At 40.3% G+C, this 69887-nt stretch overlaps 7 protein-coding genes across 12 annotated transcripts in view; 5 read left to right on the top strand and 2 right to left on the bottom strand.

The window, feature by feature from the left end:
• Positions 1 to 17582: 17582 nt before the first annotated feature.
• LOC104445825 (polygalacturonase QRT3) lies at positions 17583 to 19823 on the top strand. 2 transcript variants are annotated; one of them, XM_010059753.3, is made up of 4 exons: positions 17583 to 17747; positions 17843 to 18097; positions 18188 to 18424; positions 18611 to 19823. In XM_010059753.3, the coding sequence occupies exons 2-4, from the start codon at positions 17882 to 17884 to the stop codon at positions 19616 to 19618; spliced, it is 1461 nt and encodes a 486-aa protein (XP_010058055.2). In that variant the 5' UTR covers positions 17583 to 17747; positions 17843 to 17881; the 3' UTR covers positions 19619 to 19823. The 2 variants fall into 2 exon arrangements, with proteins under 2 accessions (XP_010058055.2, XP_010058056.2); XM_010059754.3 differs by having other exon boundaries at positions 17583 to 17752.
• A 4922-nt stretch (positions 19824 to 24745) lies between these two features.
• On the bottom strand, positions 24746 to 28802 carry LOC120293405. 2 transcript variants are annotated; one of them, XM_039312596.1, is made up of 3 exons: positions 28583 to 28802; positions 27569 to 27655; positions 24746 to 25141 (listed from the first exon to the last, which is right to left on the bottom strand). In XM_039312596.1, exon 3 carries the CDS (start codon positions 25107 to 25109, stop codon positions 24978 to 24980), a length of 132 nt encoding a protein of 43 aa, XP_039168530.1. In that variant the 5' UTR covers positions 25110 to 25141; positions 27569 to 27655; positions 28583 to 28802; the 3' UTR covers positions 24746 to 24977. The 2 variants fall into 2 exon arrangements, with proteins under 2 accessions (XP_039168530.1, XP_039168531.1); XM_039312597.1 differs by lacking the exon at positions 27569 to 27655.
• Positions 28803 to 34637: 5835 nt separating this feature from the next.
• On the bottom strand, positions 34638 to 38086 carry LOC104445824 (the record flags this gene model as incomplete). The annotated part of the gene is made up of 4 exons (XM_010059751.3): positions 34638 to 35245; positions 35413 to 35553; positions 35982 to 36056; positions 37724 to 38086. Coding segments are annotated over 4 exons (897 nt in total), but the record flags the coding sequence as incomplete, so codon positions are not given.
• Positions 38087 to 45847: 7761 nt separating this feature from the next.
• On the top strand, positions 45848 to 53325 carry LOC104445823 (UDP-N-acetylglucosamine diphosphorylase 2). Of its 2 annotated transcripts, XM_010059750.3 has the most exons (15): positions 45855 to 46222; positions 46417 to 46471; positions 46567 to 46718; positions 47927 to 47966; positions 48346 to 48438; positions 48510 to 48622; positions 48743 to 48817; positions 49429 to 49468; positions 49583 to 49665; positions 49768 to 49845; positions 50710 to 50853; positions 51210 to 51277; positions 51933 to 52047; positions 52132 to 52288; positions 52837 to 53325. In XM_010059750.3, the coding sequence occupies exons 1-15, from the start codon at positions 46055 to 46057 to the stop codon at positions 52932 to 52934; spliced, it is 1479 nt and encodes a 492-aa protein (XP_010058052.1). In that variant the 5' UTR covers positions 45855 to 46054; the 3' UTR covers positions 52935 to 53325. The 2 variants fall into 2 exon arrangements, 1 of the variants encoding a protein (XP_010058052.1); XR_005551173.1 differs by lacking the exons at positions 51933 to 52047; positions 52132 to 52288; positions 52837 to 53325 and adding an exon at positions 51382 to 51503 and having other exon boundaries at positions 45848 to 46222; positions 51210 to 51334.
• A 1937-nt stretch (positions 53326 to 55262) lies between these two features.
• On the top strand, positions 55263 to 60343 carry LOC104445822 (ribonuclease H2 subunit B). Of its 2 annotated transcripts, XM_039312157.1 has the most exons (11): positions 55263 to 55381; positions 55461 to 55538; positions 55886 to 55945; positions 56126 to 56227; positions 56338 to 56414; positions 56789 to 56912; positions 57753 to 57817; positions 57896 to 57965; positions 58719 to 58794; positions 59242 to 59335; positions 59686 to 60343. In XM_039312157.1, exons 2-11 carry the CDS (start codon positions 55487 to 55489, stop codon positions 59806 to 59808), a joined length of 843 nt encoding a protein of 280 aa, XP_039168091.1. In that variant the 5' UTR covers positions 55263 to 55381; positions 55461 to 55486; the 3' UTR covers positions 59809 to 60343. The 2 variants fall into 2 exon arrangements, with proteins under 2 accessions (XP_039168091.1, XP_010058051.2); XM_010059749.3 differs by lacking the exon at positions 55263 to 55381 and having other exon boundaries at positions 55388 to 55538.
• A 625-nt stretch (positions 60344 to 60968) lies between these two features.
• LOC104445821 (50S ribosomal protein L7/L12) lies at positions 60969 to 62724 on the top strand. Of its 2 annotated transcripts, none has more exons than XM_010059748.3 (2): positions 60969 to 61973; positions 62289 to 62724. In XM_010059748.3, the coding sequence occupies exon 1, from the start codon at positions 61289 to 61291 to the stop codon at positions 61946 to 61948; it is 660 nt and encodes a 219-aa protein (XP_010058050.2). In that variant the 5' UTR covers positions 60969 to 61288; the 3' UTR covers positions 61949 to 61973; positions 62289 to 62724. The 2 variants fall into 2 exon arrangements, with proteins under 2 accessions (XP_010058050.2, XP_010058049.2); XM_010059747.3 differs by having other exon boundaries at positions 62279 to 62724.
• A 6915-nt stretch (positions 62725 to 69639) lies between these two features.
• The window catches only part of LOC104445820 (trans-resveratrol di-O-methyltransferase-like), a 1691-nt gene continuing 1443 nt past the window's right edge, over positions 69640 to 69887 (top strand). Inside the window, exon 1 of the mRNA XM_010059745.3 lies at positions 69640 to 69887. This exon is cut by the window's right edge and continues 553 nt beyond it. Within this exon, the coding sequence (XP_010058047.1) occupies positions 69670 to 69887 (218 nt within the window). The 5' untranslated portion in view covers positions 69640 to 69669.

Genomic DNA, 69887 nt, shown 5'->3' with positions numbered 1-69887 from the left:
GCAGCCTACCAAGACATTGGGCCATCCAGTTTTGCAATTTTACATCATTTGCGAAGTTATCTATCTCATAGCACTAATCTAAGTGACTGGGCCTAGGAGCCCGAATCTAATATACAAGTACTTGTATATCATTTTCGGGACCCTTGGTGCTGAATTGCTTCTTTGGATGAGCTTATCTCTAGCCATTTGGCTCGTCGTCAATGTATGCTTGCTAGTATTTGCTTTGGCATCGTATGGTGTGTTCGCGCCAATTCTCAATTGGCTTCAAGAGATTGTTCAATTGTTCGATGATGAGCCATTTGTCGAAATTCAGGTTGATTTTTAAAGCTCCAACAATCATATTATGCTCATTTTTTTTATCATTTTCCCATGTCATTTGTAATAGATTTAGGGAAGACATAATGTTATTGTTCTGTATTTGGTGAACCTTATCTTATTGTCATGATAGCACATGATTGTTGTCAGTTCGTAACAGCAATAATAATATAGTCTGAGCTTTTATCTATTGATAATAATTAAAGTTTATCCCAATATTTTTACCCTAGCTAGTATAATGTCTGTAAAATCTCGTGTAGAAATTTCACTACTTTTCGAGCCCAAATGATAAGTTGAACTGGTTTCTTCAGAAGCAATCATGTCCATTGTCTACATAGGTACTGTACTACATTCTCAACAATAAGAGTGATCCTATTCAAGGTGTTATTTGATGATAAAGTCAATATTTACCTTAATATTTTTCCAGAAGATAGTAAATTGTTTGTAGATTTTATGTCTTTTGAAGCTCATCGGTGGGGAAGACCATGTTTATTTTCGGGGACATGTCCACCATCATGTTGCGTGGACCATTTAATGGCAATATAATATGATTCATTCAGTGGAATTAATTTTTTTGGCTTTTGATCCTTTCTTTTCTTTTTATTATAGTTTCATTGGGGTCTTGTGCTTTATTTTTATGAATTTTTGGTTTAATAGCTTTTTTTATTATATATATTTATTTTAAGCACAGACAATAATATCTTACAAAAGAAACAATCAAGGTACTATTTTTGAAGGTTGCCCTCACTAGCCTCTAATGAGGCTCGCGCTTTCTGGCCCTCATCGGTCCTTGATGAGGATCACCCTCGTCCACGTCAATGATTTCCAATTAGAAATTGACCAAATTGATTCAATTGTCAAAATGTGAAAATATTTAAAACTCAATTGATAAATTAAAATGTTGAGAACTGAAAAATGTAATAAATTTAAGAAATTTTTGGATAATTTACCCTTAAAAAAATGTCAATATGTATCCAGCGCAAAATTTTGATTGAGCAAAAGGTAGAAATTTATCTAGACACGCCTTAAATCCCTAAAAGGAAAGGCTCAAGGAAGCAAGCTTATGCGCGCATCATGATTATTGTTTTTTTTTTTTTTTTTGGTAAAATGATTATTGTTTATATGCTCTAGAATCAAAAAGAAAAATAGCCTCTCTAATAAGAAATGATCGAGACCATGGTAATCCTGCCCTTGGCCCTTTGTGACAAAAAGAAAAAAGAAAAAGGAAAAAGAAAGAAACACACGCAAGCGTAGTCTCCGTTATCCTGGCACAACAGACATCTTTTTACCCGCTCCTAGTCATTTTTTTATAAGCAAGTATTGAGTGAGTACAATATACCTATGCCAAATCGAATTCAGACCATTAGATCTTGATGGTTTTGAGTACCTTAGTCAATGAACCAACGAGCACTTGGACGAAGAGTATATGCGTATAAAGGAGCTCTTGGCCAGAGAGCAGAACAGAGGCTTGCTTGGCGGGCTAGAGAGAGCTTCGCAGAGGGTGGATAAGGCCTGGAGAGAGCTCGCGGAGATCGAAAGGCGAGAAGTCGAAGCTCCGGCAGATGAGGAATTACATCGAACAGCTCAAGATCAGAGCTTCTAAGGTGCTTTTATCGTCCGTTGGCTGTTGAATTTTTCATTTTAAAGAAATTCTGCATGAACGTAGGGAGATTTGGGAAAAACTCCGTATAAGCGATTCATCGGCTTGAGAGTGGCAATGAATAGTTACGGCGGTATTTCTTGAGAGAGGGAGAGAGAGAGAGATGATCTTTTAAGAGGTAGATGAATTGAGCTGCTTCCAAGCTCCTTCTGGTCAATTTGAGCTCACTCAATGAGAATTCGACTTGAGTTTTATCGAGTTCGGGTTGTCAAGGATTGTATTTTGACAAATCCGATCGTTGCACGATATGCCTTAGTATTTGAGGAGTCATTCCCAAGGCGCAACACGATGCAAATCCTTCGCCTGATTATGCCTTATCAGTTATCACGAACCAAATTGTATTCGTATTTGAGGATATTAGGCTATCAAGGATTTTAAAGGATTTCATCGAAAATATGATATTAAAAAGTCTTATGAGGGCAGCAACCTTTCCCCACACTTAACCGAACCCTTTCCAATAAATCAGTCACCTTCGCATGTGCATCTCAATAATTTAATTTCCTAAAAACTATTTAGGATCTTAGGGTCTAATCGGCCTCGGTTGATACAACTAATTAGTGGCAACTTCATGGTTTTCAAAATCCAAGAAGCACCTTTCACCCCTTATAGATCATGGGTGCGTTTGGGAACCACTTTTGGGAAAGTTTTTATAGGAAAATGCAAAGACCTTTAAGTTAAATGTGTTTTCCAAAATGCAAACCGTGTTTGGTAAATTATACTTTGAAAGCTCTTTGTGAAGTACTTTGAGCAAAATGATGTTTGGGAATTATATTTACAAAAGAGTTTTGTGGTAAAAAAAATTATCAAAAGAAAAATTAAAAAAAAAAATTGACCGGCAAGGGCAATGGTTGTCGGCGACCTTCGGCGACCGCCGGCGACCTCCGGCAACCCCGGTTCTTGGGTAGTGAGGTCGCGTGACGCTGTCGCGACCTCCGGCGACCCTGGATCTGGGGCGGCGAGGTCGCGCGACTCCATGCGACGCCGCCTCGACCTCTAGTGACCTAGATCCGGGGCATTGAGGTCGCGGGAGGACCTTGCCGCCCCGAGATCTAGGTCATTGCTTGAGCGTCCGGCACCAGATCTGGTTGCGACCACTAGACTGGCGACCAGATGGGTCACACGGCCTTGGCGAGCTCCGTGCGGAGGTCACGGTGCAGTAGGCGACGGTTGCCAACAACGCCTCGACTTGCGAAGGTCACCCGACTCTCCGACGAAGATCGCCTATGCCGCGGCGTCCCTATAGCTGTTGTTGGCCTGGAGAAGATGAACAGTGTTTCATCCAAGGGCACGCACCGGAAAAACAAAAAATTCTTGAGGACAATTTTGGAAAAAAAAAGTGAACAATGTGCCGTGGGCATGCCGAGAAAGCTGAAAGCCCTAGGCGTGTCCTCACCTGCCTTGAGATTTCAGCCTTAAAAATACTTGTTTTGCCATTAAGTCCCTTCCAAAGTGTTTTACCAAACACTCTTTTTTTTGCCTAAGGGGCTTTGGACTCCCAAGGGGCTTTGGGAAGTGGTTCCCAAACGCACCCCATATCGAGCCCTTGTAGACCATATCGGACCTTTGGACCACAATGAAGGGTTCTAACTCCTAATGAGCCGACCTTTAAATTAGGCCAAATTACCAGGCTTCTAAGTTTGGCAGCAAAGTAGGACATTTCGCTCATCCCGTTTGAACTATGTGTACTAATGCTCCAACAATGTATCTCTAAACTTATCAAGTTAATTCAACATTGATGAATGAAATTCATTACGCTTCATTGAGTGAAATTTACTAATTTCCTTGGTCATTTACTAGAATAATTCATTGCTGATAGCATATGAGCCATTCTCACTTTAGAGCACTAATAAAAGAGGGCACACATAGAGCATACTCCGAACAATTGTACATGAATTATATTTGTATGGTGTTGTAACTGCGTTGCAACCTTCATGTTTGGTAATTATAGGTACCCATTTTCCACAAGAAGTTAGTTTTCAGAGGTGCTTAATGAAAAATTAACGCATACTTCGATCATGTATAGTTTTCGTTGCTTCAAGGGTGAAAATTGCTCAACTCAATCGCGGAGTCGACCAGAGCATTCTAATCATCGTGATCGAAGCCAAGTGAGGGTGCTAGAGCCAGGTCGAGACTTGCATAAATTTGGCAAAAATGTGGGGAAATTCAATCAAAGCTTGGAGGAATTCGAGCCACACACGCAAGCCCACGAGAGAAGTCATAAGAAAGAGCCCTGCAAGTAAACATAAAAGTTATGGAATATTTCAATAAGAAGTGAGGTTCCAATCTAGAGGATGATTCACACGGCCACATCAGGCAGAGCCCATTATCTTTGCTGGGCTTTCACAGTCTCATCTTCTCTAGCAAAGAAGTCAAGAAGCAACCAAGTTATTATTAGCTCTTGAGGATTATTCCAAACTGAACCCGGTTGAGCGATTCGTTTGAGCTCACGCCTCGCCCGATCCTCTCCTGCTGGCCACAACAAGGGCTGCGTTGCTCTCGCCGGACACATCGAAGGTGCGGGGGCGCTCGCCTAGGAGAGGGATGAGGGAGGAGGACAAGCTCGGGTTTAAGCGTCGCCCTCTTTCGCGCCTCTCTCTCTCTCTCTCTCTCTCTCTCTCTCTCTCTCTCTCTCTCTCTCTCTCTCTCTCAGGTCGAGAATGAGATTGGAAAGAGTGAGATGTACGTCTCGTCGAATGCATCCGTCGGTCGAGGTGAGCCAATAGGCTGCAACCATGTAGGTCGCGGTGGTGTCACTTGGACAATGTGGTGAGCAGTTGGGAGTCCAAGTCTAACTCAAATGACATAAAACCATCTCTCAAGAAACAAATGTTTTTCTGTTTAGAAAAACATCATCAGATTATTAGTACACTTAGTTTTCTATTAACTGACGTGGGTATTAGTCGTCTTACGTGACATGATTGGCCACGTTAACATAGGCCACTACAATAGCGATTTGTGGCTAAAATTTGCCAAAGGACTATATTGACATAATTAAATTGGCAATTCATAGAAAAATTTGAGATTAAAATGCAAATAGGATTGAATTAACTATCACAAAATAGGTTTAGGACTTTTTTTGCAATTATCCCATAATGTCATTATGCGGTGTCTCACGATGCTGGCCCATACAATATATACATGTTACTGTATGTCACACCCAACATGTGGATTGTGGATCCTTGGCCTTTTTTTTTCTGAGCCAATGGATCAAATGGCAGCGATGTTTACAGTACAAAGGGCCCAAGGAATGGATTGGAAATGGTGATGGATGATTCTGAGCATGATTTATCAACTGATTTTCTTTGATAGAATTTTGATCAATCGAACCAGTCGTAGACCGACCCCCTTTTTTAGAAGCAAGCTGCTCTAACCATTACTATTTAAATCCGTTCGTAACTGAAGCACACAAAATGAAATATACAGAACTTTGCATATATTTTAGAAGAAGAAAATCCAAAGATTTTCCAAATTGCAATATATGGATAGAAGACCTATCTTTCAATTGATTTGTGAACCTCAGTGAAGCCATTTGGTGGAGTGATCCACAAGAATCAGGTAGACAGCGTGCATCCCGATCAAAATCCGAGTGACAGCGAAACGGATAACGGAAGCGCTCTTGAGCTGTGGCAGCGCAGCGAAACGGAGAACGGGAGACCCCGAGTCTGCAACAAAAGTCCACATTCTTGAAAGCTCAGTGCCTCCGACCCCATCATCACTTTCCTGCCTCTTTTTCCCGTTGAGGTGGTTGAGCAAGTAGAGAGAGAGAGAGAGAGAGAGAGAGAGAGTGCGAGGGTGAGATGGTGGTTAATTAAGAGGTCGCTGTCACTCGGATTTTGAGGTCGAAGGTCATGGTTGAGAGATGGGGACTCGCACTTGGAGTCTAGCTACTGTCCGTTTCTACATGGGTTCTCAGTCTCATAATTACGTTCGACGAATCGATGTCCGAGTGACATCTCGAAAACGTTCTCCCGGAAATTAATTTCCGTAAAACGAATGGAAACGAGTTTCGATCCTTTTGCACGTTTTTGCTAGTAATAGTAAAAAAAAGGCAAATTCGCAACTCAATAAAATTTTGGACGATTTTACCCTCAAAGGCGATGGCTTAACACCGTCCGAGTCAGATTCGGACCCCCGGCCGCCCGGCACATCGTCCATCAGGGGCCCCACCACGAGCCTACTGGCCACCTCTTATTGGCTCTTCGGACCAACGGGAGCATCCGACGTCAGCCTCCGAATCTACATGTCTTCTCGAAAGATCCAACGATGAAACTTACATCTCTCTCTCTCTACAATCTCATTCCCGACCTGAGAGAGAGAGAAAGCGCGAAAGAGGGGTGACGCATAAACCCTAGCTCCTCTTGCCTCCTCCACCGTCCTCCGCTGTCGAGCCTCGCCGAAGATCGAGATCAAGAGAGAGAGGGATCGAGTGCGGAGAGTTAATTTCTAGAAATACTTGCATACACAAAACCAGAAAACGAGTGACATACAAGGAATGCATCACTTAAACAGATAGCCCCTGCAAATTAACAAAAGAATATTGTTTCCAGTCATGATGCCAGACCTACCACTGAATTAGATCCAAAAGCAAATGTTCATAATTCATTCTATTGAAGCCTAGACCTATGCATTCATCACTCGAAAATCTGAGGGTATGTACCCCACTAAAAGCATCAGCCACCTTTATTCTTTGAAAAAATTTTATAATGAAAGGGAGTTTTTTGCTACAGACCAATTTCTTTGCCTCTGGATGCAACATTTATTGCTGTAATCATTTATACCTTGTGAAACCACCACACATCAATATATCAGCACTCTCCAAGAAAATGAACTTCTAGGCAAACTAGGTTGGTTGATTTGATTAAGATAGTAATAAACTTGCACGACATTGTCACCTGCTATATGTGGTTGACAACTAGAGAGCAGGCAAAAAAACTATTTGTAGTAATGTAATTTAGTATAATAAACCATGCTCTATCTTCTTTGTTCATCTCCTCTTCAGTGTGTTACAATGTTAATACTCTTACGCGTATTAGTATCTCTAAAGATTATGCACATTCATCATTTAACTCTCATTGGGCTTGCTGTATGTCTCCATGAAAGGGCCGTGCTCCAGGCCATAATCCGAAAGTTGAGAAGCAGATTCCTTCATCTCGAAAATTATGGTACGGCCTCCACTAAAGAAAATCCAACCAGAGAAGAAAGTTATAAAAGTGTATAGTGTCAAGTAAATCTTGTGACTAAAAAAAGAGCACAGCATTGAAGAAATAAAAATGGAAACAACTAACCCGCGTGTAACAGATATTATGTCAGGATAAGGCGAGGTCTAGCCGAGCTTGTACAAGGAATAACAATATGCCTAACATTGGTTATGGCCTTCATTTTCTCATTACCTACTTTGGATCTATAGTTCTCTGTTTTGTTTAAGGAACCCGGAAGAAATGCTGAAGTGCAAAGTCGTGCCATCAGAAAAGTTGGGTGAAGATGAGTTTGCACAACAGCAAATAAGTAAAACCAAACATTGACAACCAAGATACAAATTCAAAACAACAAAACAATTTTGCTAGATTAAGTTACATACACCCTTCACCTATTCTTCCCTATGCTACTACCATTAACCTCTCCCTCGAGAGAAATAAAAGCCAATCTCAGCCAATTCTCTGTTTCACTAAGACAGATCATGAATTCGAGCTAGACCAGCGAAGAATTGAGAAACAATGCGAAAACATGCAAAGCTTCGAACCGCTTGTCAATTGTAACTGCAATGAAAATGAGAATGCGTATGTCACTAAGTGAACTGAACCGCAACATCAAATTCGACGGTAGCGGACGAAAAGAAAAGAGGAATTGGTTCCGTTTACTTTTGCCCGCAAAGTAGCAATCTTGGCCTAAACATCCTCTCATATCGACAGGCAAGTCGTCGGTCTATATATAAACGAGTCATGAGGTGACAACTTTGCCGAGAGAAGGACGAAGGTTGCTGTAAAATTGACAACTCCATGCAATTGGGTGGCATAGCGAGTAAGACACACTCAAATACCGGTAGGGACCGATTCTTATTGATCGGCTAGAGCCTAGCGCAACTTAATACTCGGTGCTAAGACGAGTTCAAGGAAAACAACCTTGCCAAACAACATTTCATCTAAATAAGCACAAGAAGTGGGAAAAAAAAATTATATCATTTCTCCTCTCATAGTATATACAAATCGATTTCCAATAAAGTGAATATCGACAAAGCAAACTGAATACGAGAGAAACATAGGCGCTACCTACCCATCAAGCAAATGAAGGTTTCAAGGATTTCCTTGTACCTTGTCTTGGAATGCTCAAGTGATGCTGCAACAACCGAAAACATCATTTTGCTCCTTCAAATGGATGGATTGCCTTTGATCCTCCACACGTTGAAGTTGTGATGATAATTGAAGCAAGTTCATTGTAGTACCACCACCTTCGGGAGAAAGGTTGTCTTTGGAGTTTACAAAACCTGATCCCCTGAATCCCATCGTAGATCTCCAAATCGAAAACCGGGGATGACCCGGGAGGTTTCTTCGTAGAGTCCATCACCGATGAAGACAATTTTTCAACTCCACCCTCACGGAAGCATGCGAACTCATATCGACTAGCTTGTCGGTTGCTCCCGAGAGAGGAATGATAGTCGGTGCCCGCCATGACCAAAGACTCGAGCCATGGGAATTCGGGGGTGGCTTGTAGAATGTTGCTCTACACCACAATTGCTTTATTGTGGTGTTAATTAAAACAAGCTCATACATCAACCATTCACTACTCACAGAGCCAACAAAACCTGCTTCTCTTTTCATATACGTCAGCTTCGTGACCCTTTTCCACATCACACGATGTCATTACGCAACGTCCGGACCATTCACTTCTCTAATTTGCCGCTTAATTAGCAGATTTCAGCCAGCGCGCGCGACCATCGACATGTCAATCTTGCGGAATTCAAATAAAAGTCTTCATACCTGGCCGGTGCGGGCACGGCCGACCAAATCAGTCCCATCGAGGACGATGTCAAACCTCATGGCCTAAATGGGAAAAAAGCGCATCGATCCCATTGTCCTTCAACTTCAACCTCAAGCCGTCCGAGATCCTGAAATTCGACAAAGCGTTGCGGTTCTCCCGAGCCACCTCACCATCCCCGTCGCTCAACCTCGCCTTTTTCTTCTTCTTCTTCTTCCCCTTCAAGTTCTCGGGTCGACCAACTCGGGCCGGTCTCGCTCGTCTTCCTCGTCGTCCTTGCACAACTCTAGCGCCTTCCTCTTCTTCTCCTTCTTCGCATCCCCTTGATGCTCCGGGAGCTTCGGCGCTTGGATTCGGAGCCTTTGCTGCCGCTCCTCTTTTCCTTCCCGTGCTTATTGTCCGACGTCGGAGACTCGAAGCCGCCATCGGCCTCGAAGGCATCGATGAAGGCTGTCGAAAACGGCGAGAGGAGTTTAGGGGACGGGAGGGGAGGGAGTGGTTTCGTCCCTTCTTCTCTTCTCCTTCTGTCACTCTGCTCTCCATCTCCACGTTGGAAACGATCGACGGCGGAGGCGGAGCGAGAGGAGGCTCGGGACCCAGCCCGCGATCGGCGGGCTCTCGGGCGATGTGCCCGGCGAGACCGGCGATGCTTTTGGGGAGGCGGAGAAGGAGAAGAAGCATGAGGCCCTCGAGGTCCCGACCATCGAGCTCGAGGACATAGAGTCCAAAGACCTCACGGTGGCTCGAGTCGGAGTTCGTCGGAGGGAATCGAGGTCCGAAGTTGCCGAGGATCAACGCGAGCGCAAACCTTGTGCTCCATCTCCGTGGGAACAGTCAAGGCGGAGGGGGTCGGGATCCGACGGCGGCGGCGGCGAGGCTCTTGGAGGAGGCGACGTGCCGACGCGGATGACCGGCGAGGCTTTTGAGGAGGCGGAGCCGAAGCGGAGGGGCTGGAATGCGCGGAGAAACGAGTCTCGTCGTTCTCGTTCGTTCGTTCTCTTAAGAGGAGAGAGAAACCCCTTAAAATTCAATTGAGGAGAGAGAAACTCTTCGGGCGGGAGATTACGAATTTCTTGACCCATTGACCTGTCTTTTCCTCTGTCAGCGAGCCGAGCCGAGCCGAGCCAAGCCGAGCGAGTCCTTTCATTTCCCAGCGGGTCCCCAGGACAGGTGTCGATAGCTGAGTGGAACGTGCGCGCCACGTCAGCAGGTGACGTGGCGCGCACGAACCACTGAATATTTTCTCCCATGCTGGACACAATGCACAGGTGTTACGGTAAAGCCAAAATGAAAAGCAACTTTTCCCCGATTGAATGGTTTGGTTTCAATAGGGGGAAAAGTTGCTTTTCATTTTAGCTGACTGTAACACCGGGTTTCAATAGGGGAAAAGCAGCTTTTCCCCCGATTGGGGAAAAGTTGCTTCTCATTTCGGCTATATTATACCGCGACAATTATGAATGGGGAAAGTCTCTCTATAGAAGTGGCCACCTCTCTCTATAAAAGTATAGAGCAAGCCCTCTGAGTCCACTTCACAACCCCCATACACAAAACAAAGCCACCAGATCCGAACACTTTCAAGCGAGGTGGAAAAGCTCCTGCCGGAGAAGCAGACTTCCAATTCTTGGTCTCTACACGAGCTCCGCTCCTGCAGAACATGACTGATCATACTATGACACCTCAAAGGTATGGGATTAGTTCACGTGAATATACTCTTGAAAACTCTGCCAAGAGTGCTTCTCACTTAGCTGATTTTTTTCTTTCTTCTTTCTTGAATCTATTTTTCTTTCATGATTTGTCGTAGGAACGACGAGCAACCATCACATCAACAACAACTAGAAAGTTTTGGCTCAAGGCTTCACATTATATTTACCTCATTCAAACTGCTTGTTATTACACATTTCAATTCACAGCCTACTAAGATGTTGAGCCATCCAATTCTACAATTTTACATTATTTGCGAAGTTATTTATCTAATAGCACTAATCCAAGTGACCGGGCCTATGAGTCCAAATCCAATATACAAGTACTTGTACATCATTTTCGGGACTCTCGGCGCTGAGTTGCTTCTTTGGACGAGATTGTCTCTAGCCATTTGGCTCATCATCAATATATGCTTGCTAGTATTGGCTTTGGCATCGTTTGGTGTGTTCGCCCCAATTCTCAACTGGCTTCAAGAGATTGTTCAATTGTTCAATGATGAGCCGTTTATCGAAGTGTAGGTTGATTTTTAAAGCTCCTACAATCATATTATGTTTGTGTTTCAATCTTTTTACATGTCATTTGTAATAGATTTGGGGAAGAGATAATGTCATCATATTTGTTTACTTTCGGGGACATATTCATCCTCGTGTTGTGTGGACCATATAATGGCGATATAATATGATTCATTCGGTGGAATTAATTTTTTGGCTTTTGATCCTTTCTTTTTTTTTTTATTATAGTTTCATTGGGGTCTTGTGCTTTATTTTTATGAATTTTTGGTTTAATAGCTTTTTTTAATATCTATTTATTTTACACAGATAATAATATCCTACAAAAGAAACAATCAAGGTACCATTTTTTGAAGGTTGCCCTCACCAGCCTCCAAGGAGGCTTGCCCTCTCTTGGCCCTCATCAATCCTTCGTGAGGATCATCCTTGTCCACGTCAGTGATTTCCAATTAAAAATTGACCAAATTGATTCAATTGTTAAAATGTAAAAATATTTAAAACTTAATTGACAAATTCAAATGTTGAGAACTGAAAAATGTAATAAAATAAGACTTTTTGGATAATTTACCCTTAAAAAAATGTCAATGTGTCTAGCACAAAATTTTGATTGAGCAAAAGGTAGAAATTTATCTAGACACGCCTTAAATCCCTAATAAGAAATGCTCAAGGGAGCGAGCTTATGCCGCGCATCATGATTATTGTTTTTTTTTTTTTTTGGTAAAGTACATCATGATTATTGTTTATATGCTCTAGAATCAAAAAGAAAAATAGCCTCCCTAATAAGAAATGATCGAGACCGTGGTAATCCTACCCTCGGCCCTTTGTAACAAAAAGAAAAAAGAAAAAGAAAGAAACACATCTTGAGTTTTATCGAGTTCGGGTTGTCAAGGATTGTATTTTGACAAATCCAATCGTTGCACGATATGCCTTAGTGAAAAACATTAGAATCACTGCAATTTTTGGTTTATTGTGTTTGTTTGGATATAATACGCGGAAACGACATGATCTTTTTCAAATTATATCAACGCGAAATCACTGAGAGAAATAAACGAGAAAATCGGGACATCGAAATTTATGTGGTTCGGTTCGGTCGAGTATCGGTATCTCATCCACGGGAATAGCCGACAACAAATAGTCTACTAAAATAGGAGAATCAGAGTTTACAATCGCTCAATTGCTCAAATATTTCTCGCACCTAGATTTAACCCCAAACCCTAAGTGTATAAATAACATTTCACTTGGGAGATAAACTCACGGCACAAATTACCCTGCAATGAAACTCTCTACCTACGGCTTGACGAGGCTTCAAGATCTTGGGATCTTCTTCGAGCGAAGTGAACATGCGGCTTCTCACGTACGTAGGGTTTCTTTCGCAGCTTCTTCAGCGGCTTCTCACTTCGGCGGCTTCGTTCTTCTTTTTCCTCGTAGGGTTTCTATTTCTTTTATACGTGTGCCCCAAAAGTCAAAGTTTGACTTTTGGGCCCCACGAGAATTCAATCTTCACGAGCAAAGGACTTCACGCCAAGAAAGGAGACCTCTTCGTACAGGGACTTCATCGGCAAAAGGAATTCGGCAGTGCAAGGATCCAAAAGGAAATAGGAAACCTGGGCCCACCGTGGATAACATCTTTTAGCGACAATTCCGAAAGAAGGAATTCATATACCGTGTGCCCATTTATTTATTTTATATTTCCTCTTTTTTGGCGAAAAACTCGAGACATAATTTTAACAGTGTCTTTTATGCTCCAGTTGGAAATTCGAGTTCAAGCTCGGGTTGTGCTCTGTATTATTCTTCTTGACTAGTCGAAACGAGCTCAAGTATATCAAAGTAGGATACCCTACAACCCAAGCTCAACTGATCAAGCTCAACGAACTTGAGCTGATTGAGTCTTCATTTTCAAATCAGATCAGCACAGAGTCGAGTCGTGCCTTGCTCATGTTTTCGGTCGACCGAACACGGCTTGATTGCTCATGACATTACTCCGGTCTTCACTTCTTGTTGATCTCGCTGAAGATTGCAGAATCCCAGAACGAGCTATCGGAGGTAAGGGCCTCCGGTTTTCAGGGATTGACTTCATCAGCTGCGTGCTATTTGGAATCACCTTCCGCTGCGCAGTCGGAAGAGACGTGGACAACGTTCAGCTCAAGACAGGAACATCCATGGACTGAATTTGGATAGTTTCCTGTCGCATGCCTTTTCTTGCGCGGTGTACATAGCCGAGGATCTGCTTACATTTGCTTTTTTTTAACTTATTACGTCTCCTCACGCTTCATTCAGAAATTACCATATGAGACAATATCTCTTAAGAGACGTGTGAAATTTACCAACTACTTTGGTCATTTATCATAACAATTCATTGCTAATGGCATATGTCCAATTCTCACTTTAGAGTACTAATGAAGAGGGCATGCACATAGAGCATAGTCTTTACAATTGTACTTGAATTATAATCATGTTATGACATTTATGTTTGGTAATTGTAGATACTCATTTTTCACAACACTTCAGTTTTCAAATGCACTCAATGAAAAATCAATGCACACTTCGATCATGCATAGTTTTTACTGCGTGAAGGGTGAAAATTGCTCAACTAAATCGAGGAGCTCTCGACCAAATTATTCTAATCATCATGGTCGAAGTCAAGCGAGGGTGCAAAAGCCAGGTCGCGACTTGCATAAATTTGGCAAAAACGAGAGGACAAAGTTCAATCACGAGGGCGATTCGAAACGGAAAGAAGATGGGTTTGGGCGATGCACATGTCAAAGCTTAGAGGAATTCAAGCCACGCACACAAGCCCACGAGAGAAGTCATGAGAACAGCCTTTGCAAGCAAACGTGGAAGTTAAGGAATATTTCATTACAAGTGAGGTTCCAACGTCGAGAATGATTCAGATGACCACATTAGGCACGGCCCATTATCTTTGCTGGGCTTATTATAGTCTCTTCTCCTTTAGCAAGAAGTCAAGAAGCAACCAAGTTACAATTAGCTCTTGAGGATTGTTCCAAACTTAACCCAGTTGAGCGATTGGTTGCGCTCATCGACCAAATCGATGGTAAACAAGTGGCCTCTCGCCTAGGTTTGGGCCAGGCGAGGCCAAGCCATGAGGGCCTGGTTAGGCAAGGGTGTTGTGACCCTTGCCTAGATTCAATGAGGGCCATGACGTCATCGCCTATGGTCAACGACTCTTAGTCCAAAACAAATGTAACAAAAAGAAAAATACCCAATAAAATTATAAATAAAAAAAAAGTTCATTAAAATTTTATTAAAAAATATCTACATCAATCCCGAACGTACCACGTAGAACCGTTGGCGTCTGCATCAACAATTTTTTAACCAATATTGTCCAGATCGACTCAATTAATAAAATATAAAAAATGTTTATGATTGAATTGAAACAAATACAATAAGTTCATGTTTTTTTTTTATATATAATTTCCTTTGAATATTAGTATATGGCAATAATTCTAGATATTCGTATGGACCGGTACCTTTTCTACAACGTGACCTAATTAGTACTATATTCAACAATTGGCGACTTATACGCTAGGGCAATAACTTGCCTTCTCTCATTAGCGAATCCAGGTGAAGTTGTGTAAGCAAAGATTGCACCGTGGGCAAATGGCAATAATGCACGACTTTATGCCTCCTCGCCCCTTTCCTAGCAGGCTTTGTGCCCACTTTAGTGCGTAGGGATACTAAAAAATAGCCAAGGCATCAAGGGGTCGCAAAGGTGATTTGATATAGAATAACATGCAAATGCATTTATGGAAACATTTGAACATCATAAAAGTGGGCGGTCCCACAAATAAAAAATGATTGCATGATCTTCAAGATTACAAGTGGATTAAAATATTTGATTCATGCATTTCCCTTAATTTCCGAGATGTCACAAATTTTAGATGTATTTTGTATTTTGAAATTTTCCTTTTATATTTTTCCTAACTTTCCATTTGCACTTCATTATTCAAAATAAACACGTTAGGGATTCTTATATGGAATACTTCGTGGTGGCTGTCGGCTTACAAGGTTTCCTAGGTTACCGAAAATATAAACACTATCTTTTGGGATCATTTCCAAGCATAACTTTCTCTGTGACATGATTGAAGGGTCTGCGCAGAAGAAAATCTAGGAAAGGCTATCGTGGATCTACGCCATACACTTCACATTGGTACGATGACTTTTTAGAAGTCTTCTTCACATGATGGGGACCAAACCCCATTAGCCATATTTGTAGCATAGGAGAAGCTCTTCGTCCCTCAAATCCATCGTTGAAATTCCCCTTGAAAAGTCTACTTAGGACCATTTACATGAGAACTAGTGATTTCTTGTTTATATGCGACGGCGATGGAATTTTCTAACATTTATAGAAATATGTTTGAGAATTGGAAAATGCTAGAAGAATGGAAATTTTGAATTGCATTGATATCTGTGCAATAAATTTTGTACTGATTTGGTGCTTTTCTTTGTTTTTTGAAGTTTTTTCCCTTTATGGTAGATATGAAATACGTTAGAACAAGTTGACTATATATATGCCATGGCTTTGTAGTGTGGACACCACTTTAGATGCATAATTGAGATTCTTAATCTTCGATTTTTCTTCTGGGGGGCCATTTCTTTATGCTTGATTATCGAACCAAAGGTTCGCACTTCACATGTTCAGGGAAAAAGATAGCGGGAATCTCGATCTCCAAAAGCCGAGGTGAACGCTCCTTCTTCTTCTTTGGTTCCTCTTTTCAAAGCGTGAATCTCTCTCAAACCGCGAGTCCTCAGACGCGACTTTTCCTACGGTCTGAACAACGTAAGTAAGAGGTTGGAATGGAGGAGCCGAACCCTTTTTTACCTTTGCACCATGGCCGACCACCTCGCTCTTTCTCTCTTTAGTCTCGTCTCTTTCTCTTTCCCTTTAGCATTTTCCTGCAAAAGCCTCTCTTTTCCTTTGTTTAATGTCGATAGAAACACTATTTAATACTTTGTCAAAGCTGATGTGAAAGTACAGCAACCATCGAGAAGCAGTACACACCGTTATGGTTGGTTGAGCAACTCTTTATCTTTATCCGTCCTTTACTTTTACTGGGGTTTTACTAATGGCTAGAGGTGTTAAATGGGATGTGCAACCCATTTATGGATAAATAGGTTATTAATGGGTCAAGTTTTATTTCATAAAGCACCCATAATGGATTTTAAAGGGTCAAGACTAAGATATATGAGTTTTAAATGGGTCAGTTCTCTGACCCGTTTATGACCCATTTATCAACCCATTAAAAATGAACCCATTTATTTTAACTCAAAACCTCACTATCTCTCTCTCTTCTCTTTAACTTTACATTTTTTTTTAATAAAAACCGAAATTATAATAATTTTTTTTTAATTTTTTCTTTCTTTCTTCTTCCTCCGGTCACCAGCGACCGGCCAGGCGAGCCTCGAGCTCGCTGGCGTCGGGTGAGGTGGAGGCCTCGCGGATCTGGCGAGACGTGAACTCGCTGGCGTCCGGCGAGGGGCGAGCCTAGAGCTCGCCGACATCCGCTGAGGCTCAAGCCTTGCCGATCGGGCGAGACTCGAACTCACCAGCGTCGGGTGAGGCTCTAGCCTTGCCAGATCTGGCGAGGGGCGAGCTCGAGCTCGCCGGCATCGGTGAGCCGGCGAGCCGGCTTGCTCGTGGCCGGGCCGCGGCCGTCGTCGTGGCCGATGGCCAGCCAAATAAGAGGAAGAAGAAAAATAAAAAAAAATAAAAAATAAAAGAGAAAATTAAAAATTAAAAAATAATTAAAATTTTATTTTTTAAAAATATTATTATTATTATTATTTTAAAATTATAAAAATTATCCAATCATGTTATCAATACCATTTTGAAATATATATAAGCTTTTTTAGGTTTTGTTAAATGAGTCGGGTATGGGTTGAGTATAGATCGAGTCGGGTATGAGTAAAAAAATTTACACTACAATAAATGGGTCATAAACGGGTTAAATTGGTCGATTTGGGTCGGACCATTTATGACCCGACCCAAACCCGATCCGACCTGCCCATTTAACAGGTCTTCTAATGGCCAAGACGAATGTGCAAGACAAGCCATTGGCCCGTGAGATTTAGGAGAAAACGGTCTCAGCATGGATGGATGTTTTGGGTGTCAAAAGAGATAGAAAGCGAGCAAGCAAAGAGATGAAAGTGTTCATTGATATGCACGGGGTCCTGCGCGCGATGAGTAAAAGGATGACCTAACCCAACCAACCTTTCCAACAACCCCTAAACTTTAATCTTTTCTTGGGGTATCAACCAATCTTCATTCACAAGTTATACCTCATCACGAGAAACAGGACTAACTAACCCAGCCAATGGCTTGACAAAGATGATTTGAAAATTCTGGGAGTTAGATTTCCTCTGACGTAACCATCTCGAACGTTTTGTTTCTCTAGAACATGCCTTTCTTCTCACGCTCGATGAAGACTTCTTGATTGGGTTTGGGTAAACTGTTTGCTTTCTCTTCTCTCTCTCTGCAAGGACCAACCTGTCTTTAAATTGAGAAAACAGGCCAATCTTGTAAAGGAGATGACACCTATCCATTTCTCAAATGAGGGAAGGGTCACACCTCGGTTAGGTCCTTTTTAAACGGCCCCCCTCCCCTCCCTCCTCTCCCTCTCTCTAGCATGTATAAACGTGACCTATGTTGTGATGCCTCTTTCAACAGTTGAATCCTCTCTAACGTAGAAGGAACGCGAGTGACGTGATGGTGGCAAACATGGCGAGGACAAGAAGTGCATTCGGTTTCGCTTTCATGAGGCTGGCGTCTTGTTTGATGGTATCTAGCGTGTATGGTGATTATCCCCATTTCAGCGGTCGGTACGGCGATCAAACGCAGAAATTCCAAGAGCTCAAGGCGTCGGTATTTCGGCGTGATATGGTTTCTCTTGCAGCATCCCCGGTCGCCGCGGGGCCACAGCCGGTATTAAATCTATCTTTGAAGTCAAACACTTTATTACACGTTCGTAGTGAAATGTAATTCCATGAATGACGATGACTCAAATGCTTGCAGGGGTCCCCAAGTCCAAGAGTATATCCGGTTACGTCGTACGGCGCAGATCCAACAGGCGATAAAGATAGCACAGATGCATTGATGGCGGCAATGGCAGATGCGGTTCAAGCTTCAGGAGAAGGTGTCTTGATCGAGGGTATAACTAATCTCGGAGGTGCTCGGATTAGCCTCGAAGGAGGAAATTACAAGATCAGCCGTCCCCTGCGCTTCCCATCAGCTGGTGTCGGAAATGTCATGGTATTTCTTCACAGGATATATCGAAAATTCCCGAGTTAATGCCTAGGCGCAGTAATTTTTTCGCTGATAATTTCCAGACGTCAGTACTTGACTCCCCAAATGCAACTAGTATTCTCAATCAGGTTATTGAACGAGTGAGGCTGATATCTGGTTTCTTAGATTAACTCTGCTCAATTTACTTGACAGATTCATGGAGGCGCATTACATGCATCGGATGATTTCCCAACTGACGGGTATCTGATCGACCTATCGAGCAACTCTTCGTCGACATATAACTTCGAGTTCATAACTTTTAGAGACCTCATGCTGGACTCTAACTACAGGGGAGGAGGCATTTTCATTCCGAAATCTCTTAGAACGAGCATCGATAATTGCTATATCGCCCATTTTACCAGCAACGGCATATTAGTACAGGATGGCCACGAGACCATGATCAGAAACTCCTTTTTGGGCCAACACATCACTGCAGGTGGAGACCCTGGAGAGCGTAACTTCTCCGGCACAGCCATCAACTTAATGGGTAACGATAATGCCGTGACCGACGTGGTCATTTTCTCAGCTGCCATCGGCATAATGGTGTCCGGTCAGGCTAATGTGCTAACAGGGGTACATTGCTATAATAAAGCAACGGGCTTTGGTGGAACCGGGATCTATTTGAAATTGCCTGGTAACACACAAACCCGGATACTGAATTGTTACATGGACTACACCGGTATAGTCGCCGAAGATCCGGTACAGCTCGATATTTCCAATTGTTTCTTCCTTGGCGATGCCTATGTAGTGTTGAAATCAATTAACGGTGTCGTGAACGGAGTGAATATCAGGAACAACATGTTCACCGGATCGGGTAAGGGGATCGACATTGTCCAGCTGGATCAATCGAGTGGTCCTTTTAAGGAAATTGACCAAGTTTTGATCGACGCGAACAATGTGAACGGGATGACTGCGAGATCTACGGTCGCTAGGGGTTCTGCAAAAGGGAACGGGACCTCATGGACTGTCGATTTCAGCTCAATTCTTTTGTTTCCAGATCTGATCAATTACGTCCAGTATTCGTTGAGTGCAAGCAGCGGCTCTTTCCCGAAACATTCCCTGAGGAACGTGTCGAACAACAGCGTGGTCGTCGAGTCTGATGTTGCTGTTTCTGCCAGTGTTTTTGTCATGGTAGAACAGGGCAAAAAGCTACCAGGTTAAGCCCATTGAATTCTTTGGTGTTGAATAGCCAGCATAAGCAAAAAAATCTATTTCGCCAATCGTGAATTGTCTGTAGGGGAAAATGTCAATACAAGCAATCCAATTAAATTGGAACACTGTCGAATGTGAGTTCAGATGAGTAATGATGTAGGCTGTGTTCTCTCAAGTCCTGCAACGGAAAACGAATTTTCAAGTCCATACCAAACGTGCGACTTAAGCTTCCGGAGTCCGTGCCATCAAAATTGAAAAAATTGGCTCCATGAGCCTCGAAAACCATCATGAATCTTGACGTTCGGATAGCAAGCGAAGCTCAGCTAAGCTGAATCTAGCTATCTTTGAACCCGCCGCGACGAAAACGTTGCCAAGCACGGCACTAAGGCGACGTTTCAAACAAAGTGTCCTATCAAGCAAAGAATAGCGAAGGCAAAGTTTGACATTCTATCCGCAGTTCGGCCACTTTGAAGTCTGCATTTGTCACTCTCGTTGTTTAACGCATACGGTCATTGCAACGCTATGCGTTCTTAATGTTAAAAACCATGACGAAATGAACAATCTACCCTCACATCCGTCTCGTTCCCGCGAGCTCTTGTCAATGGCTAGAGAATTCCAGGTTATGCTAGTGTCGGCAGGTGCATGCCGCCTGCAATTTGGTCGGTCGGATTCCACATCGAGTGTCCTGTGCTTGTACACGTCGGATCACACGCAGTTCCCTGGGAGCGTACACGGGGCATGGGTTCTCTAAACGAAAGCAAATTCGCAGATGAACTGTCTCCAATTTCTGAGGTAGGGAGCAGGAAACTGGGGGACGGTCAAGACCTCTGCGTGGTAGAGACGTCGGGCTACGCTCCCACGTCTCTAGAAGGTCGTCTTCCGCACGGAACAACGACTGGCGCAGCTGTTACCAGTCGTCTTCCTGGAAGCAGGTTAGCTCTCTTAGATCAGCAAACCTTTCCTGGCGAGGCTCGAGCATGCATTGACACGACTCGAGCCTCGTCAGTCGTGCAGTTAGAGTTGTTGAGCCTAAAGCCATTGACGAAATGATGGCAACGGGAACTCTGCTCGTTCTTGCGGTGGAATTGGAAAGTGGACGCTTCTCTGTCCTGATGACTTTTATTTTCCTTTCCAGACGAAAGCATTTTGTATTTGAACAGGGAGGAACATGAGCTTTGTTGAGGTCAACATCGGTTCACTAGAAATAATTGCGATAAGACAGGCCATCAATTTGAATTTTAGGCTGCATACTTTTCGTATTCGATGAAAGAATTCTATCATTCCATACCCGAAAGTCTGGACTGCTTATTGTGCTAGTATTCTTCGATGACTATTGGCATTCGTTTTCGATGAAAGAATTCTATCATTTCACACCCGAAAGTATGGACTTCTTATTGTGCTAGTAGTCTTCGATGACTATTGGCATTGGCTGCAAGTGCATCCATCCCAATCTAACTAGAGAACTGGATCAAATCAGCCAGTTTTGGATGATTGACGCAAAAATAGGTTTGGTTCCAAATGCCAACCGGTTCGACTCATGATTCTTGGGGAGGAAAAGTACCGACCAAACCTTATCTACAAAATTAGCCCGGAGTACATACAATTATCTTTTTGGATTAATATCACGAAAAATTATACCTTTGACAATTTTATAATAATTTAGTACATTTATAATGAATTTATCTTATGTTAGTTTCGTGTAATTTTTATTATTAAATTGCCAAGTTGAATGATACGTAATAGTTAAACGGTATACCAATTTGAAACTTCCTCTATGTTTGTCATAGTTGTACTTGTTTATGGTTTTTTTATGATATTAATCAAGTTTAACATATGCTATTTTCGTCACAAATATACCGGTTTAGGATTTTTGTTGTAAAAAAATTAGTTTTTGGTAAATATGTCGCAAGTGTATCAATTTGAGGTTTTCATGATTAAAAATTAGTTTTTAGTAAATTTGTCACAGATATATCAATTTGAGATTTTTCATAGTATTAATCATGTATTTTTTAATAGCAAAAACCAAAAAAAAAAAAGTTGAAGACAAAGTAGTTATAACAAAAATCATTAAAAATAATAATAATAACACTGTCGATCGGGGGAATCGGCTTGGAAATTGGTAACATGGACGTCGGCAATCCTATGTAACATTACCGATGCCGACATGGATATTTTTAAATGATTTTTTACTAATTTTTTGATTTGTTTGTTTATTATTTTTTAAAGAAATTTCCCTTTTTCTCATTTTTCCTTTTCTTTTTTTTTTCCTTTCTTTGGATTGTGGCCAGTATTGGCCATTGCCGGCGATTGGCTACAAGCGAGAGTGAGACCCTTGTGGCCTGGCAAGGGTGGCCCTTGATGAATCAAGCAAGGGCTCAACCCTCGCCGCCCAGATCTAGCAAGGGCACTACCCTCAAGGCCTGGTTGAGGATGGCCCTTGCCAAACTTGGCGGGGGTAGCGAGGGTTGAGTTCTCATCAAATTTGGCAAGGGCCATGACACCCTTGCTGACCCATGATGCCCTCATTGGCCCCTGCTCGTGGCTAGAGTCCAAAGAAAGGGGAAAACAAGGAAAATTTAATTTAAAAAATTGAAAAATTAGTAAAAAATTATTTTAAAATATTCACGTCAAAATCAGTGATGCCATGTAGGATCCCTAACATTCACTTCAACTATTTCTAGCCTAAATTGGTCGAATGAACCGAATTGAAACTAATTTGATAAGATTTAGAACCAAATCGGTCCAATTAAAAATTTATAATCGAATTGGTATCATTGCAATAAGTTTAGGTTTTTTTTTTTTTGTACTTTCCCCCAAACCTATTGATGTCTAAGAGTGAGTGAATAGGTTATGGTTAGGAATGAAATGCCACTAGAACTGAGAGCTGGCTTGGGGTGCGCCACAGTTGGCTAGACATCTAGGGGTTAAGCATTGTTTCAACGTGTTCCTCAAGAATGGTCCCGAACCAAGGTAAGCTTTGAAATTCTAAATACGACCTCTAGGTCGGCCATCGAGAGGAAACTTTTGTAGTTTGCAAATTAGCAATTTCTTTTACTAACTTATCAATTTTTATGTACATTTCGAACTTGCCAACTCTTATATATGAAATAATCAAACTAAATTAGATTAACTTATCAACTTTCAGTGCAAAAAGCCATGCTTGGATGGCGACGGATACAAAATGCGGTTTGTGCTCGAGTAGCGGAGACAGAATGACACGTCGCGATCCATCTACGGAGAAACATGCGCAATGTCGTACGAGGTGGGACTGCCCGTCGCAGTGGAATCCAAGTCGATGCAAAACGCGGTCACGCCCGCCCAACGCGTCCTTTCGTTTGCAAATGTCGTTTCCACAATAATTGGGTTAGAAAAATATCTTCTTGCACCGTCGGATTTGAATTGGCTGGGAGAGCCATTCATGTCCATAAATGTCAAGCTTAATCATCTCGTCGTGCGAGAGGAGTATGCCATATATTTGCATTTAGATGCACGGTTGATATGGTATGCTAAAATCCTTTGAAAATCGTTTTTTTTAGGATAAATTTGTTTGGTCATCGAAGGCGATTCGCTTACTTTAACCGCACTTGTTTAGGCGATGTTAACGGATTAAAACGAGCACAGGGAGATTACTTCAATGCGGCCGAAAATCTCATAGGCTGTTTAGAAATATGCCCAGAAAATGAGTTGTGCAATAAGTATTCTTGCATACAATTCAGATCCTCTAGATTTAAGTTGTGAAGTAACCCTTTAAAGAGACCGACACACTGGCATAAAACTGCTTGGACATCACAGCCTGATGCTGGTCCGAAACCTCCATGGTGGCCACGCTAGAGGTCGTGCATTCTCCATTCGCTCTTCGTGACAAAGGGGCCTCAACGTAGAGGCTCGGCTGATGTCGAGGAGGTGCGAGGGCAACAACCGTGCAATGAGGAGGCAACACTGCGGCCGGAGGGGCGATGGCTCGGTTGGATTTGTGGCAAAGGGGTTGGGAAAAGAGAATGAGAAATGCGCGGGACTAATTTGATGTTCAAGGTAAATTTTATCAAAGCACAAGGTACCTTGATCGAACAAGGTATTATGATACTAAATAGAATTCCAGTCCTCACATGTTTTATAACTGTATCGAGATCATAAGCAGCGGAATGATAAAACCAATGCACGTTAACTCAATCTGCAAATGGTGAGCAAGGAGCCGAGATCTCTCTCTCTCTTCTTCAGCCATATTGATTTTGTTTGTGATTTATTATTTTTTTCTTTTCTTTTCTCTCAATTTAAATTTGGAACTTTCTTCCCAGGGTCTAGACGACCATCGCCAATTGGTAACGCTATAGTTATTAAAGAAGGAATATCCCACACGTGTTCATCAATGACAAAGATACGAGATCTAGTGATTAGCCACCGATTACCTTACTTAACAAATATGTTTATGTGGAATGAGTATATGCTTAATCCCAGTGCTCCATTGATCCTCTTTATTTTTTGGATTAAGCTTTGTTTTGCAATATCATGGGCTTTACTCTATTTAGATTTGCTTTGCCATGGAATTTATGTACTTCTTATATTTTTTTTTAATAATGAATATAATTCTCTTTCAAAAAAAATAAAAATCAATCAGCAAACTTGCCTACATCATAAACCATTTTCATGGAGGGGAATGTAGTGATTTCCCACGTGCTCTAGAAGAAAAGGAGCGGGGTTCAACCCCAATGAAACTTTTTTTCTGAAAGCTTAGTGATTAAATGGCCCTTGGAACAACATTCTCTTTGCCAATTATTTAATGTTCCGACAACTTGAGGAAAATGACCTGTTGAACATCCATGCTATTCTTACCTGATCAAAGTCGGCATCAAACGAGAGATGGAGAGAAAAGATGCCCTCTGTCCATCTCCCTCCCAGGCCACGCCCAATGAAAAACAAAAGGGAAGTTAAGTGGATGATCAGATAAGCATATCCCCATGCCAACTCTAGAAGATTACAACAACACTGGAGTGAACCTCATCTCCTCTTTATTTACATGTACTATGTGTCCCCCTCCCCACTCTTTTTCCCCATCTCTTCTCCCACCTCTAGTCTAGTCTTCACATTGAACTTGCCCATATGGATGAAACTTCACCCCCTCTCCCACCCCCGGCCCAACCCCGTCCCGGAACGGACAGTTCAATGAGGAGGCGATCAACCTCAACGTCATGGTGATAATCGCCGCCATGCTGTGCGCCCTGTTATGCGCCCTAGGTCTTAACTCTATGCTACAATGTGTCGTCCAGTGCGCCCAGCGTTTGGTCCACGAGCCCGTCCATTGGGTGGAGGCGTCTCGCCGGTCAGTCCCGGGTCTTAAGAAGAAAGATGCGGAAGCTCTACCGACCTCGACTTATGCAAACTCAGGCCCGTCGCCATCGTGTTCGCCGCCCTTAGCCTGCGCCATTTGCCTCATGGATTTCTCGCCGGGAGAGAACACGAGGGTGCTCCCCAAATGCAGCCACAGATTCCATGTTGGTTGCATTGATAAGTGGCTGCTTTCTCAGTCTACTTGCCCTACATGTCGCCAACCACTCTAGTCATTAGACTCTTGAGTTGTGGGTAGATATTGAATCTACTGAGCTGTCTCTCTTGATTTGGAATTTCAAGTATGATCTCCCATTTCTCTCTGTGCCTAGAGTTAGTAAGGTAACAATCAAATTCATAAGTCCATTTATCTCGTGGCACTATGTAATTCGTCTATGTTATGTGAATTCATCGTTGATGAAGTCCTCGGAAAGGGTTGGCCAAAATATTTCATGCTACTCTTTTTTGTTCACTTGGCCCTATGACATTACCTATTGGATGGAACTTTCTTGGCACAATTACATAATAAGTTTTAAAATTTGTCACGATAATGCACTCAAGTTTTATAACTTATACTTCATGCATTTAAGTCCTAAATTTGCAACTTCAATGCACTCTGTGTACTTCCATTAGCTACAGCAATTTCACATGGATGAAAAATGCCATATGAGTTTTTCATTTATTTTTTCAATCCTATGTGATTTTTAGCAAAACAGGTCACATGAAATTTTTCATCGTCTAAAATCCAAAGGAGATAATAGATGGATCAAAGTTGACAATTATGACAAGTTCTAGGAATTAAATGCACAAAATGAAAGTTTTGGAAAACTCTCTTGTCATTGTCCAAAACTTTCTTTGAAGCAATGTCTAAGAGATACTATACAACTGCCATTCAATGTGCCATATGTGCAACGAATGTGATTAACCTATAGTAACAGCCTAACCAGGGTTATAATGTTTTGAGCAATGCAATTTCAAGATAAAGAGACCGAGATTTATGGTTCTTACAATGTAAGATACACGAGGTGCCCATCATTCTTAGATAGAAAATTCACTTTTGCATAATGAAGAATAAACATTGCTATTTGTGTCATGAATCAGTGATTCGACTCAAATTGATAGATTATTACACGAAATGAACAACTGAAGGACTTCATAAGAACATTTGAGACGAATAAGAACTTTATAAGATTTTTCCTCTTTCTTTTCTTCTTTTACATTTGGTTTTTGGGTCGATATGGGTCTGTACTGCTGAAATTGGGCTTCGATTCGGGCCAGAGGATCGAGCCTCAATAAAGTATCAGAAGCTTCAACCTGTCTTGTTAAGTTCTACCACCTTAACTCCTATTTCCAATGGATTTGCTTTTATCATATTAATCTAATTGTCACTTCATCTCTAATTATTCCTCCAAAACATTTTTAATTTATCAAATTTCATATATAGTTTCCACCATGTCTATGTAAGTCTCCTTTATAAAGGATTTTAGATATTTCCCCGGCAAATAAAAGTCAAACTTTTCCAGTAGCATATTTTCTAAGAAGTATGAAGTTGAAAGCAGAAATCACTCTTATTTCATTTTGATTTTTTTTAAATGATTACTTATATCGCTTGAAATACTTAATCAATAAAAAATATTTTTATTATCAATAACAATTTTTCTAAACATTTTCTTAAACGAGGAAAATATTTTCATTCATTCATTTATGTAAATAATCAATTTTTGGAAAATATTTCTCAAATCATTATTTCTCGTAAAATAAATGGAGTCTAAATAAAGTTAGTTGGCCTACTTCTCTTATACGGGTATGAATAAAAATTTTTATCTAAATTGCATAATTACTGTATGTTAAAAAAAATGCGAGGTAGCTATTATTAGTAAAATTTGTCCATAAATATTCTAATCAAGCAATCTTTATTAGTTTTAATGCATATGTGCGCTCGCTTCCTTCGAATATGAAAGTGAAATGGCATGCGATTTGAATATTTGCCATTCCATAGTAGTATATTTATGTACCTCACAACTTCCTGATCATGCCATCTAAAGCTACTTCATGGACTGATTTGAATTATTATTTTTCCTCTTTACTAAGCCCTTTTCTGGAATATCTTTTACTTATCGGACTATAATAAATTTTCTCATCTTGACAACAGGGACAGATCATCTATGTTCACACAATAAATTAGTATGAAGAAGATATGGTTTCATAATTTCATTTTGCAAGACTATGTGGAATAAGAATTAAGAAAAATAATTATGATTTTTTTGTGTGTGGGTGAGGATCCAAAGGGGGAGGGCTGAACAGGGATATTCTTTTTTCCAGGCGGGCAGTGGTTGAAATTATAGAGTAGATGGGGGCAGAGACAGGCTTAGGCTGAGTAGAGAGGGTGTCGGAGAATTTATAGGGTCAAACGAAAAGGGCCAACAGTCAACCAACAGGTGGGTCTCCCTCTCTCTCTGCTCACCTTCATGTTACTCATTTAATTATTTATATATATATATATATATATATATATATATATATATATATATATATATATATATAGGTGGGTCTCTTTCTCTGCTCCCCTTCATGTTACTCATTCAACTATATATATTGACTGGCAAGTTAATGTTGGGTCCATTTCACCTTTCTCACCTTCTCTGATCTCTGCATATGTTCTGTTATTTGGTGGACCAGCTTCCATGATCCGACTCATGGCCCACTCAGACAAGCTATGGTGATCTAACTCGGGTCACAAATAAACAAAAATTCATGAAAATAATTGAGTTAGTCCTTCTCACCTCAAAAAAAGGATCAACTTTCCCAAAAAAGAAAAAGTAAAAAAAGAAAAAGAAAAAGAAAAAGAAACAAGTACTTTCTAAACTCACAATTTTGATGAATTTGACAAATGATTAATTAAACGATCTATCAAGTAATTTCAATAGGGTAGATATCTGTTCAAATCATAGCATCACTCATGCGAAGCATCTTTGAGGACAAGTTACCATCATGTAAGTGAAAATTTACTTATACACTTTACCTAACTAGTTGAGTTGAAAGATTTGCACATCTCCTATTATTATGAAAATTGCATATTTTCATGAAAAGTCCTACATTTAAAATGATGAGATGAGCGCACTGAAATGTTAAAAATTATTATGAAAGTGTAATTGAGTTTTAAAATTAGTTAAATCAGTGCTATTGAGTCTCTTCATTAACTTTATTGAATTTGGTTAGCCAAAAATGCTAACATTGATTTTTTTTTCTGAATATTTTTTTAAGGTGTGTGATGCTGATGCGGTGTCTATCAGACATCACATACAGAAAACTTGAACCATTCATCACCGTTTTTCTTTCATTGAGGGGCAAATTATGAGAATTTAGAGGTCATTTTCTTCTTTATTTTCTAATAGAAACGCATAAGATTCTCTTAAGATTTTCGGAAACCCTAATTAGAAACCACTGGAGATTACCGACAAGCAGATCCCCTTTCAAACTTAATGCATAACCTTCACTCACATCAAAAATCTTTTTGACATTCTCTGTCTCATGATGAATTTTCTCCCTTTAACGTAAAGCCCAAGTTCAACGGGAGGAGCTGCTCCTCAATCGCAAATATGCGAAAAGAAGTAGATGAACAATTAAGGTGGTTAAGGACAAGGTTAGTACCTTCAAGAATGTCGATCCTGCTCCGAGGAACAAGCGGCTTCAGAGAGGATGGGGCTTTGATCCGGCGGTCTTCTCCTCGGTCTCCTGTTGATCCTTCTTGTTTTCCGTATCTGGTTGTAATTCCGTTCTTTGCCTTTAGGTAGAGTGCAGGAGGTTCGGAGGTTGTCTCCGTTTGTCTTCTTTCTTCCTTAGGAGTTTCGTCGCTTATCGTGTAGCCTTGTGCTCTTTTACATCGGATCCCCCTCACTTTGCCGCCACTGGTCGAGTGTGGGTTATGGTTCCGATCTTTTGTAAGCTTCCCCTCTTTTAATTTAATTACCTTTACCAAAAAAAAAAAAAAACAATTCATCAACGTTTTTCACCATTGTTCTTCTTGACTTTTTTTCCCATCTTTTTCATTTTTTGAACTTTCAAGTTTCATGTGTTTGAAAAAAGTAATAAAAGTCAGGTCGGCATTTTCCGTTATCCAAATTAAATAGAATTAATGAAAAAATTTGATTGTGTTAATTTGATAAATTTCAAGATTTAATTATATCTTTCGAAAAGTTTTAACAGTCAATTATGCCCTCATGCTAAATTTCGGGACCTGCCTAAAATGATTCTGAAGGGTTCGTGTCTCTTTGTTTTGGAAGTACTTCGTATTAAATGAAAATTATTGAAAGCGAATAATAATAGGTCAAGTCATTGTAAAGAGACGTACACAAGAAAGTAAGGAAGAAAATCGTGGCCAACTCATGCATACTTTATTGATGATTTGACGTCATATCTCTTTACATGTACATCGCTTGAATCTAACGTACATTTTTTTTTTTTTTGAGCAAAAATCTAACGTACATTCAAGTGAAAAAGAACAATCACAATGAGAATTTTTGCCAATGACAAGGCTACAACTTTGCGTCGTCGGTGCGGGAAATAAACAAAAGACGTAATAACGTTTTTAAGTCGTGAGATATCGCTTACAGGATCTTAAAATTGGATAATTTTTTTAATTTGGTTTTCAAACCCCCCCCAAAAAAAAATTAAGATCAAATCTAACATGTTCTTTTGATACATAACCTTCAATTGCATCATGCTTGTATCATGTTGTTTTTTCATATTTAAGTGACTAAAGTCAGTCATGAGATTGTTTCATAACCTATGGTTGGTGGTGTAAAATTACTGCTCGTGTGTTAATTAGTCAAACAAAGATGTGAGTATGAGAAGAAGTAATTAGAGTAAAGAGAATCAAGCATTACATTTGACCTCAACTCAAAACCTACTATTAAACAAAGACTTTAACCCATTTGAAGGGTGCATTTATTTCGCAAAAAGCTAATGATTTTGAGAACATTTTTCTCAAAATTGATTGCTTACATCGCTTTAAAAATGAATTAACAAAAAATGTTTTCATTATCTCTACGAGATGTCTAAGCATACATTGTTGTTTATAATTGAAATGTTGGCTACTTTCTAAAGTGAGACAAATAATTATTTTTAGAAAAATATGTTCTGAATTTTTTATTTTCTATGTAATAGACTCACAAAAGTGAGAACAGTTATGGTGTTGGAGCTTGAGAGAGCGGTTAATGTGGGATTGCACAATGAACATTGAACATGATGTTTACCGAGATCATGGAAACATGGAGCAAATAAAGCAGGGACTGCACATGCATTTCAGTATTTGTTGAAGAAGACCCAATAACATATCGGAAGAAAACACGCTTAAATTAATGTCAAAATTTGCCAAATTTTCCACTGAAGCATTTTCCTTTCGAAACAATGTCTTTCCATTTTGATTTTAATTTTGTTGTCAAGTTTTCTATTTTGTAATGCAGGTTCTGAAGGTCACTATATTCGATTTTCGTTTGAGCGTCAATGTGCCTGTAACTTTCACTTGAATTAAATTCAAGAAGAGTTTAATTTCCAATTTCAGGTCTGGCTCTAATCTTCTTTAACTTAGTGTCCTTCGTTTTAATTTCTTTTAAATCTAGCACTGTTATTTAAATTTCCAGACCCTGTACTTTATCATCTATGTCAAATTAGTGATTCCCTTTTCACATTTTGCTCTCGAGAGCTGGCACATCTTTTTGACTTAATCCATCTTTGAAAAAATTATTTTGTGGAGTGTTTGATCCCCTTTTTTTGTCGAACTAGAATAAGAGAACGAGTTTTTGTTTGTTTTCAGAATTGTCTACGGATTCACCTTAGGCCGATTTTTCTGTCGGCACCTATCTCAAACATTTCAAAAGTGAAAATAGTCATGCTAGAACATCCTTAAAATTTGGGTAGTATAAAAGCAACTGGATCAAATGCTAGCTAGGTAAACAAGCTCTAAGAATCTAAAATAAAAAATAACTTGGGTGACAATTCTCATACGCGACTAAATCACATCATTATGTGATTATATAATTGACATACATAATTCGAACATAACCTTTACATATCATAGGATAACTTAGGTAACTTGCAAGTTATGTGTAAACACAACCTAAACAATTTATGGACAAAAAACCTCTTCTTTACTCATTTTCGGTTCTGTTTAAGCATTTAAAAAGTTGAGTGGAGTTGAGTCTTTAATATGTATTTCTTTTTTCTTATGATTTTGAGTCGTTCAGTTGCATTAGGGTTTAATTATTATTCTGGGTCGACCAGAAAAAAACTTATTATTCAGGAGAATTTGGTGATATCAAAACTAATAAATTGACTCATATAGGCTCCAAAATTAATAGGTTTTGGAATGTTTTATTTCGAAAATAACAAGGGTTTTTATTTCGAAATTGAGTTAAGTTCAATTGATTCCACACGTCTCTCCTCTTCCTTTTCGTTTCTTTTTCCTTTCCTTTTCCACTCACTTCTCCCTCGAACTATCAACTAGCGTGATTGAAAAGCCCACTCACGGGACACTTCTTGCTGCATAGATCTAGATCCAGCAAAGGATCGATATCGCAACAAATGAATCTTTTAGTTTCAGAATGCACAGTCGTCTCCAAACCAGTTAAACAATGGCAGTTATCACGAATGGGGAAGGAACCCACTTCATGGCGTCGTCAAACCCAAGGAGAAGCTTTTCAAAGTCAAACCGCCATCGGAGCACGTCGACACCAGAAGCCGAGAGAGATAGAGAGAGAGAGAGAGAGAGGGAGAGAGAAAGAGAGAGATGCTTTCAGAGTCTGCAACTTGCAAAAGCTGACAACGGAGGAAAGGTGAAAGAGATGGGTGGTGGGCAGTGAGACGGGACAAACCTTCCCATTTGTGCCTCCACAAGTCCCATCCATTTTCGACCAAAAAAAAAAAAAGTCCCATCCATATTCCTCTCTCACGAGCCTTCTCTAGGGTTTTCTATTTTTTATAAGAAGCTAAAAGAATTGTTCCAATAGTTTAAGTTAAACAGGTTCTACATAGTATTTATATTTGTAAAATCTTCCTCCACTAAATAGTTTAAGCTTTTGAGTCTTTATATCACGATGCATGCTAAGGAAATGGTATACATATCCGTGGAGATTAAATAAGTAAAATGCTCAAATTCCTCAAATTAATTAACCAATTTTTTAGGAAATGCTGTCCATAATTGCTCAATCGAATTTTTGAATTCAACTTTGGATGTTAGGTTTTTTTTTTTTTTTTGGCATATTTGGTTTGTCAGTATGATTGAGGGGCTCAGCACAGTGCTTGTGCCTGTGGTAGGAACTTTCTCAGAGAAAGAAAGTTCAGAGGAAAGATGTAAACAAAGGAGTTGCATAGAATCTTTTCGGACTTCGCATGCCACGGTTCATGGCTCAATCATGCATGCTCTTTGGCCCTCCTACAACAGTAAAAAGATGTCGATGTCCCTTCTAATTAAATAATTGTAGCAAATCTCGCTTATTTCCTGTGCTATACTAATGAATTAGTTTAACCGTAAGCTCGCTGAATTACCAATTAAAGTCGGGCTATCACCATGTCTCTATTAGAGATTTACCGTAATCGACTCCTGGTGTGATGCATAAAAAATAAATCAAACGATCGACCTTATTTTTTTCAAATTAAAGAGTTTCCCAGAGATTTGTGTTTGAGAGCGGTAGTATGAAAACTAAGCATGCGATTGCTCCGAATCGAGAAAATATCTCGACGCCTGTCTGCTTTGGTATGAACACTGAATGATAGGAATCAAAATGTCATCGCTAATTTCGCAGGTCCGGTCCACTCACATGCAAATAATTTCTTCTGCAAAGTTAAATTTCCAAGGTACCAACATGGACCCTTATTCTCTGGCCATTTCTTTTGACTTCTTACACACAGATGAGGTCCAGTCCCTTCCCAGAAGAGCGTTGAAAGTCGCTGCATGAGGAATGGCTGTATTCACATGGAGAAACTAGCGAACAAAGACAAAAAATACTCGCATCTCTTACACCCGATATGAATCTACCATCGACACGAGACAAGACTTCGAGTTCGATTTACCTTTTAATTAGTACCTCTCGCGGATGGAATCCACCACATCATTGAAGCATGCAGTGTTCCGTTCCCAAAGTTATTACAGCCTAATCTCACGATGATAAATTGTTCGTTTGTGCTTTCTTGACTCGGCACAAGTCGAGGAACATGCAGATATCAATCCACATATAATCCAAATCTGAGTTGAACCATAGACCACGAAGAATATCTAATTTACATACTTACTCGCTAATATATCCAACTAAATCCATGTCCTTGGCAGTAACATCACGCGCATACATGAACGTGTTATCTGCATTTGAGTGGATACTAAGTACTTGGTTACTTGCGAAGAACCTAATCAGATAGATTCTTGAGAACGAAATGGTAAGTGTGGGTGCAACAATAAAACCCTAGATAGCTAGCTGCAAAGGAGCAACAGACAAGAATAATGCAGTACCATCAAAGCGTTTATTATAACCAGCAAATCATCAAAAAAACAGAAAGATGCATCATCTCCATTTCGTTTTCATCTACCCCCCCAACCAATTCATTCACTCTAACCAAGAAATATGTGTTTGGCAACCAGATGGAATTTCTCTTCTCGAGGTCCCCTTGAAACTTGATCTCCTTTCCCTGTTATTTATGGGGGGTTTTGCCTTGTAAACATCATCTGTACGGTCAGCATTTTCTATTCTCTCTACTATTTTGGCTTTTGTTTTATACAAACATGGAACACAGGAGAGAGAAAGAGAGGGAGAGGGAGAGGGGGAGGTGACCGTACAAGAGCCCCCAGGATAAGGCGGTGAGTGACCAGCCATCTGCGCCAGGGCGATGGATGATGATGGCGAGTTTGAAAAGAGACGAGCGATGTTCAGAGCATTAGGTTCTGGTTTTGCTTTATCAAAGCCTTAGCCCAACCGAAATTAGTACAGACCTTATCGCATCGGTTGAAAATTAGTTGACGGTCCGAGAAAGGAAAAGAAAACAAGAGCTTAAAGAAGTTCGTCGATTCTAAGAAAACGTGGAACTTTAAGATGTACTCCCCACTCGTTGCTTTTCTTTCCCGTGAACTCGGTTCATCAAATGCACTCTTCCCTAGATTTGCAAAGAGAATTTTGTTATCGCATGAGGGAGCTGCCATCCCTTACCAGAACATCAAACCATTGACATACATAATATCTGATTTAAAAGCACCACCCCACCTCAGACATGTTTATTCATGCCAAAACAAATGATATATATATATAAATCTGATTAATGGGAAAATAGGAAGAATTGAACAAAGGAGCTCATGTATACAAAGACTTAATGTACTCATTCTTCAATTTGTACACATCTTTCACACGTCGCACCGGCGCTTGTTCTCATATAGTAAGAAAATACCATATATGCCACAAGGCACTTGTTCTCATATAATAAGAAAACACCCTATATGTCCCAATCCCGATTGATGTTTGCACCGAAAGAGGTATTCCAATCTAGTTTAAAACTTTCCTTGAATCTAACAATTTATACCTCTTGAGCGCATGCATAATGGACAAACCAACGCATTTACCATATTTTCAATTGTGATAAGTAATCTAAATTGGTGCGGCGCTCTGCGAGCGTACATATTTTGCATCAAACTAATACCTCTTAGATTCCAAAGAAAATGTGGTAATTACAAAACATAATGTGCAGCAATGCAGTTTATACCATAATGCAATGTTGAGTGTATGACAGATAATATTACATATATCCGCGCGCAAACTCCATTACATGGGGATACAAAATCGGTGGAGTAATCAAATGGCAAAACTTCTCCCTCTGCTTTTTACCCACCTCGGTTCAGTAATTGGAATTTGCAGGCGCGTTCTCCGCTTAAAAACAAGAAAAGAAACCTGAAAATCGGTAAATTAGCAAACCATCGCACTTTATACTTAAGTCACTCCCTATCAAGCTTCGCATTTTCTAGGAAAAAGGAGCTCTCTGTGGAGCGCTCTTTCTTCTGTTGCTGAGAGAGAGGACCATCCCAGGGAGGAATCCGCCGCTCTTCTTCTTCTTCCTCCTCATCAAATGCGGATCCTCCGATGACGAAGAACCCGCTTTGTACTGCAATGGGTTCTCCAATATGGAGTTTGGAGTGATCTGCCCATCTTCATCGACAATCTCTGATGAGGAGCTCTCCATTCTCAGTCCCTCAAACTGGGAGATGGCGAAATCGGACTCGTCGAACTTGTATAAGATGCTCGACACGTCCTCCCCGGCTCGGTGCACCAAGTGATTGACCTGGACATTGTTCATTGGCAAAAGTTAAATAAAGGGCTAGGGCTAGTGAATGATCTCCGAACGTAACTGTTTTAATTCAACAATTTGAGGACATGAAAGTTAAAAAGAGTTCCTTGTAGCCTTGAGCCACCAAGGTTTATTTATTTATTTTTCCCGAGCATTTGTACCTTGCAGGAAAGGGAACAGAAGTGGAAAGGTTCCTGGAGAATGCGGTCGCAGTTGAAGCAGAAGTTGGTAGATCCTTTGCAAGCTCTTGACTGTGCTCTTTGGCTTAGGAATATCACCTTGGCACCGTTGATTGTATAGGGCTGCAAGATAATCATACCTCATTAGAATGTTTTTTCTCTACGCGAGACCATGTCAACTGAGTGTTCTATGGTTACAGAATTTCAATTTTCAAAACAACGAATCACAAAATTTACCCAAAAAAAAAAAAAAAAAAGGTTAACGCGTCATGTAGTATTTTATTATTTTGTAGTAATCAACAAGTATTTTGAGAACACTCGTGTACTCCAGAACGCTATTTTTATAAAGAACAGCATTAACTATTTTGAGTTCACATGCATGTGAGTTGGCTTGTGTAAACCGAATTTTGCAGAGACTATACACTGAATAAATTCGTGAATATATCTTATGCTTTTTCTAAGAATCAGGAGGTTAGTTTGGCACTGATCATTGCCATCAATTCACTTTATTTGCCAAGCCTGATATGATTCACAATGAATGCAGCGCATACCTGAATGTAGGAGCAGTCGATCAATTTTTCCAGATCTCCCAGACGAATTACATCATGATAGACATATCGTCTCACCTGTCACAAAAAGGCTAATTTCAGTGAACTTAATCGCATTATTGTATGTCGAAATTGTCAATAACTTAATGTATTGGTAAGGGACATTGACCATTGCTGAGTGACCTATTTATAAGAGGAGAGATTCTATGAAGTCTGAAGAGGAGCAACAAGAATGTAATTCTTTTTATGATTTTATTAGGTTTTATTGTTTACTCTTCTTCGTCATAAGCTCCTGTTCTTAGTAATAGCTAAACAGTAACCTCGAGAGCTTGTCCACAAAGTGATGTTTGAAAAACCTAGAAGGAACCTTTTCTTATCTAATGGAAGCTCAAACAATCAATGGCGGAAAACCTTTAACACTTGAAATGAATATCATTAGGAAGACACGTCCACATTAGAAAAGATATAGTAACTATATCACTTCTCGAAATCACTGATTATAACTAAAATGAGAACAATCGGTGCATTAGGTACTGTATGCGTAATTAATTTCTCAACGGGTGCTTTTAAGGCATCCGTCAACAAAATTATTGTGAAAAGAAGGCTCATATAGAATTCTAACAATTTGTAATCATTCTCAACCTTCTTCTTTTTTGTAGTGATGGCATGGATTAACATCAAGTAATCATAATTTTGGGTTATGAGAATGATGTATTTCCCTCATTTTTTTATTTTTTTATTATTTTTTTTTGGTAGGTTTGGTTTTCTCAATAGTCCTTTTTAGGATGGAGGAAACGGGCACCACGCAAAAAAGCAAGAGAATGGATAAAAGAGAGAGAAAAAAAAAAAAGGGTTTACTGTATGAAGGAAGTGAGAAGTGATGGGATGGCATTACCGCCAACTTCAATTATTGGTGAAACCAGGCAACCAACCTTCCATGCTAGGAAACAAATGTACTCATCCTTTTACCTCATAATGAGGCCAAATTTCCTTAATTTAATATATAGTATATTTCCAGATACTGAAATTAGAAAAGAAAATTCTGGTCAAACTTGCACTTTCAGTCTGAAAGCTACAGCTCAGGAATGCTTTGCAGGGCCAAATACATGGACATCAATAAAAGAAGTCCACCATATATGGATAGAAACTAATTACAAATGCCAAAAAGTAAAAAATAAAGAGTTGCAGAAAACAAAAACCAATTTATGAATGGCCCAACATATAATACCACATATTCTTAATGATTAATCTGGGACAAAAAGATCACTAACCAATTGAAACTTAAATATGTGTGCAGCATTCAAACCCCATGTTCAGTTTGTTTCTTTAACAAAAAAGAATGAGATTGACGGAGTAACGCACGGGCAAAGTGGAAAATTGCCATGAACCAAATGATGTAAAACTCAGTAAGCTTGGACCCACCATGCAAGTCATAATCATTTTGAATTCTAGCAGCTCTAGATAGGTCTAAGCTGACAATTACACTAATTCAACTTTTTGATTAGTGGGCAAGAAAAGATTCAGCAAAATAAACAAAGAAGGAAGAAGAAGGAGGATAACCAAAGTGCTGTTAGTGAATAGTATATGTCAAAACCCCAAAAGCCAATTAGAAGAAAACTCATGAAATCTCACACGGCGCGTTGCGCGATTACTTTTTATCTAAAGAAGAACGAGATAAACACGAAGAAACGTCTCGAATGAGGAGGGTTCAAGGAAAAGAGGCAACAGAATGAAGAGATTGATACCTGAAGGAGCGGGTGGGAGGGGTGAGAAGGGAGGCAGTGAGGGCAGATGCTGAGGCAGCAGCGCAGGCAGAAGATGTTCTTCTCGCTCTTCCGTCGATCCTCATGGAACCCACAGACCCCGAAGAACTTCTCCTTCATCAGCCCCTCCAGCCACCCTCCCCGCCCGATCCCTCCTCTTCCTTCTTCATCTCTCTCTCTCTCTCTCTCTCTCTCTCTCTGGGAACAGAGGATGAAGTGAAACGAGAGGGGGTCCGATGAAGAAGACGCTGCTGAACCAATGCTAATAAGCTCCTCCTCTTCCACTGCTTTGACCGCTTTTGCTTGGCGCACAGGAACGCGTGGGTGTGTGCGTGTGCGAGTACAATATCATTGAGGGAGCGATGAGGTATATATGTATGGCATCCGCTTCGCAACTTTTGCGCACCATATGTCACGTGAGGTGTGGCCTTCTTTTTGGAGAAACCCTAGCCTCATTTCCCCCATTTTTAATAACTGGCTCCTCCACACACACCCCCTCCCCCACCAACCTTTGTCTTCTTCCGCATCATATCGTATCTAGCTACTCCCTGTATATCTAAGTGGAGAGAGTTTGTCAACCGAAAGGTTTACCTACAAAATCCATAGGTGTATGTAGTGAGACATGGTCATTGGGTACATTGAATAAAGTCCATATGTAACACTCTTTCAAAAGCCTGCTGGCGACCCACTATGATAGGTCAACTGTTGTATATATACCCAGAATTGCTCTTGCGGAATGTGCATGCTATGGGAGGATTGGGAGTTGAGCACGCAATTTGGATTTTTAGCAATTCGAATACATAGGCCCATCGCATGACATAAAGTGTCCGTGAACATATTATACTTTCAACCTCTTAAGCATATGATGAGAGCAATTGTAAGAAAATCAAAGCAAAAGACTTAAGTTGATAGATAGAAGGAGACCACATGAATATAAAAAACTTTTAGGATCCACTATCAAGTGATGAAGGATAATACTTCAATGACAAGAGCCAATCGTTGTTAGTGGTATTAAAGCAATTTAGGCTAATTTTATATGTACATAATTAATTTTTTTTTTCTCTTCACGGTTCCTTTTTGAAAATAATTCAAAAGTTTTATTCATTATATGTGATTGAGACTTTTTTTGGCAAACGGTCTTAATTGCATAATCTGTCCTAAATTAAAAGATTCCACTTTTCTTTCTGGTATGGTTTGCATCTATTTGTGATTTATAGAACCATTCCATGCATTAGACAATTGTTTATTTATGGCCATTGTATTTGATCCTTGGATAGATTATATTTTCTAAGATTTATGTAATGGAGGCAAAAAAGTGAGGAATTGGAAAACTGGTCCTTTTTAAGAAAGCTAGCCCCGGTGGCATTGTAATCATTTGAGGCTGCAAAGTGCGAAAGGGTGCTAAAAAGATAGTGTTTTGATGAATTATGACAGCAAGGTACGATTGGCATAATGTTGAAAGTTGGAAGGTTTTGGAGTCTCTAATAAAAATTTAGGATATTCGTGTTATACTATAAATAATTTAAAGTTTTCATGATATTAATCTTTTGAAATATCTCTTATTTTACATTTGATGGCTGTTGCAAGCGTCGCAAGAATCATTGTTATAACTTCGAACTTTTAATGGTGATAAGGTTTTTTACCTCCAATTGTTATGATTGCCGTGATAACTTTTAGCTACGCTCCCTCCAATGCCCATTGTGCAACCACACTATATTCTTTAGTGTTGATTTGAATCACCGCTAAAACTCTAAATAACTGTGGCCAAAGGTGAAATTCTTGTGGTGTGCTCTAGGTGGGTTGAGGCCACCTCCACATCTCAAATGTCCAAACTTAACCGGTAAATCGGCAGTGCAAAGTACTCAATAAATTTCCAAATAGCGGGGTCTCCATATCTATGCCTTTGGATTATGAAAGGAGCACCAAGAATAAAAAATGCATGCATTACTCGTTGATAATTAAGGCTGGAAGAGACAACACGTATAATTAAAGCTCTTCTCTCTTCCTTGCTGCCGAGCCAATTGCTTCCAGTGCCATACAACTTAACACCGCACCTAGATCCGTTTGTTTTTAGTGATCAGTACGTTGAATTTATGAAAGCATCGTTAGTGAAGCAATGAAGCTCTTCACCCATCTCGTCTTAAATACAATGAACTATCTTATGTACTAGTTATATCATTGAATAATAACTCGTGTCAATACAAATTTAAAAAGTTTATTCAATTTAACTAGATTAGAAACGCATTGTGACAGTCTTTATGAGAAGATAATTATTTTTTATTTAATTTGTGTGTTTATGGTATATCATGTGTTCTCTCATTCTTAATAAGTCACATAGAAAATCCACTTATTATAAAGAGCATGTATTCAACTTTTTGCTTTTTTTCATTTTGCTTGCAATGTCCTCTACTATCCATTGTATGGTTAAGTGAAAGTTTTAGAATTTCATATAAGTATTTGTTTGTTCATTGTGTTATAGTAACAAGTTCTAGACAATAATGAGGAGTTGGATTTCCTATGACATAACCATCTTGAATGTCCTGTTGCCCCCAGAACATGCCTTTTTTTCTCACGCTTGGCGAGGACTTCTTGATTGGGTTTTGGGTAAACCGCTTGCTTCTCTTCTCTCCTCTGCAAGGACCAAACCGTCTTTTACTTGAGAAAACGGGCCAATCTGAAAAAGAGAAATGACACCCATCCATCCTATGCGAGGTGAATTGAATGGTGACATTGGAAAAAATGTTCAAGGACCGCGTTGCCTTTTTTCGTCACGCTAACGATTATCTTTTTAATAGTTGCATCTGTGATTTTCTACATCACTATGACAATTGCATCGCTTTCATTCTTTCACAGTTACTATCATCAATTGCATCTATAATTATCGACTCCACGTTGAGGCCAATCCATCCGAAATAGTTAATTTCACAACTTGATAGTTACCTACCTCCCACCTCGTTGATGATTACATTAATTGATGTCAACCAACTAGGTTTGTCGCCCAACAGTTCCCAATACTTAACCGCCATTGACCATCTTGATCAGCTAGAGTTGAGTTCTCTCTCATCAATGGACTTCAATTTACTAATTAATCCTCAATGCTTTGCTCATGTCTACTTTTGTCATCAGTCTAATGGATCCTTATCAATTCGATTTCTGACACTTGACGCTCCAGACATTTTCTGGTGTCCACGCATTGTAAGCAGCAATTATACTATACTTTTTCGAGTGCAAGAACACTCTTGTTGTCTTAAGTTTGAAGACCCTATTCAATTTCTTCTTTCAATAATAATCCCGTACAGATTTCGTCAAGATTTTGATATTTGCCATATTAAGAACCAAAACCAAAAAATTTGGTAAAAAAATAAAAATAAAATAGAGTGCGACCAAATTAGTAAAGTTATAACATATTACTTCAACCAAAATTGAACAAAAAGACTCCTAGAAGTGTGTAAAGCATCAACTTTTGTCTGTCGGGAGAATATAGTTTTATTAAATTCATCGAAATCTTACAAATTTGACACTATTCGTGTTGGAGAACTCGAACCACCAAATTGTTCTAGGCTTTGTCCTCTACTCACTCGGGGAGTCGTGTCTCCTTTTTTAATCATGCTATTATACTTGATCAAACCCCAATTATGGCAAGCATTAGCAGGAGATCTCCACCGTGGATACGAACTGATATTCCACATCAAATCAAACCCATTTTTGGGGGAAAAAAGAAAAAAAAGGGAATATAATGGATAAAATGAATTTCCCATGGCTTCAAAATTCAGAGAAATTTGAAGAGATTTGGAGAATTGAGGAAAGTTTAGATGTATGGTGGTGCAAATGAGTGCAATTTCACCATCTCTCTCTCTCTCTCTCTCTGCAAAATTTGTGCAAATCCAATGCTGGATTGAAAGAGGAATACCGCTAGGGTTTGGGGCATGTGACATCCAACGTGGAAACCAGCTTCCCCAAATATTCTTCCCAAGGTTTACCCTGACAGAGGTTTAGTCTTTTAGCTAACATGTCGAGTCACGTTCGGCATAGTTGGGACTGGATTGTAAAGGTAACGTACCATGAAGGAGGAAATTTGTCCAGTCGGTCTTAAAGCAATTTCACCGACGTCAATTTAATTTTGAACTTTTTTATCGATTTAATCCTAAATCTATACTTGAAATTCTAATGTAATCATTCAGTTAATAGTTTTGTGACCGATAAAACGTGAGTTATATAGTTGCTAACTTCCACTTTTAAAGTTGCAGCGCATCAAAATTAGGCGAGGCAGTTTGCTAAAAATGACCATTATAAGCTGTTGTAACTTTGGAAGTGTTCCAGCCGTCAAGGTATTAGCCAAGCTGTCGCACTATTTTTCACAATTGAAACGGTTGGCGGAAAGCCACACTAACCAGCCTCAGATCAGAGAAAATACAAGCTCCTATGGCAATATGTCTGAAGGAAAGAGAAGTTTTAATGATATGAGACTCTGCAGAAATTGCATAATTCTAGAGCCTAGGCTTTCATATTCTCATTTTTCTATAATGGTGATCAAAAGGTTGCGAAAGGATCCTCTTGATCTATCCCAATCCTTAGCGCGAGTGCTGTTTTTCTGCAGGGCCCTGTCAGCCCATCTTAGCTGGACTTTCGGGCCGTAAACGGCCCAATTAATTAAACACTGGAGCAGCACTTGCAGGCTTTTTCGACGCAAATTGGCTTGGACTATGGAAGCAAGCCGCTAGATCATATGGGTCTCGCGTGAGGCCCACATCCTCCACTATATCGCTCCGACCAAGATACGTTGTAAATCGCACACGAGATCTAGAGTACACGAGCATTCGAAAGGCCTCATCTAACCATATATTTAGGCGCAGGTATGAAAAGCTTAAACTATCAAATTCAAAGCTTGGTTCAATATTTTGATATCAAACTACATAGACAAATTCAATATCGCATGGTTCCCTCATTCATTTGCTATTGGTTAGTTCTAGCCCCCTCTCACCCAAGTAGTTGTTTTTTTTTTTTTTTTTTTTCCTGTAGGGCCCTGTCAGTCCATCTTTGCTGGATTCTCCGGCCCATAAACGGCCCAATTAAACAACTGCAGGAGCAAAACTCACGGGCTTTTTCGACGCGAATTGGCTCAGACAACATAGCCCGCTAGATCATACGGGTCTCGCGCGAGGCCCGCATCCTCCGATGCATCACTCCGAGCAAGATACGTTGTAGACCACACACAAGATCTATAGCACACAAGCAATCAAAAGGCCTCATCGAAATATACACCGAGAGCGTGTCTGAGAAATTGAAACCATCAAATTCGAAGCATGGTTCAATACTTTGATGCTGCGACACTCGCCCCGTGCTCACTATATCGATACCCGACCGGTCGACCCTGTACCGGTTCATTTGTTACTGGCCAGTTCTAGTCCCTCCCCTCCACCACCCACGTAGTTGTGCTGTCTCTTTCCCTTGGGGAGCAAGCTGCTTTAGGAGCACGCACGGCATAATCGTTTGATGATGATGATGATTCCGATCCTAAGACAAACCGTCCGTCCTTGTCAAAGCATCAGCATCGGCAAGGAGATGAAAGTGAAATCTCCGGACGATGTGAATGGGGACATTGGAGAGTGCGACATCTGAGCATATTCTAAGGACATTTCGTAAGTTGGAGTTTTAATATCGGTAGGTACCTGATCTGATCTGTACCCCATGATAGGGAGGGAGGCTTGTGTTATTGGTTAGGGACGGACGAAAATTCGGGTTAGCTACCACCCGTCTTCGCACGTGTTTAGTGGATTTCGGATCTTACAATCAGGTCATCCAATTTTGATTTCAATTAATGTGATTTGAAATATGACCGTTTTTTCATCAGATTGTTGACGTGGCGAATACGCGATTGGATTTGTTTTCGAAAGTCATGTCATTGTCGAGTAGTTTGATGGCATTTTGCCAAGAAAATAGTCAAATTTGGGTCGAGCACATCAATTGCCACCGAAAATCCTAGTATATTTGGCAATTGAGATTAGACTTCTGTTAGAAATTGATGGAGTTTATTAAGAAGCTCGTCTCGGACCTTCGAATCGAAGAGATATGATCAGTACCCATGATAAGGAGGGAGTCTTCTTATTGGTTAGGGACAATGAAAATTCAAGCTACCTAATATTTGTCCTCGCTCGAGCTTAGTGGATTTTGGACCTTGCAATCGGGTGATCGGATCTTGATTTCAATTGATGTGATTGAAATATGGCCATTTTTCATACAAGTTGTTGACGTGGGGAACACATGATCAGATCTTTTTCAACAGCCATGTCATTCCCACGCGCATGCGTCTATAGCATTTTGCTATGAAAATGGTTGAATTCGGATCAAGCGTAACAATTTTACGAAGATCGAAAATCCTAACGTATATGGTGATTGAAATTAGACATTTGTTGGTAATCGATGGGATTTATCAAGAAGCTTGTCTCGGACCTTCAAATCGGATCGATACAATTAACACGGTTCGCTTGATATAATTTAAACCATATTGTGAACTGACAAATCTTCATCTAATCTTGACGCCATCATAATCACATTATTTATGGCCGATCTCGAAACTTATCTTGTAAGTAACTCAATGATGAGTTGTGCTAATGTGGACAAAGATTAGATAATGGAATCAAATCATGAATGCCATAAGAAATCCATGATAGATTGGCAGCGAAAGTTGTGATATTTGTTAATGGGTTAGGTTTGTCCTCACATGCAAATGCATACAGAATCGACCAAGTCAAATCATGTGAAATACAAGTCCGTCCAATTAGTATCTTGTTCTTTTTGTGGTCATTTGACAAGTCTTTAGAAACGACCTTAAAAAGAATAAGAAATAAAATCTGTCAAAAGGGGGAAAAATCTATTGAAGTATAACCCATATACCACAAAAGGATAATGGTACAAATAATTTCTAAATTTTGATTTAATATATAATGTGGTTCATAAGTTTTAACTTAATGTGCAATATCGTTTATAAAATTATAATTTATTTAATATGGTCCATAAACTTTTGGTATATATGTAAATTAATCCTTGAACCGAGTTGAAATATTTAATGTTGTTCTCCATTTAATTAAAATTTAGGGATAACATTGAAAATTTCCATAGGGTAGACCATATTAAATAAATTAAAAGTTTATGAATGATATTGCACATTAAACTAAACTTCAATGATCACATTGAACAAATTTGAAGTTCGAGGACGACATTATGAATTAAGCCAAAATTCAAGATCCATTTGTGTCATTTACCCTAGCACATAAGTGGTAGAAAGAGTCAAATTCGGCATCATTTAAGGATTTAGAAAAATATGTTCCCCATGATATTCATCAAACACCATTCTCCTTGTCTAGAGGGATTGCTTACACATTTTTGTGTGCGTGCGTGCATATATATTCTCTTGAGATATATGAGTGGTGCCTTGATAGTGACTCAATGTTATGGCCTAGGCCACTGGCCTTGACTCAATGATCATGAGGTGTGTATTATCTTTGACCATGAGTAGCTATGTCAAAATAGGCCTTAAAACCATTTCTTAACCGATGCTCACTTGATTGAATTCAATAATCGAGTTATAAATAAATTTAAAACGGTAAAATTCAAAATAAAATGAGCCTTAAACGGAGTTACAACTTACTTTGACTCAACCCACCATAATGACTCTCTCTTCATTTATCTCTCTCCCTCACTCGAATTGCACTTCTTCTCTCCGCACTCTCACCCAATTGGGACAAATATAAAAGTATTTTAATAATATGGGTCGGAAACCAAATATGAGTTGAATCCAAATACGAATAATTAGATCTTGTATAAGCATGGGAGGATTAAATAGCTCTCGATTCAGATCGAACCACTTTCAACCCGGACCTACGCGCTCTACTTGTCTGGCCCCAAGGAAGTACACACCCGTCATCTCAAGCACAGAACCCCCCCCCCCTCCCCCGACCGACACGCCCGGGGCGAGATTTCGTGTATTTTTTTTTTTTTTTTTTTTTGTGAAGTATTCGGGACTCGATCGCAGTGGCCGTTGGCCAGCGGGGGAGGTCAAACCCGTCATTTCCCTCCCGAGCAAGGTGGTGGTTAACTGCAAGCAGCTCGATTCGATTCTTGTCTTCCTCCCCACTGTTCCCTCTCCTCCTTCTCTCTCTATCCCCAACCAACGCCACAGCAGACACCTCTCTCTCTCTCTCTCTCTTTCTCTCTCTATAATTCCCGTCGCCAGATTCGGCAGTCCCGCCGCCGCCGCACTGCTGCTTCTCAGCTTCCCGGCGACCGAATCGAAGCCGCGGCGAGCGAACGATAATGGTGGAAGCCGCCGCCAACGCCGCCGTCGTCGCCGCGCCATCGCCGCCGCCGCCGCCGCCGCAGGCGCTGATGGAGAGGCTCAAGGACTACGGCCAGGAGGCCGCCTTCGCCCTCTGGGACGAGCTCTCGCCTCACGAGCGCCAGCTCCTCGTCGACGACATCGAGGTCCGTTCCTCCTGCCCCTCCCCCCCGCCGCCGATCTCCGTGATCCCCGGCGGCGGGGATTCCGGTGATCGGAGAGACGGACTTGCCGTTTCGCGATCGAGATTGATCGACGATTCGGCCGTCCGTCCGCCGAATTACCGATGCTTTTTTGTTGTGGAATTCGCCGTTACCGATGCTTTTTTGTCCTTTTGCAGAGCTTGGATCTTCCGAGAGTGGATCGGATCATTCGATGCTCGCTCAGATCTCAAGGTCGTCTCTCTTTCTCTCTCTCTCTCTCTCTCTCTGACTCTCGAGTCTGGAGTGATGTTGCGCCTGGTTGCTGACGGATTTGGTCGCGCTTTCAGGTCTGCCGGTGGCGGCATTGGAGCCCGTTCCGGAAAGCGACGTGTCCACTGTGGAAGGGAGGACCATGGAGGAAAGAGAGAGGTGGTGGAAGATGGGGCTGAAGGCGATCTCGGATGGGAAATTGGCGGTGTTGCTTCTCTCCGGTGGTCAGGTACCGTGCTCTACCATTGCTGGTTGGTGTAGAACGCTGTCATTTTGGCGTATGCACGTGCCTGGTGATTAGGGAATCGTGCTTTACTGATTTAGCTCTGTTTGTTTCCCCCTCTTGAGCTTGATGTATTTACATGTGGGCCAGTGTCAATAAAGAAAACAGAAAGGGATCATTATTGTTTACTTGATGAGAGCTGAAAAGAAAAGACAATGATGGTTCTTACTTTTTAAGCGAGCTGTTTGTTGGTAACTGAATTAGATCTGGACTCTTATTGCCGGATCATTTCAGACGCAGTGTGATGCTTTTGGAAAAATAATTTTAAGAAAAATTTGATGGTATGAATGTTGTGCATTGCGAAAAAGAAAAAGACAAAAGAAGAATAGAAGCCGGTTACAAGATTCCGGAGATTCGACCATAGGTTCTATAATCAAGGGTCTCAGGATCTAAAATGCCTTTATCTCCTTCAGTATGGATTGCAAATCCACGGAGGAATCATCGAATTTTATCTTGCTACTTGGTAATTTCAGAATTTACTGATTTTTTTTACACAGGAATATTGAGATACTTTTACTGGACAATAACTTCAACAGCTATTAGCGTGTTCAAGTCCCACTCAGTTTTGCCTAAGGATTAACTGGAGTGAAAGATGTTAAATGTAAATGTAAATGTAAATGTAAATGTAAATTTTTTTTTTCCCTTTGAAATATGTGGAGTTCCTTCAACTGGGTGGAATAGCACGATAGGCTCCACTAGCATCCGGTGTAAGATAACTTACAAAGTGAAGACTTGCATGTTTGTCCTTCCCTCTCTTTTCGTACATTTCTTATGATAAATTCTCCAGATAAGCAAGTAATGAGAATAAACTCAGCATTTATATACTCATGCTTCTATCAATGCAACAAGATAAATCAAATATATGAAAAGGCTTCAGCTATCTTGTGTGCTTGTGTATGTATTCTGCTTTTGTTTTGTAGTCTCCAGATCAGTAATTTCTTGTTTTGTAATTGTATTTTATCCATTGTGCTTACTTGAGTATGCAAAATTTCAATGAAAAATGTGCATTTTTTTTTTTCAAAAGTTGATAATATGCCTTTGAATAATGTATAGCTTTGTGATTTATACACAAAAATTGCCTGCCTTATTGTTCATCTTCTTGACGTATGTGGTCCACTGATTTTCTTACACAATATCCTTTTTATGCCACGCAGGGAACAAGACTTGGAAGTTCAGATCCCAAAGGATGCTTTAGTAAGTATTTCCCATGTCGACTTGATTATGACTTAGCATGGGTTTAGGTTTCTCTTGGTACATGACTTACAAAAGGGTCTGCTGGTTCAGAAAAGGATAAAATTCATCTTTTACAAAAGCTAATGGAATTAAAAAGGGGGCACAGCTTTTTATTCTTTCATTGATCAAAACCTATATCATTTCTAATACACCGTGAGCATTTGGACACTGCCCTTGTTGATTTATTTTTTATTTTTTTAAACAATATGTCGTTGAACTACTAGACATATTTTTGGTTCTTCCAACTGCTGCTATTAGTATGTAATGCACCACAATATTTCTTCTTATCATGCTTCGTCAGGATTTCAAGTATATAACTTGTTGAAGTATTTCATTGTAGACATTGGACTGCCATCTGGCAAGTCACTTATCCAAATTCAAGCAGAACGAATCTTGTGTGTTCAGAAGTTGGCTGCTCAAGCTCTCAAAGAGGGTACAATTCCTCCTCTTGTTCATTTCTTTTAAACTACACAGAAAATATGCTCATTCTCTTGTTTTTTGCAGGTTCTGGTGGTTCTCCACTGATACGTTGGTACATAATGACCAGTCCATTTACTGATGAGCCCACACGCAAATTTTTTGAGAGCCATAAATACTTTGGTCTTGAAGCTGAGCAAGTAAAACATATGTAGCTTTTCCTAGTTTTCTTTAAAAAAAAAAAAAAAAAAAAAAGAAGTTAAATTTCCTATCTGGTTGTAGTTAATATTACCCCACTATCGACGGAAAATTTCGTGTAGGTCACCTTCTTCCAGCAAGGTACCATGCCATGTGTCTCGAAAGATGGAAGATTTATCATGGAGACTCCTTACAGAGTACGTATGCTATTCTATTTGTTTGTTTGATTAATTTAACTGCAGAAGGAACATAATTATGGTTTCCAAGATCTAACCAACTCTTTCAACCTTAGTCTTTGTACTCGTTCAACTTCACCTGCCATTGCCAACCATTTTGCAGTTGAATTTTGAGAATAGAATAAACAGTTTAGGAAGTGTATCTTAAAGAATAATGGAAATGTTTAAAACACCAAAGCTGAAGGGAGCTGAGGTCTTTGGCAATATAAATTATTATCTTCTAACTGTCGGCGTCTGTATTATTCTTCTAATTGTATGAGCATCTGAGTATTGTATTGCAATGGTCTACTGGTGTATGAAGGAGTGAGAGAACCAAGTAACTAAAAGTTTTCTTGCCCCAACCGTTGAGTGAATAAAATGGTACAATAAGATCTCTCACTCGTCACACAGGTGGTGGTGCACTCATTTTTCCCAGGAGACTACCATAAAATGATTAGAAAATGTGGATTGTTTCGGTAGGGGAAGATGAAACTGTAGATGTATGAAGTGCCGTGGAATTATTTCTAATCTAAGTCATAATATCTGACTGAACTAATGCATGAAACTCGTTTTGATATGATTTTCATATCCAGGTAGCTAAAGCTCCCGATGGTAATGGTGGAGTATATACAGGTGCTTTTATTTTTTTAAATCTCGTGCCAATTAGTGGTTACTATTTCACTTTCGCAGTATCTCAACCTCTTATAGCTTAAAAACATTAATAAATATTTGGCTCTCATTGATCAGCTTTGAAAACTTCCAAACTTCTCGAAGATATGGCATCGAGAGGGATTAAATATTTGGATTGTTATGGAGTTGACAATGCATTGGTGAGTTTTGCTTTTACTAAGCGATGGAATTTCCCTTGGCAAGTTTCCTTTTTTGTGGGTTGATTTCAGATATTTATCACATAGATTTATCGCTTAAAACAGGTACGTGTGGCTGATCCTACTTTCTTGGGTTATTTCATGGACAAAGGTGTAGATGCTGCGGCTAAAGTTGTCCGTAAGGTGATTATAGGCACATATCATACTCAATTTATTCATTTGACTGATTTTTGGAAAGTGTGCTGTGTTGAAGATAATTTACGTGGTTTGCACCTATCCTTTGGTAATCTCTAGATGAGGCTCTTGCCTTTTCTGCACAAGTTAATCTGGCTTGAAATGGTTCATATTTATGGTATCAAAGTGTAAAGCCTGATATATGAAGAGCTTGTGAATCTACATCAAGTGGCAAAGAACTTATGGATTTTGCTTTAGTGGAGACTCACCTCTCAAAGGGCACAACCTTGAGTACTTCGTTGGGGGGCTCGGCCATTTGGATTTGGCTTATTATAAATGGTTTCGGAACATTGTTCTTGGGGTATGAGTGCTACGCAAGACAAAGTGCTATATTACAAGACTTACCTTTTCAACTATTTGAAGCAGACTGCTTCATTTTGGGAGCTATGTCTTCAACGTGTGAGGGTCAAATCTAGAATTTTACCAAACTGGTGCAGTTTTGAGCTTCATGAGCTACATTGACGATTATGATAGTGATATAAAGCAGAGGAGTTTATGAAACACATCAAGTTTCATGGTGAGTGGGAAGTAACTTGTGGCTTGGTATATAAGGAGAGACTCAATCCAAAGGATGCCATCCTGAGTTCTCCTTTTGAGGTGTTTTGCCCACTTGGATCAAATTGAGTTGATACATAGCATATGACTTGCTTGAATTTTGTTTGCTGGTTTTGCTTCATATGAAAATAAAAAATTTCCTTCTGGCTGATGGATTATAATTGCACGTGTAGCATGTCCACATTTTTTTGGGGGACCTATTGCTAATGGATGTGATCCGAATATTCACTTTCTATATTCTTGGATAATTCTTTTTAGGCGTACCCACAAGAGAAGGTAGGCGTGTTTGTAAGGCGTGGTAAAGGTGGACCACTTACAGTCCTTGAATATAGTGAGCTGGATCCAACACTTGCTTCTGCAATCAATCAGGAAACTGGACGGCTTCGTTTTTGCTGGAGTAATGTACACCCTATTCCTTGCACTTACTACTTACTACTTACATGATTTGTCTCCAGCTTTTGGCACTATTATTGATTTATATTTTTCGTTATTGCTCTAAAAGCTTGCTGATTGCCAATATCAATTGCACGGAAATTCCACTTCTCTCAGCTTTAATAGATACTAGTCCAGGGCCTGATGTTGTAGCTTAAGTCTTTATGTGTTATTTCTCAGGATATCATATCCTTTTGAGACCAGACAACCTTGTGTGTTAGATTGCACTGTGCTTCAATGCACGGTGTAGCATGATATGAATCCATTGGGTTTTGTTTTTTTCTCCCTAGTTTCTCCCTGACTACTCATTACTTTCTGGCTTTCAGGTTTGTTTACACATGTTCACCCTTGATTTTCTCAACCAGGTCGCAAATGGCCTTGAGAAAGACAGTATGTAAGTGGTCTTTGTTTTTCACTGCTCCCCTGCTTTTGGAAATGTTGGGGGATGAAAATATTGTCTCTCAAGCCACTTTCTGCTGTATCTTTTCTCCTATTAAAGTATTCTGTTAGTTTTATGACTTTAGTTTCATCGTTCACCTTCTGAACCATAATTTTGTACTACAAAATTTGTGAACGAGGCATTTGACCTTTTTCATATGAGATACAGAATTTTTTTGGTAGTTCTACTATTGACTAATGAGCTAACATGGTGTGTCAATTACTTGTTCTAACTTTAATTATCCTCCTTGCGGTTTGCATTTCCAGCTATTCCTCACACGTGCATCCCTAGAGCTACTAATACCAAATGATATTTTAATTTAAATACAATTGCAGGTTGCTTTATAAAAGCATCAACAAAGAGCTTCAGAATAGATTTTTATCAAATTCAAAAGGTTAATTGACAATTAATTTAATTTTGCGGTCAGAGTGTTTTCGATTGTTAGGGTACATAAGCATGAGACTCATTAAGTACTGGATTTGCCAAAAATTTGGTCTCTCTACAAAGAGTAAACTTTAGTAATATCAAGAATTTAGACTATTTCTCAACCAATTCATCGTGTGAGACTATGTTTCATATATCAAATGCATTTGGGTTTTTGTAATTGCAGCTATCATCTTGCTGAGAAGAAAATTGCTTCAATCCATGGACAAACGGCGGGACTGAAGCTGGAGCAATTCATATTTGATGCATTTCCCTATGCTCCTTCAACTGCACTTTTTGAGGTCCTCTTTTATCCTTCTAATACCAATTTTTTGAGCTCATCTCTTTAAATACTGCGAAGCTAAATGTTTTGTCTGAAAGTTCAGGTATTGCGTGATGAGGAGTTCGCGCCGGTGAAAAATGCTAATGGATCAAATTTTGACACACCAGACAGTGCAAGGCTGCTGGTTCTCCGGCTTCATACTCGTTGGGTTGTTGCTGCTGGAGGCTTTGTAACACATTCAGTGCCGCTCTATGCTACTGGTAATTGGTGGTGGTTTACCATGCATTGCGTTGCCAATTTTTACATGCTGTGCAGAGTTTGCTGTTCTTGTGGTGTATGGAATTTGACTTGTACCGAGAAATCTTCCACTTATGCCTGCATGTTGTTGTGATTTAATCGGTCCATACACCTTGCACTGGGGAAAACGAACAGAATAGACACACACCCAAGATTCTACGTTAATTACAAGTGAAGAAGAGGAAATCAACTCAAAAGCTGATAAAGAATTTTGAATTTGCTGGGAGGCTCGTGGGTTTCTCGAGAATTGTTGCAGAATATTTGATCCGTTCTTTTGCTATTTGTAAAGGAGTTAACCTATAGCATATGTGTGATAGGATGTAATGGAGATTTGTTTCTTCTATGTCCTTGGTCCCATAGGCTTATCTTTACTCATTTCAGTTGGGAGCAGTCTGTCAAGAGTACATAATGTGTTTGAAAACAATTAGTCAGGTTCTACCGAATCAGCTGGCTCACATGATTTATGAACCAGGAAGTAAATTTAATGCTTCTTGTTTTGTGTTTATCTCAGGTGTGGAGGTATCCCCGTTGTGTTCATATGCTGGAGAAAATCTTGAGGCTATATGTCGGGGGAGGACCTTTCATGCGCCTTGTGAGATTGCATTTTAGCTGTGCTTGTCTGTTTCCTATGGAAGGAAAAGGGAGGGTGAGATCTCCGTTTTGTGACGATAAAGTTCTGGAGATGTTAACATGTGCGGCTCGGTTTCGGTTTTATTTGAGATCGTGATGGGCGAGGTTGTGTGTCATTTGATACCTACAAGATAGATTAGTGTTTGTAATTTTTCGTGTTAGCGTAAGACGGTCCTAGTACATCACAAATAAGAAAAATGAAAAAGAGAGAAGCTTTGTGAAAAATGAAAAGAAAATAATTCCTGTATGTTGATGTGTAAATTGATGGTGCTGTCGAATTGGTGCAATTTTAACAAATTCAGAGCCGTTATCTCGCTGTTGCATTCAGTCTGTTTATGCAGCATTTGGTGTTTAAGTGTTTGCCAATGAAGATTATTCTCCTAAAAATGCTCTTTTCCTTTTTCTTATGTTCAAGTGTTCACAAAAGACAGAGGCAGTACAACAAGACTATATGAGTCGACACTGCACCTCTTGCACATCTCCAAATGCTGTGGATTAAGCAATCTCCCTCCCTCTCTCTCTCTCTCTCTCTCTCTCTCTCTCTCTCTCTCTCTAAAGTTTTATAGAATAAAGTCTGTACAAGACAGCACAATGGACTATCGGAAAAAAAGTGGCACCACCCTAGCCAGCCAGCGAAGGCATTATCATGCGGCTTGTTCTTGTCCCTGGGGATCCAAATGTGGTGCGTGATGGCGGCGCCCCATGCAATCTTTGAGAATGAGTATGGTGTTGGCCCTCTGCCCTTCCAACTCCTGGACATGGCCAAGCCAGCTCCCCCTCCAGCTTTGCCGACGTCCTGTAAATACCCCATCTATCATAGACTGCGAAGTGTTAGATCTCAGTCTTGTGATATAGGAATTCCCTTCGATATGGGGGATGTGTTTGTCAAAGCATTCGTACCCCCATTAGTCAGAATCAAAACATCATCAGCAAAACAGAGGTGGGCAAGCTTGATACTGGGGCGCCGGGGGCAATACTTCGAGCCTCCCCTGTTCTGTAGATCAATCTAACATTCGAGAGAGGACTTCAATTGCCATAACGGACATAGAAGGCGAAATAACAAGTGCTGATACAGCATTTAGCCCAATTAACGAAACAATCGGGGAATCCAAGCAGCACGTTCTTAGTTTATTAGCAAGAACTCTAGGGGTACACTTGCGAACAATGAAACTTGAAATGGCCCCGTAATCAGCACCTTTTTAAGCATTTGCGACACCTTGGGCACAAGGGTGATTGGCAGTGGAATTTCTAGCTAGGCAAGCTCCCTCTTGTACTGGATTGATGAAAGACGTACTAAGCAAAGTTACATGACCACCGTTGGATTGATGGAAACGGTGTCCTAAGCAAAGTTAGATAGGCAAGCTCTCTTGTGTTGGTAATTTGTGGCCTATTTTCAGCATCTCAATGACACCCCCGTCACCTATGAAGCCAAAGTGATTCAAGAAAAAAACTATTGTTTATTACAAATAGTTTAGCCGAATGTTGGACTCTAAATAAATGATTTAGATTAGAGGAAAATAGTTCAGCCTATTTTCAGCTCTATTTTCTCTATTTCTTCCAAACATTTGTTTTCTCTCCGAGGACTGTAGTATGCATTTGAAAAATGTCTCCTTCATGGTTCTCATGTGTCAATTTCGAAGTTTTTTTAACATTAGATATGCGCATTTCTTAACACTTCACCCACCTGGATCACGAAGAGAGTCTCTAGGGAAAATTATTTGAGAGATATGACTTTTTTATAACCTGTCGAATGACAGAAATTAAAGAGACGATTTCCATATATACTTGAATCTCTCAAATTATAATCACAAATCTCCTCATTATTTAATGGTGAAGACAATTTCCCTAATTATAATTAATTACAAGAATCCTCTCAAATTATAACAATAGATGGAGAGATCCAGTTTTCCAAACTACCATTTATTACAAAAATAATCTAAAATGCATGCATATATTTCCATTATCCTAAGAACATTCTAGAACTCACAAACCCTCGATCACTAAAAGCTTCAATGCACGTCCAGTCATCTCGGTTGTCTCCTCGCCCTGTTGGGCCTTGAAAATTTCCAGTTCATAACACATCAATAAGAAAAATTAGAGTAGTTACATAATGATGAAATAATCGACAAATGTGAAAAATCGTTGGGATATTTGACAGGTTCGTCAATTATTCACCAAATTATTGTGTTTTTCCCTACTCAAAGTATTGATTATACTTGTTATCATATCTACACAAATAAATAAAAATGAAGACTCATTTACAAATAGATTATTTGTTCTTGAAGAGCAATTATTAATCCTAAAATATCCTGGGCACGAGGAAGTCTAAAAAGCAATTAACCCTAAGGAAATCTTCAGAGTCTGGCACGTGCGACGGCACGAGTCGAGCCAACCTTTGGCGCCATAATCTGGCTTTCGCTCTGGTGGTATTGCTCTTGATTCTTTTCCAGCAACTGAGCTGCGGCGACTGCGAAAAAGTTTCGATTTTTATTGTTCTTTTTGCAGAGGAGGAAGAGCAGATTCTTTCGAGAATGGAGAACTGGTGGCAAGGAAGTAGCGAAACTCGCCTTCTCGTCGCACCCGGTAACCCCTCTTCTCCAATTCGATGCCTCTCTGCAAAACCCACTTCGCATTTTCGCTAGAAACGCGATCCCGTTGCCCGAATTTCCCTGTTCGGATCGCGCACACCCTTCCCGATCGATGACTTGCGTGGGATTCCATGGTGGTTGTGCTCGAATTGGATGATTTTTTGGATGGTGTTGAGAATTTTGGCATGCGTGTGTTATGTCTTCCCGACGTTTGCGAATTGAAATGCGGAATGGAGCAGCTGATTCTTGCATTTCCCTTGTTTCGAAATTCTAATTCTGTGAATTTTGAACCGTTAACGTTAAATTTGAAGATAGTGAGGTTTTGAGTCCCTTGTAATGTAGATTCTGCTGCGACGGAGAAAGGGGTTGGGCATTTCTTATCACTTCGGCATCCCAAATCAGGTAATCAGAAAGTGACCCGCTTTCCCCCTTGTTTGCCTTCCTTGCGACTTTCCCGCTATTTCATAGTTCAATCTCGTCGTTGGGTGAATCTTGGATGCAGCTGCTCGCTTGGCATGAGCCATCGTGCATGAACGTGCCTGAAAAACTTAGCTTGCTGATGCTGCCTCTAACTGCTCACAGGAAAAGCGACGTGCTACCTCGTTGTCGATGAGAAGCTTTTTGAACTTCAATGGTTTAAATTACCTTATGGGTCTTGGTTCCTGGGAGATTACGTCCATAAAGGTATGATCTTCAAGATTCATGTTGGCAATTAAGACTCACATGTGTTCATCGCAGTTGGGATTATAATTTGCTCTTTTTTTTTTTTTTTTTTTTTTAAATATTTGGTCAAGATGGTTGCCACTATACTGCCACACCAGTTGATCCAGTGTTCATCATGTTGCCCATTTTCGAGGAAGCCAGGATGAAGGTACCATATATTTTTAATGGTTCACAAGAAATGAAATGTTATCATATATTCCTACTAATTTATTCGATCACGAGTTTAAGTATTTGTTTTCTCTAAGAAATGAATTTCTTTCTATTGGAACCCTTAATCTTTCTATGCATGACTCTCAAATTGTTGATCGCATATATGCTATCCAAGAAATTCCAGCATATAGTTTACATCGATTATGCATCTGTGAATTTATCAAGTTTACACACTGCCTTCTGCCTAAGCATGTAAACAAGATAAAATTGTGGAATGCACACAGTTTTTATCTCTCATGAAGTTTGACCTGTTGTCCTTTATGTATTAATCCAAAGTATGTGACATCATAATGCCGTTTTCAACTAATGCAGAAAGGAGATGAACCTGGGAAGTTTAGGCAATTGGATGAGATTTTGTTTATAAATGGTTACCCTGGATATCAGCATTTATTGTCCATTGCGGAGAAGTCTATGCAAGTGGTTTGCGAAGTTAAAGGTGACTTCTCGTGTACATCTGTATTAGACATATTGGCTACACTGAAGTAACTACATTCTTGACCACCAAAATAACGTAAAATTCAAGATAGACATTTAATAAGACTTATCTGCAACATTATGCTGCTGGTAGAGATTCTTTTTGTTTATATATTATTTTCTGCGCCACCTTTCTTCAGTCAATGTTACTAGGATTGAAAAAAAAATGATCACTATTCTCATTGAAAAATGGAAAAGGCTTTGAGGCTCCGTGGAAGGAGGGACCTAAAGGAAGCCTTAGCCCTGGTAGGAAGGGGTAGCTTAATTTGGGAAAGAAATAAGTTAGAACTTTTAAGAATCAGGATCATATAATATTGCATGATGCTCTCGTCATGTGATATGTCATGCGCCATGCTGCAATTAAAGTTTCATACAAAACCAAAAAATGAATTTTTAAAAATTGAATTGTAGGGGTATATCTGGAGATACTCTTTGCATTAAATATATCTTAAGGACACCAAGCTCAACTCTAAGTCCGGGCTCTAGAATCTGCATTTCCTTTTTCTTTTTGGTTTTTGTGTTTCTTGTTGTCTCTGTGTGTGTGTAATCAAACTTAGCATAACAGTATGCTAATACTGTGAATTGCATATGATTCAAATCAGTTGAATTGTTACTTGATAAGCAACTGGCGAACATTACCCTCGTTGTTACATATAGAAACTGTGAAGAAGAGATTCAGTAAATTATGATCGCATTACTGACATATTCTTATATCAAGAGCATTAAGAGTGTTATTAGGGGTGCAACTTTTCCTTTGTAAGGACACAAGTTGATATCTCTTTCTGTTTGCCTCTATTGGCAGAAATTGGATCAACGAGGTTTTTTAGGCTTGACGACACTAAGGTTTTTGCTTGGTTGTCATACAAGGTCTGTAATTCTCACGAAACTTAATTTTCTCCAATGATGTTGTGTGCAAGTGTACCAACGAATGTTATCTAATTGCAGGTGCACCAACTGAAGCAGACTATGGGTACTCTGGACAAAAACTATGCTGCCCGAGCTGAGAAAGAGTTGTGTATGTCTTAGTGAGACAAACTTTTGGCTATGTAATTTCATGAATCTTTTAAATGAGTTTATTGAAGGAGTCATGAGCAGAGATTTTTATCAGTTAGTACATCTGAATGAGAGTGGTGGGTAGTTACAATTAACTCTTACCAAAGTAAAGGGGCCAATCGAAAAGGGAAAAAAAGAATAAACTCTTACCACAAAGGGTGTTAATAGTTGTTCTGAAAGCAGGACTTTAGCATTGATAATGGTTTTCATGATGGGATTCGAGCTCTTAATTGAGTGAATGCCTGAACTGAAACTGTTTGCCAAGCCAGTTATAAGGTTGATCAATGTTTATGTCACTATGTTTGACCAATTTGAAAAGGGTAGTGGATCTTAATATCTATTAACCTATCTAAGTGCATCGAACTTGTTATTGCTCTATGGGTCACCATCTAATGGTATGAATATCTGTTAAAGTTGGATGTTTGTGCATGTTTTGGCATGTGCATGACATATTTACAGGAGCATTTCTTAATAACTTTGTGTTCGTAATTTCTTGAGGAATAGAGGGGGAATGGCCTACTGCTTTAGCTTAGACTATCTGCTCCTCTCAGGCCTTTGTGCAAGAGTCACTCATGCTTTCTGGTTAAGATAGTTAATTTGAGAGATCACTGGGCTTAATTATAAAGGAAAGATGAACAGGATTGGAATGTCCAGCTTGAGTCAAATAAAGATTTGCTTTTTGCACTTTATTAATTCTCCATTATTGTTTGTGCAGTAGCTGATGCTGTCTCAATAATGGGGGAGTACTTGCTGGATGAACCTTGGTTGAAGAATCTCTGTGATAGTCTGAAGTAAAACTTTTCTCTTTCTTGCATAAATACTATTTCCTGATTTTCCCTAAACACTAATGGCTGTATTTCTGTTGTACAATAGTATATAGAATCTGCGTATTAGGATTTAGGATAGATTATCCCCCACTGAGTGGTGAAAAATTTAATTATGGTTATAGAATTGGAGAGTAACACTACCTTTACATTTCTAAAGAAATACATCGATAAGGTGCTTCTCACCTTTGCAGGTTGCCCACGTTACTGAGAAAACACATAAGAAAGTTATAATGATATCAGAGTGCCGTTACTGCAGAAATAAGGTCTATTCAGTATAAAGCATAGGTTTAATCAATGGAATGATATGAATTTGTTAGTTTGACCCAAAAAAGAAAAATCCCAGATTTATCCCTGCTTAAATTGATATATAATCAATGGTGACTGAATCCAGGATTCTTAATTTTCCTGCAGATTGAATTTAGAGGATGTTGGAGAGGCAGCTCATAAACAAAATTATCAAGATGTAGCAGACACAGATGACTTTGGATCTCCTGTGGCCTTACAGGTAACTGCAATATCACTTCAGTAGACGGAGGGAGTTAATTATGCATTCAGCAATCCAATAGTATCAGGGTGACTGAACTTTGGATCTCTGCTGGATTCCTATAACATGATCTATGTAATTGTTTTGTATGAAGTTCTAAAAGGGGTATTTTGACTGCTTAGTGCCGACTCTTGAGTCATGGGCTCACAGATTTCAATTGAAACTTGCCTCCTTGTAATCTTAATCGGAGGAATGATTTTGCGTATTTGGGTTGTGTCCATTTGTACCTGTTGAATAAACCTGGTCGCGGTCACTCTTCCCAGCGTAGGGATATTAATTTGCTGCTGAATATTTCTTCTGTGATCTATTAGGGAAAGAGTGGGGCGGATAAGAAGGCTTCAAAGGTTGGAAGGCAAGTTAAAAAAGCAAAAGTAGAGACGGATTCTCAGAATATCAAAGAAATGTTCACCAGGGCTTCCAGAAGAGCCAGATAAATCTTGTCCAAAGTGTTGTAGGTGAAGAAACTTCCCGTAACAAGATAGATATAGCCATTCCTTCATCGCCTTTTTCCAGTTGACGGCTGATTATTTCTTAGCATTGGAGCCAGATGGTTCACCCATTCGGCAATCATTCAGGCATGGTTGGTTTATCTGTTGTAACTTTAGCCACACTTTCTGCTAAGTGTGGATTTTAGGAGCACCAGATAATATTTTCTGGCTGTCCATCGAGCCATTGTGCTGGATCTGCAAGAAGGCGTGATGGGGCATTCCTAAAACTGTGTAAACAGCAACCGATTGTTGAGTCGTACTAGCCCCGAAACTTGTAATGTATGGTTCAGGGAGGTGTTTCTACAAATTTTGCTTGTAAGCATTGCCCTTTTGGTCAAGGCTTCTCTGATTGCTAAATTTTGGTAACATGTAAGAGCTTTCTGTACTCTTTGACTTATGGGTAAATCTTAACCTGTCGTGCCCATTGAAGTGTTGTGGAATTGAGCGCCATGTAGATTTTAATGTATTGAGTTTGCACAAATATATGAGGTGAACCTTGAGAATTGGTCAAAAACTACCATATGCCATCATTCATTAGTCAAAGACGAGGAATGAAAAACTCCACTTACGTGCAAGAAAGCAAGGCCTGTTTCAACATCATATAAGAGTCTTGGGAGGAAAAGGAGATAAGAGGTCTATTAGAAACAAAATCATCTCTTCACGTTATATGGTAGGAAATGAATTTGATAAATTCCATCTATGTATTCAATAAATATTTATATAACTAGAGCATTTAGATAAAATGGATAATACTCGTATACGAAACACAACAATGCGGTGCTTAACATCATGGATGAGTTTTTCACTTCCTCTTTTTAATTAATATAAAGCCTTCACGGTCGTCGTGAAATTGCACAAATTTTTTTATGCATGTTATCTTCTCTTACCATATTGTATAATTAAATGAATTTGAATGAGCAAATTTAACTCTGACCGAGAAAAAGGAATAAAGTTCAATTCGCTAAATGGTAATTGTCCCCATGATAAGAGACAATTCTTGGATTGTCTTAGGCCCAGCTTTCTCAGAATCAAAAGCCCACAATCAGAGGAGCCCGGCCCGGCCCATTACACGGGAGGTGGGTAGTCTTCCTCTTCCTCCAGCTAGGGTTTCAAATCAAGCTCCTTCCCTCTCTCTTCGACGCCAGCACCGGTGGATACCGCCGTCCCGCTTCCACCGATCCTCGTCGCCGGCGACGGCGGTTTCGGTCAGCCCTTATCTCAATTCAGTGGCGGAGCTCTTCCGTCCCGCGCTCGTCGCGCTTCTTCGACAATCCGAGGCTGCTCTCCTCGTCCGCTTCCGCAGCACTTTCTGAAAAGATCCGAACTTCAAGCCGTCGTCTCCTCGCTTCGGCTGCTCCGATGATGCATCGGCTGTGACTCCGTCTGCTTCCGAGACAAGGGTGTAGCGTTCTAGCTATCATCAGCAATGAGCCTAATCTCGAGAGCAGGACACCGTTTGTCAAATGGATTCCTCCGTGCGTATGCCATTTCTCGTCCTGCCGTCATGGCGGATTCGCGCTTGAATTGGTTGTCCCGGAATCTCTCTCAACCGGCGAGGAAAGAGGAGGATGACGAAGATGAAGTGGAGATCGACCAGCGGAGGCTTCCGGCCGACTACGATCCGGCCACGTTCGATCCCACGGAGCATCGGAGCCCTCCGACGGACAGGGTCTTCCGCCTCGTGGACGAAGTGGCCGGGCTCACGCTGGTCGAGGTGGCGGAGCTCTCGTCGATCCTGATGAGCAAATTGGGGATGAAGGAGCCGCCGGCCATCGCGGTCATGAAAGGAGGAGCTGCCGCCGCTATGGCCGGGATGGCCGCGAAGGCGGCCGGGGCGGGGGCGGCGGGCAAGGAGGAGAAGAAGCCGGAGAAGACCGTGTTCGAGGTGAAGCTGGAATCGTACGAGGCCTCCGCGAAGATCAAGATCATCAAGGAAGTGAGGAGCTTTACGGACTTGGGTCTGAAGGAAGCCAAGGACTTGGTGGAGAAGACGCCGGCGGTGTTGAAAGCCGGACTTTCGAAGGAGGAAGGGGAGCAGATACTTGAGAAGTTGAAAGCACTTGGAGCCAAGGTTGTAATGGAATGAAGACTTCAAAAGGGTGGATCTGCAGGTACTTGTTGCTCTTCCAAGAATTTGTTCTTCTTCTTTCATTCAACTCACATTAGATAGGCCTAGAAGAAGCTTTTAGTTCATGAGTTTAGATTTCTTGAACTAGAAAGTTCATGTGCTCTATCGATGTCGGTGGTGAACTCTTCGATGGATTAGTTTCTTTCTTCTCTCTTTCCCCAATGCTGTATACCTTGTGAACTTGTTTTTGCTTCCGGGTTTAGCTGGTTTTGCTTTTGGAAGCAAGAGAAGTTGGGCAATTTTTCGGTATCTAACATTCGGAAATTCGAACTTGATCCGCTGGATTAGCTAGTTGCAGGTGCTTCCATTTCAGAAATCGGGCAGCTTATTGATGTAAAACCTCGAGTCTGAAGCAGCGAGCCCAGCTTGATAGAGAACTTGAATAGAAATTGCAACAAAAGGTTACTGACAACTAGTAAATGCCTTGTATTCATCTCGATCAATGTTGCTCGGCATCGCGTCTAGGCATAAGCATCATGCTTAAGAGAGAAGAATTGCATCGGATAAGTCGAGCAAAGGATTCCTACTGTTGAAATGATTTCATTTGCTATTGGTTTAACAATTTCCAAGTCATACACATCGAGTGTAAATGCATGATGGTCCTACTTTGTGCTGAGTAGTGAGAAATGCTGGGGGAAGAAACTTACATTCCTCACTCAAGCACAGTGTGGAAGTTGAGACCTTGGGCACCTGAATTTCTAAAATGTTCTATATTGTAAGTTTTTCATTCTCTCTCTCGTATGAATTGAATGATTGCTTCAAGCATGGGGGAAGTTGTTAAACATTGTTGCTGAAGGAAGGCAGTCTTATTCTTGGAGTTGACAGGGCACCCTGATGGTGGGTCTTGTCCAGATGTTTTGAGGGCCTAGTTTAGAGAAAATGGGTCTGCTAGCCGCAAAACTTTCCCTTCATTCTATGCATAGAGAGACTTCCTATGTGTGTGCAATGAAATGGAAAGTGATGTTATGAATGTTTTCAGACCTGGATCGGACTGGCTGGTTCAACCCTGTTGAACCGGGAATCGGAGCAAGGCCCAGTCCAGTTTTTGTGAAAGAACTGGAGGGAGTAGTCAAGAATCGGTCAAGCCCGTGTCGACACCATGATAAGAGATGAATCTTCTATTTTGCTTTTAGGGGATGCAAAATGCAAACTGTGTTTGGTAAATTATATTTTGAAAGCTCATTTAGTCTAATTAAACTCAGTCTACCACTCACAAAGTTCCTTCTCTATTGTGAAGCGAAATGCCTTGAGATGATTTCCCTCTCTTCAGATTCAAGACAGCTGAGTATGCAAATTCAGAGCGTTTCCATCGATCTTTTTTTCCACGGCGGACTGCTATTAGTTTAATTAAACTAATCTACATGATGTCCATCAATTTTTTCCGCCATACCTTATACATAATTATGAAATTAACGTCATCTTAATGATGTAATTTCTCTTGCTTTTTTAGCCGCAGTGTGATTCAAAGTAATCTAATCGTGAGTTAAAATACTCAATCGGAAGATAAAACTGATACAGGTAGATGGATATGATCATCATATGGATATGGATGTTGAACTTAATGGAAATCTAGGATCAATGTTGCAAAGAACCTCTTGTTTTCCTGCAAGATTAGCGTCAATGGATTCGAAATTTCGGTTTGCTTATCAATTACGTATGAGTTACGTTGGGATTGAGAAGTTGCATGGTGCTTATCACCCCAAAAGATAAAGTTTTGGTTGGTTTTATCTTAAAAGATAGACGATTTGAAAAGACCGTCCCTCTCCGATTCGAACTCTGCTCGTGTATAAGCCTGGAGGTCCCGTTGCATCAATTCGAGCGCCCAAAACACGTACCATAACCCGGTCCCCGCTCAGACGACGGTGTACTCTCTCCGGCCCTCTCTTGCGGTCGACCCGGCATCTCCAAGGTCAGCTCACTGATGGGAAGAATTGGCAATGGAGGTGGGTATCCCTAGAGACCATTTCCTGGAGAGGGTGCTGCTGGTGATGCAGATTGTCACCGTGGTCTGTATCTTCCTGATTCAGCCGAAGAGCCTCGATCTGCACGACTGGACCTTCAGAGCGGTGATACTATCCAGCGCGCTGGCCATTGCATCCACGGCGAGTCATCTTTTGATCCGCGCCTCGACATTCTGCTTCCACGGCCACGTGCTCCTCGTGGCCGCCGCGCTGGCAATGGATCTCTACTTCATGCTCGTGATCTATGGCCCGTTGGTCTGGCGCGCCTGAAAAGCCGAAGGTCGAAGCCTCACCCGAACCTCTACGTTAGAGTCGGCTTTCTCCTCCTCCTCATGCAGCCTTTTATAAAGTGTTCTGTAATTGTGAACTCAAGTGCTGTTGCTGGTGATGGATATGTGCTTGCTAGGATGCAATCAATAGAGATTTCCATAATTTCTTTCGGTCCATGTTAGCCCACTTCACCAAAAATAAAGTGGTCTCATTTTGGAAAATACCCCTTAAATCAACACTCCACATGCAACCCCAAACCCTATTATCCGAATAGTCCACGAATTATCCCTACTCTCCAAACAAACCATAAACCTGAAAAATCGCCCTGGAAATGGACACAAAACCCTTTGGTACATCCTCGACACAGATGAACCTCGAAGATACCATTCGATAATCCCAATATTATGAACTACTCTGAAATTGCTGACCCTTGTCGGCTACAGGTGGGGGCTCTCACACATGGAGGTGGCTCCACCATCGGTCACCATTGTGCGCGGGTCAAGCAACCCTTACCCCCTGCAGGCAAGGGTTGTGCGACCTTGCATAGAGGTCCACCACCATGCGAGATTGCGTGTGCCATACTGCCACATCAATGTTGGTTGTCGGAAGGATTTAATTGGATTAGTTTTTAAAAGTCTAGGACTTGATTCCACGTTTTCAAACATCTAGAACTCAATCTTTATTGGGCAAGGCACTTGGGATTGTTAAGTCTATATTTTCCTATCGGTAATTCTAAGAAGTAATTTTGTATTTGGTCAAATTTATTTTCCTCAAATGTGAAAAGCAAGTATGAACATCTTAAGATTTTGTGAAATACATTTCTATAAAATATTTGAAATATATTACATTTCTGGAAAATATCTTTTAGGAAATCACTTTCTAGAAGAATAATAATATTTTCTAATATTTGGATGAAACCTAAAAAAAAAAAAAAAAAAAAAAAAAAAAGGAAAATATTTTCATCATTTGGAAAGGAAAATCTGATTTAATTATCCTTAGTATGCATATACTATTCAGCTTTCTGGTAACTTGGGCAGGGGTGGGGAACTAGGCATAGGCACAAGGATCCCAAGTCTAGCCTCGATGGACCTTGATCTTGGCATGGGCGTTCGGTCTCGAGCAAGAGCATAGACATCGGTCTCAAGACCATAAAGGGGCGGGCCGAGGATCCTCGACAGCGGGCTTGACGATCATAAAAGCTAAGTGCTAAACCTTAGTGCTTGGGCTTAGGCCTAAATCCACAGAGGATGAGTTGTGGACTTGGCACTCAAGCTTAGGTCCTCAATACTTGAGCCTAGTCCATTAAGGCTGGGCCATGATATTAGTGCATGTGTTTGAGTCTCCGACAACTAAGCCGAGTCCATAAAGGCCGGGTTCGAGTCCATCCAGGGCAAGCCCGGGATTGCGGTGCCCATACTTAGGTCCCGATGGTGGCTCAAGATCCTAGTTCCCCATGCCCAAATCCATAGCATTAAGGCCTAGGCCTCAATGGATCAAGCTTGGGCACAAGGGATCTAAGCACGAGCATTGGGGTCTTGGGCCCGGCCTCGATGGACTTGTCTCGGCCTCAATGTGTTTGGGTTTGGGTCTTTGGGGACGTAGGCACAAGCACTCGAGTGCGGATCTAGGCATAGGCACTAGGTCTTGGGGTCGACCTCAATAGACTCAAGTCCGACCTCTATGGACCCAAGCCTAGGCACTAGAGCTTAGGCCTAGCCATTGGGTTCCCATGCCCAACCTCAATGGACCTAGGCACCAATGTCTCGGGCATGAGCACCAAGGTCTAGGGCCTTGGCCTCAATGGACTTGAACTTGGGCACTAGGGATTTGGGCAAAGGCATTAGGAACATGAGCCCTAACATTGAGGATCTAGGCACGGCCTTTGTGGACCCGGCCCTAGGTGCTGGGGATTTGGGCAAGGGAAGGGGTCTGCGCTCAGCCTTTGTGGACTCGGGTCTAGATGCCGAGGCATTGTGCATTGGTGCTAGGGTCCCAAGCTCGGAGTCGAGAACTCAAGCCCGGAAACTGGGGATTCGGGAACGAGCGTCAGGATTTTTGTGTTCAAGTATAGAGTTTATAATCCAATCACTCATATCTAGTCATATTTTAAAAAAATAATTTTCAATTTTTTAAACAGTAAATTATTTTTTTGAATTTAAGCATAGATTTTCCGTTGATCTCTCTCTTCGTCTCTCTTCACTCCTTGTAAATTCAGATTTGGGAGGGAATGCACTAAGGATATGGAGGCATGGCTAGAAATGAGCAGGGTCTATGTTACGTGTTTTCACTCATTGTATATGGGGCACGAAAGTTGATCCAGAGTTTGGGGTCTAAGGCATGTCAGCCAGCTCTTTAAACATGAACCCACTTGAAGAAGTAAGAATCTGGATTACTAAGATTGCTTTTGAGATGGTTTGGTGAAAGAAGCACATCGAAACTTGTTAGGTTTTCCAATTAATCATTGATTGCAACCACAACTTTCCGGGAGCGAACTGATTTTCTAAATATCTTCTTCCTTCCTGTTTTCTTTCCTTTCTCCTCATTTCTTTTTTCCTTATTTCTCTCTATCAGTCGCCGTGGGGGAGGGCCACGATGTATGGGTGTCAAAAACCGAACCAAACTGAACCGAACTGAACTGAAAAATTCGATTTTTCAAGTTCAATTTTCATTCAGTTCGGGTTTCATTAAAACCCGGAATTGTTTTTATCGGTTCGGTTTTTATCAGTTAATCGAACCGAACCAATAAGAGCTTATTTCTTGGAAACGAAAAAATATATAAAAAAAAAAAAAATGCAAAAACCGAAAATTAAAAGCTGAAAATCAAAAACCGAAAAACCAAACCTGAACAAAACCAAAATTTCAGTTCGGTTCGTATTCTGCTACGGTTTTATTCGGTTCAGTTCGGAAGTTTTTCCTAAGGGCTTGGTTTGGTTTGATGTTTTTGAAAAATCGAACCGAACTGAATCGTTGACACCCCTACCACGATGGCCTTGCCTTTGGCTGTTGACCTTCGCTGGCCATTGCCGAGGCCCTAGCAACCAGGAAAGGGAATTGAAACAAAGAAAAAAAAAAGATGAAAGAAAGGAAAAGGAAAAGGAAAAGAAAAAGAAAAAGAGAAGAAAAAGTTCTAGAAAAATTTAAAGAAATGGCAAAAATTTAATTTTAGATGCAAAATGGCCCAAGACCTTTTGTGTACAGTTAATTTTAGAATTTGGGACACCTAGAATGTTAAAACTTGGCATTAGAAGATATTTATGTGCCAAAAGTTATGAAAGTGACATTTAAGTATTAAAATGGAGAAAATGGATCGATTAAGTGCTAATAATAAAATCCAGCCAAACACTAATGTGACGATTTTCCGGTGAACCAAGTGCAAAACGACATCGTTTTGCATGCTAACGTGGCTAGATAAATGCCAAAACGACGTGGTTTTACTATCGACGTGGGTAAATAATTAATTTAGTTAAATTTAAAACCATTTTTTAAAATAAAAAAAGGAGGTGAAAGATGAACAGCAACCAACGATTGAGGCTCAGCCCTCGTCGCCACCGTCTCCCTGTCATTGTCGAGTAGGTGGGGGAGGGTCGGCTGGGGTCGCCCAATCTTGGGGCAACGGCCCTTGAGCCGATCAGAATATATATATAAGTTTAATTATAAAATTCGCAAGCAATACCGGTTTGCTATTGGCTTTGGATAAAAGTCCCCAAATCAGGCAGCGGAGATGTCTTACAAGTACGCAAGTTTGAAGGCAGTTTTTGAAGTTTTTCTACGTATTGCAAGCTTGTGCTCATAATTGGGAAGTGGATTTAGTAAGTCTGCTATTTAGTATTTGCCCGCTTTTCTCGGCTTCCTTCTTCATGCCGTTTCACTGTATGTCAAGACCCGGATTTTCGTCACGGAATGACCCATTTAAAAAGTTAAAATACCAACATCATTTGTGGGTCTGTGTCCGCTAGAAAATGTCCAGCTTGGGGGTGGACCTGGCCAGCAGGAGAGGAAATATCTTGTCGTTGATTTTTCAGGCCAAGGACTCCTCCCCATCAATCGGTGTTGTCGTTTCGCACTTTATTTTGGTCCGGGTCCGTGTGTGAACCATGATGCATGATGCTGTCTGTCCAGATTGGCGATTGGGTGAACTATCTCTGTTTCCCCAAAGAACAAGGTACTATTTTATCAATTATTTGTAAGTAAATGGTTACCATTCATTTTTTAGCTAACGCGATAGTGATTTGCAAGCGGAAAGTTGTTTGTCTATTCTTCGATACAAATAAAATCAAGGTAAAATAATATTTGGTCTCTACAATTTTGAGGGAGTTCAACTTTTATAGTGTACTCAAGACCAAAATACTCAAAAATATATAATTAAAAAAATGAGAAATATGAAATGAGGCAAATATATGACCAAAGTATTCATGATCGGTTCATGGACCCATCATCCCGGGTGAGTCCAGGATTAGATGGGCCAGATCTCAGTTCAGTTTAGTTCTCGATTTAATAATTCAACATCATAAATCTCTCTTCCAAATGACCGCAATGTTTTCGTAGGTTTGGCCATTAGAGGTAAACATGGCCTTTCCCTTTGATAAATATAACTCTCTTGACCACGAGAAATGATTAATTCTACAAGGTATAAAAGCGAGGGAAAATCAAATGAACCTAAGGGTGTGTTTGTTTCACGAAAAAATGTAACGTTTTTAGAAAATGTTTTCCGAGAAATCATTTTTCGGGAAAACGGTTAGTTTTCCTTTGTTTTGTGATATGTGAATCAAAATATTTTCTGGTGTTTGAATTGCATTTGAAAAATGATTGAAGGTGTAGAAGACGCCGATGAAGAGGAAGAGGAGGGAGCAAAGCCAACGGGAGCGTAGGAGGGGCTAGGGTTGGAGGAGGAGGAGGCGGTGGTGACGAAAGGGGGGGTGAAGGAGAACGAGAGAGGGGAGGAGGAGTTAGGGTTTATGTTTACAGGCAAAGAAAAAAAAAGAAAACAAGAAAAAAAGAAAAGAAAAGATATAATAATAATAAATTCAAAATTTTTAATTATAAATTCTTTTTAATAATAATATTTCATTAAGCAAGGACCTTAAAACATTTTGAAAAATGTTTCAGGATTCTTTCAAAGGAAATCATTTTCTTGAATTTAAGTTTCGAAAGGAAAACATTTTCTATTGACTAGGAAAACATTTTCCATTGATTTATTTTCCTAAATGAACTAAACGTTGAAAATGAGGAAAACGTTTTTCGCAAAACAAACATTTAATGTTATGGGGACCATCTATATCAACATGTATCATGTGAACACGTCTCAACTATTTGGCCGACGTAAGGTATGCCGAATAGGATGCTTTTTACCCACTTTCCAAACCATTATAAATATGCACCGTTCTCATATTCTTGAAGTTCATAAGCAAGAAATTGCACTATAGAGTTGAGAGATAATAACTTTGCACCATGGATATGGTGAATGGAGAGATGGGAAGCCAGCAGCTACTGGCTCAAGCTCACATATGGAACCACATCTTCAATTTCATCAGTTCCATGTGCTTGAAATGTGCCATTCAGTTAGGTATTCCCGACACCATCCACCACCATGGCCAACCTATGACCCTCGACGCCTTGGTCTCTGCACTTCAAATTCACCCCTCCAGAGCTCACTGCGTCGACCGCCT

This window comes from Eucalyptus grandis, chromosome 5, assembly GCF_016545825.1.
Source record: "Eucalyptus grandis isolate ANBG69807.140 chromosome 5, ASM1654582v1, whole genome shotgun sequence".
NCBI classification, from domain to species: domain Eukaryota; kingdom Viridiplantae; phylum Streptophyta; class Magnoliopsida; order Myrtales; family Myrtaceae; genus Eucalyptus; species Eucalyptus grandis.
Note: the sequence above shows the minus strand (reverse complement) of the source record. Positions and strands in the feature narration are given on the sequence as shown.

Excerpts from the sequence above, each read along its gene's own strand:
- LOC104445822 (XM_039312157.1), top strand. The coding sequence starts at position 55,487 with ATGGAGAACTGGTGGCAAGGAAGTAGCGAAACTCGCCTTCTCGTCGCA. Across the intron at positions 56,228-56,337 it reads GGGAGATTACGTCCATAAAG|ATGGTTGCCACTATACTGCC; the intron begins GTATGATCTTCA and ends TATTTGGTCAAG. Across the intron at positions 56,415-56,788 it reads TCGAGGAAGCCAGGATGAAG|AAAGGAGATGAACCTGGGAA; the intron begins GTACCATATATT and ends CAACTAATGCAG.
- LOC104445823 (XM_010059750.3), top strand. The coding sequence starts at position 46,055 with ATGGTGGAAGCCGCCGCCAACGCCGCCGTCGTCGCCGCGCCATCGCCG. Across the intron at positions 48,623-48,742 it reads TTGGTCTTGAAGCTGAGCAA|GTCACCTTCTTCCAGCAAGG; the intron begins GTAAAACATATG and ends AATTTCGTGTAG. Across the intron at positions 52,289-52,836 it reads AGTGCCGCTCTATGCTACTG|GTGTGGAGGTATCCCCGTTG; the intron begins GTAATTGGTGGT and ends TGTTTATCTCAG.
- LOC120293405 (XM_039312596.1), bottom strand. The coding sequence starts at position 25,109 with ATGCAACCAACATGGAATCTGTGGCTGCATTTGGGGAGCACCCTCGTG.
- LOC104445825 (XM_010059753.3), top strand. The coding sequence starts at position 17,882 with ATGGTGGCAAACATGGCGAGGACAAGAAGTGCATTCGGTTTCGCTTTC. Across the intron at positions 18,098-18,187 it reads TCGCCGCGGGGCCACAGCCG|GGGTCCCCAAGTCCAAGAGT; the intron begins GTATTAAATCTA and ends AAATGCTTGCAG. Across the intron at positions 18,425-18,610 it reads CTGGTGTCGGAAATGTCATG|ATTCATGGAGGCGCATTACA; the intron begins GTATTTCTTCAC and ends TTTACTTGACAG.
- LOC104445821 (XM_010059748.3), top strand. The coding sequence starts at position 61,289 with ATGAGCCTAATCTCGAGAGCAGGACACCGTTTGTCAAATGGATTCCTC.